The 69307-nt window shown below is 49.9% G+C and overlaps 6 protein-coding genes across 6 annotated transcripts; all 6 read right to left on the reverse strand.

The window, feature by feature from the left end:
- Positions 1-3044: 3044 nt before the first annotated feature.
- LOC146758962 (uncharacterized) lies at positions 3045-6981 on the reverse strand. The gene is made up of 4 exons (XM_085511964.1): positions 6910-6981; positions 5196-6818; positions 4850-4931; positions 3045-3283 (listed from the first exon to the last, which is right to left on the reverse strand). The coding sequence occupies exons 1-4, from the start codon at positions 6979-6981 to the stop codon at positions 3045-3047; spliced, it is 2016 nt and encodes a 671-aa protein (XP_085368090.1).
- Positions 6982-18045: 11064 nt separating this feature from the next.
- LOC146758963 (uncharacterized) lies at positions 18046-20315 on the reverse strand. The gene has a single exon (XM_085511965.1). The coding sequence runs from the start codon at positions 20221-20223 to the stop codon at positions 18046-18048; it is 2178 nt and encodes a 725-aa protein (XP_085368091.1). The 5' UTR covers positions 20224-20315.
- A 1185-nt stretch (positions 20316-21500) lies between these two features.
- LOC146758964 (uncharacterized) lies at positions 21501-31252 on the reverse strand. Its single transcript, XM_085511966.1, has 5 exons — positions 28209-31252; positions 27620-27722; positions 26695-26754; positions 22366-23052; positions 21501-21665 (listed from the first exon to the last, which is right to left on the reverse strand). The coding sequence occupies exons 1-5, from the start codon at positions 31250-31252 to the stop codon at positions 21501-21503; spliced, it is 4059 nt and encodes a 1352-aa protein (XP_085368092.1).
- A 740-nt stretch (positions 31253-31992) lies between these two features.
- LOC146758965 (uncharacterized) lies at positions 31993-34024 on the reverse strand. The gene is given in 7 exon segments (XM_085511967.1): positions 31993-32157; positions 32667-33269; positions 33271-33505; positions 33507-33548; positions 33550-33620; positions 33622-33756; positions 33758-34024. Coding segments are annotated over 7 exon segments (1266 nt in total). The 5' UTR covers positions 33773-34024.
- A 4560-nt stretch (positions 34025-38584) lies between these two features.
- LOC146758966 (uncharacterized) lies at positions 38585-41299 on the reverse strand. Its single transcript, XM_085511968.1, has one exon. It carries the CDS (start codon positions 41297-41299, stop codon positions 38585-38587), a length of 2715 nt encoding a protein of 904 aa, XP_085368094.1.
- Positions 41300-48309: 7010 nt separating this feature from the next.
- Positions 48310-51371, reverse strand: LOC146758967 (uncharacterized). The gene is made up of 3 exons (XM_085511970.1): positions 49335-51371; positions 49001-49070; positions 48310-48836 (listed from the first exon to the last, which is right to left on the reverse strand). The coding sequence occupies exons 1-3, from the start codon at positions 51369-51371 to the stop codon at positions 48670-48672; spliced, it is 2274 nt and encodes a 757-aa protein (XP_085368096.1). The 3' UTR covers positions 48310-48669.
- Positions 51372-69307: the final 17936 nt, after the last annotated feature.

Consider the following 69307-nt stretch of genomic DNA (forward strand, 5'->3'; position numbering starts at 1 on the left):
CAGAGCATATGCCCAGTCTTCCCTGAGCAGTGCCGGCAGCGCTGGCACCGACTGCTGCCGCTCGGGGCACGAGAAGCCTGGGCACGCTCACAGGGTTTGTCCAGCCGGTGTTGCGACTGGACACGCATGGTGTTTGCAGAAGGTCTTCGGGGAAGTATTGGGACTCTGCTGCCTCTAATGACCATGGCCCATTCTCTGCCTCACGCAGCAGGTGCGCAGGCTGCTGCTTGCAGAGCAGGCAGCTTACAGACACAAGGAGACGCTGCTGCACGCCGGGGTGCTGCATGCCGGAAAAAGAAAAACAGAGAATAAATGATTATCTTGGTAGAACAGGGAGTATTAAATGAAATTATTAGGCAGCGTGTTGAAGGAAAACATGAAGTAGCTTTATCATGCAAATAACGTTGCGGTACTGAGACAGCACTAATTGAGAATTAGTGTAGTCTGTTTGGAGAGGATCCTGTGAGCTGGCCTACAAAGAGGAGATAATGTCTACATACTGTGGGTGATGTGAAGATGATGGATTTGCACAGATCTCTAGCAACGGTACAAGAAGTAAGACATTGTCATGCTGACTGGCACTCGATTTAGAACAGAATATTATGAAGATGTTACTGGTTAGATACCTGAGCAAGAAAGTTACAATTGACTTAAGTGCCTGAAGTTGTTGACTTCCCAGCTATTGCTATGACCAGTAAGACTGGGAATGATTAGTGATTTCCAGTAGTACGGCTGTCTGCAAAATAGCCTCTGACATCCAGAATAACCACTGGGGCGTGAGAGGTTGAATAAAGATACTTGTGAAAAACTGTATCTCTTTGTTCCAGTGCAAGCTTACATGAGATACTGGAAGAAATGTTACAAGGCCATATTTCTCTGATTCAGTGTATATGTTCAGGGTAGGTTCTTCAGAAGAACAAATCTCCATAAGTTTGCAGCTTCTGTGATGCAGCTGTTTACTAATTTCAGCAAGGAAGGGCAGTGTGCAGCCTTCAGCAGTGCTTGCAGCATGGGCGGAGGGGTACAGCAGCTCCACTGAAAGCAACATAGCACGAAGACGTGCCATGCGTTGTGGCCACCGTGGGCCAGAGAAACAGCATGCCCTTAGCACATAGTAGATTTTAACCCAGAAGCACCATCCCGAGAGAGGATGTGGTTGTCCAGGTGTTGTTTGAAGGGTACCTGGGGTGGTTTCACTGGGAGCAGCGGCTGCCTCATCTCAGGGAGGTATGCTGTGGTCAGGGTGCAGAGGGATCACGTGAAGAAGCTGTAGGAAGTGGCGATCATCGGGGAAGATGAACAAGGATATGAAGAGAGTCTAGTTAAATACCTCACACTGTTTCAAGGGAAGAGGAAAGCAGGAGACATCTAACAGGTGAAAACTGTGATGTGCAGTGCTGGAAGCTCCCTACTTCTGTCAGTACATGAGCATGTCCTCCACTGCTGGACACTGCCAGCACAGGGATTTTGAGTGCACAGGGTTCAGCCCATGCAAAGGCCAAGAATGTAGGGATACCTCCAGGATCCTACTGATGCAGGCAAAAGGTATGGGGATGAGAAGGTAGATCCTGCTGGTCGATCCTTTTTCTCCTTCCCGGGCACAGCTTTTGAGGAAAAGTCATCCCCAAAAGGAGGAGGGGATGGGCAAGAATAGGATTCCGGGACAACCTCTGTTAGAGTCTGTGAGAGGACTCTACCGGATGGCCCATGTTAGAACAAAGTGCGTTCTGTCTAGCTGCAGGAGAGATCCACCACGAGACAAAACAGCCAACGAGTGATGGCAGTTGTGATTCTGGGCGAGGAGATGTAAGGACAGCGGCTGGGAGAGGGGAGTGAGGAGTGAGAGAGGCACTGCCCTGCAGTCACCCAAGTGAGTGCAGAAGGAAAGCAGGGTGTGCTCCACGCACGGAGCAGCAGCTCCCTGCAGCCCGCGGAGGAGCAGGCTGTCCCCTGCAGCCCGTGGGCACCACACGAAGCACATCTCCTTTGCAGACAGGAGCGGCCCGCAGGAGGCGGCAGCCACGTTGTGCCCGCAGGAGCAGCCCCGGGCCCGAGCTGCGGCCGTGGAGAGGGGCCCGAAGTGAGGCGGGAGGGCTGGGCGGGCTGCCGCTCTTGAAGAGGAGCGTGCGGTGGTGGAGCTCTGTGGGGAGCTTCCTCACAGAGAGCTGCTCTGTGGAGAAACCGTGAGGCGGTTTCTGCAGGATGGACCCCGGGCTACGGAGCCGCTTCGGAGCAGTGCTGGCAGAGCTGCAGCCTGTGGGAAGCCCGCGAGGGAGCAGTGCGGAAAAGATGGCGGCCGTGAGAGGAACCCTGTGTGGTGCCGTGTCGGAAACGGACCGCGGAGGCTTAGAGACCGCCTCTGTTGTTTCCGCTTTTAAAAGAAACAAACCGCCGCCGGGAGCACTTTGCCTAGTTTCTGTATTTCTGGTTAAGCTTTGTTGGATTGCAAATGTCAGGACATCCTTTTGGGGGAAAAAAAGGCTACTCTGAGCGAACAGTGCACAGTCGTGCAATTGCATTGATCTTTCTTGAAGTTTTCATTTTAATTCAGAAACAAAAAAAAAAAAAAAAGGAAAATTCCAAATAAGAAGAAAGAGAGAAGCGAAGAAATGTTTGCTTTGTTTTTGTGGTTTTGTTTGTTTGTTTTTTCCCCTCACAAATACATTATTTCTGGAGGGGAACGGCAGTATAGATGACAATAGGAAGGTCCTACTTTAGCCTGCCTTAGTTTTAAAAATGTTCTCCTAGACACAGACAGAAGACTGTGGGGTCATATGTGATGTTTATTTTCTTCAAGAAACTGAAGCAGTGAACATTAAAAGCGTGGTTGTTGAGGTTTAACCAGTCAGGCAGCTACACAGCAAACTACTCTTACTGGCTATCCCACCTCCCAGGGGGGTGGGAGAGAGAATCAAAAAAGAAAAACGTTAAACTTTCTGGTTCCATTTTGTGCGGTCTCAAACTACTGCTGACAGCCTCGTGCCTCTCCTCTTGCTGTCCCCTGATGCAGCTACAGGTGAATGCCCTGTGCAGAGCTTAAAGTCTCATCCTGCTGACAGCAGGCCACTGGCAGCAAGCCGCTGCGTGTGGTGCGGCAGCGGTAACTGTGGGGGACAGAGAGCTGTAGGCAAGGGGCAGTGGCACGGCCCTGCCTCCACCCACCACTTCAGGTTTTCCGCAGGAGGGTGGGCCTGGATATGGCAGGGCACGCAGTGCTGCCGGCCTCCATGCCACCTGGTGGGCCACCTGAGCTGGGTGGGTAAGCACTGGGATGGCTTTCTTCCTGGGGACGGAGCTGGGCCACCCTCCGGTGTGTCTCTGAAGCACCTGGAGCTCCGTGCAGCTCCTCTCCACCTCTGCAGAAGCCTTGCACGTGGTGTGGCAGCGGATCCTCTGGGGGACAGATGGCTATGGGCAAGGGACAGGGCGGGCACCGTATGCAGAAAATGTCGAGGGACTTCTCCTGGTATGGAAGCCTAATGGAAAGTGGGAGACATACAGGCACCTGGATGCCAACACTGCCCCTTCAGCAACAGCTGTCCCAAATGTTTCAGAATTGATTGCCGCTCTACAGGAACATGCTCACCCCTTTCTGGCTGCTGTTGATGTCGAAGACAGGTTTTTTACGGTCCCCTTGAGGAAGGCGGAGGACAGTCAATTTGCACTTATTTGGAGGGACTGCAATGCACATTCAGCTGATTACCCCAGGGGTACAAACACTCGCCCACTCTGGAGCTCAGAGCATAGGCACGGAGGATGGAGAAGGTTACGTTGGACCACAGTGTCCGGGTTTGTCTGTATGCTGATGACATCCTCATATGGGGGAATGATGTCTTTGTGGGAATACCCAAGACTACACAGTGTGGCGCCTGAGGAGCCCCGATCCAGCTGGGACACTCTTGGTCTCCTCTAGCCAGGTGCCTGGTTACAGACACACCAGCACTCTCCCACCAGGGCTTCAGAGACCCTCAAGCCCTTCATCACAGGCCACCTCACACACACACCAGCTCAGCCAGCTCACACTTGGCAAGCGAGAAATCACCGTGCCTTGCACGCCCACGCTCTCTGCACTTGCTGCCATCACTGACATGGAGATCCACTGCTCCATTCTCTGACCCCAGTAGCTGCACAGAGACCAAACGTGCACAGACCAGACAGTACTCAGCCAGGTTAGGGTTAAGGGATAATGTTTAATCAGATTTCTACATCTACAGGATTGAGTGTTTCATCTCTGGGAGCTATTCTACAACTACAGGACAAGGGGAAATGGATTTAAGTTGAAAGAGGGTAGATTTAGGTTGGATGTTAGGGGGAAGTTCTTTACTAGGAGCGTTGTGAGGCCCTGGAACAGATGGCCCAGGGAGGTTGTGGATGCCCCGTCCTTGGAGGTGTTCAAGGCCAGGTTGGATGGGGCCCTGGGCAACCTGATGTAGTAATTGTGGAAGGTTGGTGGCCCTGCCAGGCAGGGGGGTTGGAACTTCATGATCCTTGAGGTCCCTTCCAACCCAGGTCATTCTTTGATTCTGTGATTTAGTCTGTTGTCTCTGGGAGCTGCCTGGTGTTTGCAGCCTCCTGCCTTTCCTCTTCCTGTCCCCTGATGCAGCTGCAGGTACAAACTCTGCGCAGAGCCCGAAGCGCCATCCTGATGACAGCTGGCATCCGGCGGCGAGCCGCTGCGTGTGGTGCGGCAGCGGTACCTGTGGGGGACAGAGAGCTGTAGGCAAGGGGCAGAGGCACGGCCCTGCCTGCCACCCACCACCATGGAATTTCCCTGGGAGGACTGCACTGCATGTGGCAGGGCACGGAACGTTGCCGGCCTCCGTGCCACTTGGTGGGCATGGCTTTCTGCCTGGGGACGTACCTGGGCCATCCTCCGGTGCATCTCTGAAGCACACGGAGCTCTGTGCACGTTCTCCGGCCTCTGCAGAAACCTGTGTGGAGAGCAGAAAACCACAACCCTGTCTGTCACTGCCTGTTTTGCTGTGGGTGCCAGGCGACCAAGGAAGGGATTGCCTTTCCAGGCCCCTTTGCTTGAAGGCAAGGCAGGGCTAACAGAAGGGTTCTCCACCCTAATGCGTTGAGCTGGCTGGAAAGGAGACAGCACCAGGCATCTCGGACACAGCAAAAGCTCCAGGCACCTCTCCTGCCTCTGCCTCAATTTCGTGCCTGGTACCAACCACACACGCCTTGCTCACCTCGTGCTGAGGGCCCACATCTGCTCCCACACATGCTGACACCTGCTCCTCAGGCCTGGGATCTGCAGCCACAGATGATTCTGAAGATGTGGTCTCCACCTCACCAGATGAATTATCAGATGTGCCGGGTGTGACACTGACTGCCTCTGCTGCAGCATCTTCCTCACAGTCACACTCCAGTTCTTCCTCCACAGCCTCTGGTGTTGACTGGCAAAGACAGGAGGGCAGGTGCACGCCCTCATCTGTCTCTGCAGCGTCTCTGGCGTGTGACGACTCAGCAGTGCTGGCAAAAGTGCTGCTGTCCTCACTGGGCTCTTCCCACAACACTGGCAGTCTACCAGCCCACACTCGGGAATCACCAGTGTCACGATAAGAGCCATGAGCCTGTGATGTTGTGGGCCGCATGGCCGGCATGCCCTGAGCAATGCCAGCAGTGTTGAAAGCATCACCTCTTGCCTGCACTCTTTGCTGCCTGGTGCTCATCACACTCCTTGGCATGGAAATATTCCAGCGTGACAACAGCTGCTCATCAAGAATTCTTCGGGGTCCTGAGATCATACGAGGGCACCCACAGGCCCTCCTGTTGAACTTTATGGGATCCTGGAAATTCCCTGCTACTCCCACAGCTTCAGGCATGGCCACAGCTTGTTCTTCTCTTTCTCCTCCCTCAGACACCGACAAGAGGAGTGCTGCTGCATTGGCCTCCACCGCAGAGCATGCAGACTCAGAAGAATGCGAGCTTTCTGAATCTTCTTCTGTATCTACATCTGATGCAGACAGAGGCTCCAGGAGAGATGCTGAACACACAGCGTGTGCCTCATCAGATGGGCCAAGAGATGCAACCTGCAGGGTGCCAGATGACTGTCCCGTGGATTCCTTCTCAGCAGCCTCTTCTAGCTCCTGCAGCTCAACCTGCACTCCAACATCCCTGGTTCGGGAACCACCAGGGGCAGGAATCTGTCCCTCAGCCCTGGATGTCACAGAGCATACGCCCAGTCTTCCCTGAGCAGAGCCAGCAGCGCTGGCACCGTCTGCTGCCGCTCGGGGCACGAGAAGCCTGGGCACGCTCACAGGGTTTGTCCAGCCGGTGTTGCGACTGGACACCTGAGGTCTTCGGGGAAGTGTTGGGAGTCTGACGCTTCTAATGCCGCTGGTGCATTCTCTGCCTCGCGCAGCAGGTGCACAGGCTGCTGCTTGCAGAGCAGGCAGCTTACAGACATTAGAACGCCGGGGTGCAGCTGCCGGCATCCCTGGCCGCCTTAAGTGAGGCAGCAAGGATGGCTGAGGCTGTCTCCGTTGCCCGCCGGCACTGCTGCGGGTCACCGACAGCGTGAACTGCCACCCGCCCGCCTGCAAGAGAAGCCGAGGAGAAACACCAGGTGAGCGCGGTCCGTCCCGCTCCCGCCCCACGGAGCACCGAGGGCAGCGCTCATGTGGGCGGTCCCCGCGCCACGCGGGAAGACGTTCGGCCTCGCCTCCCTCGGGCTCCCTTACCTGTGCGCGGCGGCTCCCGGAGGCCCGCGAGCTCTCCGGGCCGGGCAGCGGCGGCAGATGGACGCCGTGGAGGGACGAGCCCGGGCTCCGGCTGCCCGGCGGCACCGCTCGCGGCGCCGTGCGGCCCACCTGTGGGGAGAAGGAGGCGTGAGATGGAGGTGGCCAGGTCGCCACCGGCGGCCCGGCCGAGCCCGGCCCCGCTGCTCTCCGCCTGCCTCACCTGGCGGCGTTCCTGCACGCGTGGCAGCCCTGCGTTGGGCTGGGAGTCGTCCTTCTCGCGCTTCTCGCTCATCTCCGCGTCCTCGCACAGAGGCACAGGGAAGCACCCAGGAGCTGCTGCCTCCTCACGGAGCCGCTGTCCTGAGAGTGAGCGGCACTCCCTCCAGGGGACGCTGACCCCTCAAGGCAGCCCCGCGTCACAACGGCCTTCGGGTTCGATGCCGGCCCGCGTCACAAAGCCCTGGCGGTTACGACAGCCCACTGTGACAGCCCTCCGCACGTGCCTGGCAGCCGGCTGCCTGTGACTCAGCGTCGTCCTTATACCTCTCCCTACTCCTAACTCAGGATTATTATCTGAAACTAAAATGTAATTTATGTTGAAAGTAAATAATAAACTCTTCTTTATGAGATGAAATTTACTGGGAATAGTCTGTGTAATCTTCTAGAAAGATCAAAGAATCTCCCCCAAAACTTGGTGACTCCTTTGCCTATAATAGTTCAGCTGACAAAATTCATAAGGAAAAGAAATGAAGGCAACTCAGAAAAGAAAGAAAGAGAGAAAGAAAAAAGAATTCATTACTTAGAATAAAGAATTGTAGAATCTCCACTAGTAAAAAGGAAATAAATCAAAGGGATTAAGAGGAGCAAGGATCTCGGTCATCTAGTGGAGATTCGGAAGACAAAGATGTTTATTAAGTTTTTTACCCGATAGTTATATCTGTAGTCAGAAACCGTTTCACTTTCATATAACTCTGTTTTCAACCTCGTTTCTTTGTCAGTTGTGTCTGTCTTACAGATTATACTTTTATATGTAGTGGCATAATGATGTTACACTTAATGATCTTATATTTCTATACATTCTCAAATCAATACTTTAAGTGATTTTTTCACTGGTGATGCACTTTGGGAGGAGCAAAGGAGCTGTCTGTGCACCACGCATCAGGACAACATCATTAGCTGTTCTTGCTCATACAAGAGTTTCACTTATGTATGTCATTTATCTATGACACTTATTCCTAGAAGAGTTTATAGGGTTATCTTTGCTCTTAATCACACATTTCTGATAGGACAGACTTGTAAATTAATCCACTGCATTGGTAATTTCCATTAAGTTCAATTTCAGGTCCTGATTTTTGAACATTAGTGAGTAAATCTGAATTAGCATTAAAACGGTTGCATGTTGCATTGTACAGCTCATCATGATTTCTCTGTCTTTACTCGTAACTACATGCTGGATGTTTATTTAGTACATGTTTGAAATGTACACTCAAGTATGGCCGCTAATTGTAGTGGTTCCCCTGGGCAACTTGCTCTATGCATCCCTTCTTGTGGGGGTTTAGGCAGGAAGGACCCAGAGTTCCCTTCGGGCCTTAACTGTTCTTTGATCCTGTCCAGCACTCTGCTGTGCTGCACAAATGCATCAAGCAATCTTTGCACTGAGATGGTGTCAGAAATCCTCCACACTCATCCTGAATTATTCATCCTGAATTGGAAGAATGATAGTCCACTCCGTCCCTCTGACCTCAGACCGGTCTCAGCTGACCCTGCCGTAGCTGTACAATATCCCCATCATCCACTCTACTGCAATCACCATCTTCATCACAGGGAATCTGGATCCACCTTACTTAAAGCAGCCTGAAGTAGTTTCTCGGTGTTTCAGGCAACATTCGTGACAGATGAGTGTCTTTTATTCCTTGTCCGTTTTTTCCGGTGTGATAGAAGTAACTGTAAAAAGCCTTGTTTTCATGTTGCCAGCTCTGTGCACAGACTAACCTCCATTTGTGCTTGCATTTCTTTTGAGCTTTCGCATTTCTTCTGTCTGAAAATCCCAAGTTTCTGGTGTATTTATACTTAGAGTCTTACATACAGTAATCTTAAATGCATAAATCCTTGCTGAAACACTGGTCAGCCAGCCTGGCCAAAAAACAAGAGCACTTCATTCCAAGCATAAAAAGATGTTTTAATTAATCAATTAATTTCAATTATTCTATTTTGGTATGTGTGGCAGTTTGCAAATATATTCTATTCTCTTAATAGAAACACGTAGCACAGATAGTGGAGATGCGAGTTTATAAGCCACACATATAGCACATATGTTGTACTTTAAAATCACGTTTGTACAGTAAAAGAAAGTTAATGATGGAATAAGTATGGTGTTCTATGACAAAAGAAACAAAGCACGCCTCTGCAGTGTTTCCCTTTCCTTCCCATGCAGAATGCCTGGAAGGTGTGTAAGGACTGTGTATGTTGGATGTGCCACATTTGGTAGCACGAAAGAGGAGTCCAAGGCAAGCCTATGAATAAGCTGTGTATTCATTGAGGTGACCCTCCAACCACATGATCTAACAGTGTCTATGGCAAGGTGGAAAAGCTGGAAAAATTGATACAAAAAAAAGAGCTTTGTTGTATCTGTACCAACAAAACGAGGCTTTCAAATAGGAGATAACAAAGCCTCTAGTTGGATGTTTTGCAGAGTTGGCTTTGCAATGAGGTGAAATTTTACATGGATGCAGCTAACGCTGGAGTCCTAACAATGAGTCTACTGAAGTTCAAAAACTAGTTGAAGAGCTGTTCTTTTACACGGTTATGAACCCCTTTACAGATCACCCCGTGTTACGGCAGCTTTGCATCAAATTATACAGGCATCCATGATACTTTTCTGATTAATTGAGGCAGTAGAAATCCATTTGGATATTTCCTCATCCAAACACATTTTCTGAGGGAATTCCTCAAGCAAGTGATACTCTTATCTTTCTGACTGTCCTTCTAATCTAAGGCCAAGGTTGTGCTGAGAGAAAGAAAACACAGATTTCAGGGACACAAGCAGTGTTGCATGCAGTATGCTGAGCTGGACTCACGCACACACATAGTCACTGTTTGAAGGCAAGGCCTTTAAATATAAAGGGAAAGGTACCCAATGCACTCCGTGCAGCACAGCTCACACCTCCTGGAGGTTTAGCTGACTGGGATGAGGTCCAGTGCAGCTAGAAAGGAAAAGTCAGAAAAAAATCCATACTCCTGTACTGTGTGCACAACAGTCTGACTCCCTGGAGCAGAAGGATGCTATGAGGCCCCTGGTTAAAAAATAATGATAGTAATAATAAAACAATTATAAAGCTGCCACTGTTGTAAAGCACCAAGGGCATATCTGACCTAATATGCTTAACTCAAAAATATGCGTGTCTTTGTACCCTTCGTACCATTTAAGAAAATTTGCAGCACAAAAAAGTAAGTACAGTGACCTAAAAAATCTCCTACCTTCTCTAGATTGTCCTCTGCCAACTCCGTATGTAATTGGAGATCAGTAAAGAAACTGCTTAAAACTTGTGTGAGCTCTCCTCATTTTGAAGGCTCTTCAGGTGATCAGCTTCAGCTTCTGCTTCCTTCAGTTATTGCGCAAGGAGAAAGGGAGATTTTAGCCTAGCCTTCTGCTAGTAACATACCTCCTGAATCTCCTGTATGCATACTCCTGCAATTGATATAACCAGATATAACATATTCCAGAGCATGGACTAAATATCTGCAGCACACAATACAGGAAAACCTCTGTGAAAGTCAAATGGTATCTTATACTGCTATCTGACCAGCAGATGAGTGCTGCTTTTTCATGTTGGCTATGCTAACAAGACGGAGATAATATGCACACAGCACTTTGAAGAAATAAAGAGTATCTACAGTTGTTCAGGTACCACGTAGGTAATTTCCTAGACCTGTGAAAATACTCAGCTCATGAAAGCACATATCAGTCCTATGACTAGTAGCAAATGAGAAGACGGGCAGTTTAGGGCACAAGAGCACAAGAGAAGTTTAGGGTTAGGGTTAGGGCTAGGATTAGGCTCTGGATGCCTAAGTGGAGAAGTCAGGAAAGGAATGCAAGAGACCAGCATGGCTGAACTGCGACCTACTGGTCAAACTAGAGAGTAGGAAGAAAATGCACAGGCAGTGGAAGCAGGGACTGGTAAACTGGGAGGAGTACCGGAATGTTGCTGGGCTGCGTAGGGATGGAGTCAGGAAGGCCAAGGCCCAATTGGAAAGGGACGGAAAGGAGAATAAGAAAGGCTTCTACAGGTACATCAACCAGAAAAGGGAAGTCCAAGAGAGCGTACTGTCCCGAGTGAGAAACATAGGCAAGGTAGTGATAAGGACAAGGAGAAGGCTGAGGTATTCAGCAATATTTTTGTCTTAGTCTTCACCGGAGAGTGCCATCCACATAGCCCTCGAGCAGGTGGTTTGGAAGGTGCAAAATGTGGGATCTGATGGTTCACAACCACCTGAAGAACCTGAGCATCCGTAAGTCTTCAGGTCCTGATGAGATGCACCCCAGAGTCCTAAGGATGATGTAGTCACTAAGCCACTCTCGGTAAGTGAAGTCCGTGGCGACTGGAAAAAAGGCAATATCACACTCATTTTAAACCAAGGTAGAAAGAATGAGCTACCAATCTGTTAGCCACACTTCAGATTGCCTCTGTACACCTTTAACTGATGAGATTAGCCTGGTGTGGAACTCATATCTAAGTTAGAAGTTTCTGCCTTTAGAAAAATGTAATATTTTCATTGATCTGACCTTTTTTTTTTTTTTTTTTTCCTTCTCTTTCTGCAAGTAACCAGTTCACAGTATTGTGATTTTTAGTAATGATTTTGGAAAAGAAAAGTTTGTTGTGAAAAGTACATCTCACCAAATCTGTAAACAAATGTTCCTTCCCATAGCTCAGCTGAAAAAACAAATTCCAACTAAGAATCAAAACACAAGGTGACCAAAAGCAAAAAATCATACGTAAGTATGACACAAATGGCATGAAGATAATTACTCCCCTCCACACATACCTGTACAAGCACATTTCATTAAAATTCTGAGCTAGCCTTGTCTACTTTTAGCCTTTGCTCTCTCCATAGCTCAGATAACATAGCCTGTACTGAAACTCTTAGTCAGTCTATTTTATGAATGTTTTAACTGACGGATTACCTTTTCAATAAAGAAGCAACTCCTAGAGTTGAATCCTAACATCAGTAAAACCTCAGGCTCCGTTGATTTTTCTGTCAAGGTAGATTTATCTCTGAAGAGACATCAGCCTGTTTAAGCATGTGGCTGCATACCCTCTTGCTGTAAGGCTGGTTAGTGTCTCTTTGTCTGTGTTTCCTTTGCAGTAAAGAGGCTGTGCCGCAACCAGAGTCTGAGAAGAAAAGGAAATATTGTGAGACCTAGGGGTACTGGTTAAGCTCAAATGGACTTCTGCAGTACATACAGGCACTCATACCAGCAACAATGTATGAGTCTCAGTTTTGTTAGCACAGTAGATTAAGTGACAGAGCCAAAAGGTGACCTTTCCCTTCCCTACTTCCCTCCCCAGAACCAGCAAACAATGTGAGTGTTTCAGACATGCAGTTGCTTTCCCTTCCCTTCCCTTCCCTTCCCTTCCCTTCCCTTCCCTTCCCTTCCCTTCCCTTCCCTTCCCTTCCCTTCCCTTCCCTTCCCTTCCCTTCCCTTCCCTTCCCTTCCCTTCCCTTCCCTTCCCTTCCCTTCCCTTAATATTTCTGAATTTCTCTGTACAGCAGAGCCCTGACGCACTGTCACAAATGGCTACATATCTAGTGTAGCCATCAAATACCATCCTCTCTCTGTGTCTCCATTATATTCTCTGTGTCTCTCAGCAGTGCTGGCAGAAGCGCTGCTTTCCTCACTGGGCTCTTCCCACAACACTGGCAGTCTACCAGCCCACATCTGGGAATCACCAGAGTCAAGAAACAAGCCATGAGCCTGTGATGTTGTGGGCCGGATGGCTGGCATGCCATGAGCAGCACCAGCAGTTTTGGAACCATCACATCTTGCCTACAGTCTTTCCTGCCCGGGCCTCATCACACTCCTTGGCCAGGAAATATTCCAGCGTGACAATGTCCGCTCATTTCTGCCCTCATCCACAAATCTTTGGGGTCCTCCGATCATACGAGGGCACCCACAGGCCCTCCTGTTGATCTCAATGGGATCCTGGAAACTCCCAGCTTCTCCCAGAGCTTCAGGCATGGCCACAGCTGGTTCTTCTCTTTCTCCTCCCTCAGACACCGACAAGAGGAGTGCTGCTGCATTGGCCTCCACCGCAGAGCATGCAGCCTCAGAAGAATAGGAGCTTTCTGAATCTCCTGTATCTACATGTGATGCAGGCAGAGGCTCCAGAAGAGACGCTGAACACACGGGTGTGCCTCATCAGATGGGCCAAGAGATGCAACCTGCAGGGTGCCAGATGACTCTCCTGCCGTTTCTCTCCCAGCGCTCTCTTCCAGTTCTTGCTGCAAATCCTGGACTAACACATCCCTGGCTGGGGAACCATCAGAGGCAGAGGAGCACTCAGTGTTGAAAGAAGTTGAGTTCTCCCCATCTTCAGGTCCGGTTATGGGCAAGGGCTCGAGGTGTCCTTCAGGCTCAAGGTCTGCAGCCAGAGAAGCTGCACATGAAGTGTCTGCCTCAACAGGTGAGGCAAGAGATGCGCTGCATAGGTTGCCAGATGACTGCCTGTGGGTTCATTCTGAACAGCCTCTTCTAGCTCCTGCAGCTCAACCTGCTCTCCAGCATCGCTGGTTCCTGAACCACCAGGGGCAAAAATCTGTCCCTCAGCCCTGGATGTCACAGAGCATATGCCCAGTCTTCCCTGAGCAGTGCCGGCAGCGCTGGCACCGACTGCTGCCGCTCGGGGCACGAGAAGCCTGGGCACGCTCACAGGGTTTGTCCAGCCGGTGTTGCGACTGGACACGCATGGTGTTTGCAGAAGGTCTTCGGGGAAGTATTGGGACTCTGCTGCCTCTAATGACCATGGCCCATTCTCTGCCTCACGCAGCAGGTGCGCAGGCTGCTGCTTGCAGAGCAGGCAGCTTACAGACACAAGGAGACGCTGCTGCACGCCGGGGTGCTGCATGCCGGAAAAAGAAAAACAGAGAATAAATGATTATCTTGGTAGAACAGGGAGTATTAAATGAAATTATTAGGCAGCGTGTTGAAGGAAAACATGAAGTAGCTTTATCATGCAAATAACGTTGCGGTACTGAGACAGCACTAATTGAGAATTAGTGTAGTCTGTTTGGAGAGGATCCTGTGAGCTGGCCTACAAAGAGGAGATAATGTCTACATACTGTGGGTGATGTGAAGATGATGGATTTGCACAGATCTCTAGCAACGGTACAAGAAGTAAGACATTGTCATGCTGACTGGCACTCGATTTAGAACAGAATATTATGAAGATGTTACTGGTTAGATACCTGAGCAAGAAAGTTACAATTGACTTAAGTGCCTGAAGTTGTTGACTTCCCAGCTATTGCTATGACCAGTAAGACTGGGAATGATTAGTGATTTCCAGTAGTACGGCTGTCTGCAAAATAGCCTCTGACATCCAGAATAACCACTGGGGCGTGAGAGGTTGAATAAAGATACTTGTGAAAAACTGTATCTCTTTGTTCCAGTGCAAGCTTACATGAGATACTGGAAGAAATGTTACAAGGCCATATTTCTCTGATTCAGTGTATATGTTCAGGGTAGGTTCTTCAGAAGAACAAATCTCCATAAGTTTGCAGCTTCTGTGATGCAGCTGTTTACTAATTTCAGCAAGGAAGGGCAGTGTGCAGCCTTCAGCAGTGCTTGCAGCATGGGCGGAGGGGTACAGCAGCTCCACTGAAAGCAACATAGCACGAAGACGTGCCATGCGTTGTGGCCACCGTGGGCCAGAGAAACAGCATGCCCTTAGCACATAGTAGATTTTAACCCAGAAGCACCATCCCGAGAGAGGATGTGGTTGTCCAGGTGTTGTTTGAAGGGTACCTGGGGTGGTTTCACTGGGAGCAGCGGCTGCCTCATCTCAGGGAGGTATGCTGTGGTCAGGGTGCAGAGGGATCACGTGAAGAAGCTGTAGGAAGTGGCGATCATCGGGGAAGATGAACAAGGATATGAAGAGAGTCTAGTTAAATACCTCACACTGTTTCAAGGGAAGAGGAAAGCAGGAGACATCTAACAGGTGAAAACTGTGATGTGCAGTGCTGGAAGCTCCCTACTTCTGTCAGTACATGAGCATGTCCTCCACTGCTGGACACTGCCAGCACAGGGATTTTGAGTGCACAGGGTTCAGCCCATGCAAAGGCCAAGAATGTAGGGATACCTCCAGGATCCTACTGATGCAGGCAAAAGGTATGGGGATGAGAAGGTAGATCCTGCTGGTCGATCCTTTTTCTCCTTCCCGGGCACAGCTTTTGAGGAAAAGTCATCCCCAAAAGGAGGAGGGGATGGGCAAGAATAGGATTCCGGGACAACCTCTGTTAGAGTCTGTGAGAGGACTCTACCGGATGGCCCATGTTAGAACAAAGTGCGTTCTGTCTAGCTGCAGGAGAGATCCACCACGAGACAAAACAGCCAACGAGTGATGGCAGTTGTGATTCTGGGTGAGGAGATGTAAGGACAGCGGCTGGGAGAGGGGAGTGAGGAGTGAGAGAGGCACTGCCCTGCAGTCACCCAAGTGAGTGCAGAAGGAAAGCAGGGTGTGCTCCACGCACGGAGCAGCAGCTCCCTGCAGCCCGCGGAGGAGCAGGCTGTCCCCTGCAGCCCGTGGGCACCACACGAAGCACATCTCCTTTGCAGACAGGAGCGGCCCGCAGGAGGCGGCAGCCACGTTGTGCCCGCAGGAGCAGCCCCGGGCCCGAGCTGCGGCCGTGGAGAGGGGCCCGAAGTGAGGCGGGAGGGCTGGGCGGGCTGCCGCTCTTGAAGAGGAGCGTGCGGTGGTGGAGCTCTGTGGGGAGCTTCCTCACAGAGAGCTGCTCTGTGGAGAAACCGTGAGGCGGTTTCTGCAGGATGGACCCCGGGCTACGGAGCCGCTTCGGAGCAGTGCTGGCAGAGCTGCAGCCTGTGGGAAGCCCGCGAGGGAGCAGTGCGGAAAAGATGGCGGCCGTGAGAGGAACCCTGTGTGGTGCCGTGTCGGAAACGGACCGCGGAGGCTTAGAGACCGCCTCTGTTGTTTCCGCTTTTAAAAGAAACAAACCGCCGCCGGGAGCACTTTGCCTAGTTTCTGTATTTCTGGTTAAGCTTTGTTGGATTGCAAATGTCAGGACATCCTTTTGGGGGAAAAAAAGGCTACTCTGAGCGAACAGTGCACAGTCGTGGAATTGCATTGATCTTTCTTGAAGTTTTCATTTTAATTCAGAAACAAAAAAAAAAAAAAAAGGAAAATTCCAAATAAGAAGAAAGAGAGAAGCGAAGAAATGTTTGCTTTGTTTTTGTGGTTTTGTTTGTTTGTTTTTTCCCCTCACAAATACATTATTTCTGGAGGGGAACGGCAGTATAGATGACAATAGGAAGGTCCTACTTTAGCCTGCCTTAGTTTTAAAAATGTTCTCCTAGACACAGACAGAAGACTGTGGGGTCATATGTGATGTTTATTTTCTTCAAGAAACTGAAGCAGTGAACATTAAAAGCGTGGTTGTTGAGGTTTAACCAGTCAGGCAGCTACACAGCAAACTACTCTTACTGGCTATCCCACCTCCCAGGGGGGTGGGAGAGAGAATCAAAAAAGAAAAACGTTAAACTTTCTGGTTCCATTTTGTGCGGTCTCAAACTACTGCTGACAGCCTCGTGCCTCTCCTCTTGCTGTCCCCTGATGCAGCTACAGGTGAATGCCCTGTGCAGAGCTTAAAGTCTCATCCTGCTGACAGCAGGCCACTGGCAGCAAGCCGCTGCGTGTGGTGCGGCAGCGGTAACTGTGGGGGACAGAGAGCTGTAGGCAAGGGGCAGTGGCACGGCCCTGCCTCCACCCACCACTTCAGGTTTTCCGCAGGAGGGTGGGCCTGGATATGGCAGGGCACGCAGTGCTGCCGGCCTCCATGCCACCTGGTGGGCCACCTGAGCTGGGTGGGTAAGCACTGGGATGGCTTTCTTCCTGGGGACGGAGCTGGGCCACCCTCCGGTGTGTCTCTGAAGCACCTGGAGCTCCGTGCAGCTCCTCTCCACCTCTGCAGAAGCCTTGCACGTGGTGTGGCAGCGGATCCTCTGGGGGACAGATGGCTATGGGCAAGGGACAGGGCGGGCACCGTATGCAGAAAATGTCGAGGGACTTCTCCTGGTATGGAAGCCTAATGGAAAGTGGGAGACTTACAGGCACCTGGATGCCAACACTGCCCCTTCAGCAACAGCTGTCCCAAATGTTTCAGAATTGATTGCCGCTCTACAGGAACATGCTCACCCCTTTCTGGCTGCTGTTGATGTCGAAGACAGGTTTTTTACGGTCCCCTTGAGGAAGGCGGAGGACAGTCAATTTGCACTTATTTGGAGGGACTGCAATGCACATTCAGCTGATTACCTCAGGGGTACAAACACTCGCCCACTCTGGAGCTCAGAGCATAGGCACGGAGGATGGAGAAGGTTACGTTGGACCACAGTGTCCGGGTTTGTCTGTATGCTGATGACATCCTCATATGGGGGAATGATGTCTTTGTGGGAATACCCAAGACTACACAGTGTGGCGCCTGAGGAGCCCCGATCCAGCTGGGACACTCTTGGTCTCCTCTAGCCAGGTGCCTGGTTACAGACACACCAGCACTCTCCCACCAGGGCTTCAGAGACCCTCAAGCCCTTCATCACAGGCCACCTCACACACACACCAGCTCAGCCAGCTCACACTTGGCAAGCGAGAAATCACCGTGCCTTGCACGCCCACGCTCTCTGCACTTGCTGCCATCACTGACACGGGGATCCACTGCTCCATTCTCTGATCCCAGTAGCTGCACAGAGACCAAACGTGCACAGACCAGACAGCACTCAGCCAGGATAGGGTTAAGGGATAAGGTTTAATCAGATTTCTACATATACAGGATTGGGTGTTTCATCTCTGGGAGCTATTCTACAACTACAGGACAAGGGGAAATGGACTTAAGATGAAAGAGGGTAAATTTAGGTTGGATGTTAGGGGGAAGTTCTTTACTAGGAGCGTTGTGAGGCCCTGGAACAGGCTGCCAAGGGAGGTTGTGGATGCCCCGTCCTTAGAGGTGTTCAAGGCCAGGTTGGATGGGACCTTGGGCAACCTGATCTAGTAATTGTGGAAGGTTGGTGGCCCTGCCAGGCAGGGGGGTTTGGAACTTCATGATCCCTGAAGTCCCTTGCAATCCAGGTCATTCTTCAATTCTGTGATTTAGTTTGTTGTCTCTGGGAGCTGCCTGGTGTTTGCAGCCTCGTGCCTTTCCTCTTCCTGTCCCCTGATGCAGCTGCAGGTGCAAACTCTGCGCAGAGCCCGAAGCGCCATCCTGATGACAGCTGGCATCCGGCGGCGAGCCGCTGCGTGTGGTGCGTCAGTGGTACCTGTTGGGGACAGAGAGCTGTAGGCAAGGGGCAGAGGCACGGCCCTGCCTGCCACCCACCACCATGGAATTTCCCTGGGAGGACTGCACTGCATGTGGCAGGGCACAGAACGCCGCTGGCCTCCGTGCCACTTGGTGGGCATGGCTTTCTGCCCGGGGACGTACCTGGGCCATCCTCCGGTGCATCTCTGAAGCACACGGAGCTCTGTGCACGTTTTCTGGCCTCTGCAGAAACCTGTGTGGAGAGAACAAAACCACAACCCAGTCTGTCACTGCCCGGTGATGCTGTGGGTGCCACGCGCCCAAGGAAGGGATTGCCTTTCCAGGCCCCTTTGCTTGAAGGTAAGGCAGGGGTAACAGAAGGGTTCTCCACCCTAATGCGTGGAGCTGGCTGGAAAGGAGACAGCACCAGGCATCTTGCCACAGCGCAAGCTCCAGGCACCTCTCCTGCCTCTGCCTCAATTTCATGCCTGGTACCAACCACACACGCCTTGCTCACCTCGTCCTGAGGGCCCACATCTGCTCCCACACATGCTGACACCTGCTCCTCAGGCCTGGGATCTGCAGCCACAGATGATGCTGAAGATGTGGTCTCCACATCAACTGATGAATTATCAGATGTGCTGGGTGTTAAACTGACTGCCTCTGATGAAGTATCTTCCTCAGAGTAATAATCCCAGTCTTCCTCCACAGCATCCACTTTTGAAGTGCAAAGACGGGAGGGCAGGTGGATGCCCTCATCTGTCTCTGCAGTGTCTCTGGTATTCAGCATGCTCTCAGCAGTGCTAGAAGAACTGCTGCTGTCATCGCTGGAGTCTTCTTGCACAAGTGGCAGTCTACCAGCCAACAATTGGAAATCACCAGAGTCAAGAAATGAGGTATGACCCCTTGATGTTGTGGGCCGGATGGCTGGCATGCCCTGAGTAGCGCTAGCAGTGTTGAAAGCATCACCTCTTGCCTGTAGTCTTAGCTGACTGGGGCTCATCACACTCCTTGGCCAGGAAATATTCCAGTGTGACAACATCCGCTCATTTCTGTCCTCATCAAGAATTCTTCGGAGTGCTGGGATCATATGAGGGCACCCACAGGCCCTCCTGTGGGATCCTACAGGATCCTGGAAACTCCCTGCTTCTTCCAGAGCTTCAGGCATGGCCACAGATGGTTCTTCTCTTTCTCCTCCCTCAGACACTGACAAGAGGAGTGCGGCTGCATTGGCCTCCACTGCAGAGCATGCAGACTCAGAAGAATAGGAGCTTTCTGAATCTTCTTCTGTATCTACATGTGATGCAGACAGAGGCTCCAGGAGAGATGCTGAACACACAGCGTGTGCCTCATCAGATGGGGCAAGAGATGCAACCTGCAGGGTGCCAGATGACTCTCCTGCCGTTTCTATCCCAGCACTCTCTCCTAGTTCTTGCTGCGAATCCTGGACTAGAACATCCCTAGCTGGGGAATCATCAGAGGCAGAGGAGCATTCAGTGTTGGAAGAGGTTGAGTTCTCCTCATCTTCAGGATTGGTTGCTGGCAAGGGCTCGAGGTGTCCTTCAGGCTCAAGGTCTACAGTCAGAGAAGCTGCACATACAGTGCCTGCCTCAACAGGTAAGGCAAGAGATGCGCTGCACAGGTTGCCAGATGACTGTCCCGTGGATTCCTTCTCAGCAGCCTCTTCCAGCTCCTGCAGCTCAACCTGCACTCCAGCATCACTGGTTCGGGAACCACCAGGGGCAGGAATCTGTCCCTCAGCCCTGGATGTCACAGAGCATACGCCCAGTCTTCCCTGAGCAGCGCCGGCAGCGCTGGCACCGTCTGCTGCCGCTCGGGGCACGAGAAGCCTGGGCACGCTCACAGGGTTTGTCCAGCCGGTGTTGCGACTGGACACCTGAGGTCTTCGGGGAAGTGTTGGGAGTCTGACGCTTCTAATGCCGATGGTGCATTCTCTGCCTCGCGCAGCAGGTGCGCAGGCTGCTGCACCAGAACGCCGGGGTGCAGCTGCCGGCATCCCTGGCCGCCTTAAGTGAGGCAGCAAGGATGGCTGAGGCTGTCTCCGTTGCCCGCCGGCACTGCTGCGGGTCACCGACAGCGTGAACTGCCACCCGCCCGCCTGCAAGAGAAGCCGAGGAGAAACACCAGGTGAGCGCGGTCCGTCCCGCTCCCGCCCCACGGAGCACCGAGGGCAGCGCTCATGTGGGCGGTCCCCGCGCCACGCGGGAAGACGTTCGGCCTCGCCTCCCTCGGGCTCCCTACCTGTGCGCGGCGGCTCCCGGAGGCCCGCGAGCTCTCCGGGCCGGGCAGCGGCGGCAGATGGACGCCGTGGAGGGACGAGCCCGGGCTCCGGCTGCCCGGCGGCACCGCTCGCGGCGCCGTGCGGCCCACCTGTGGGGAGAAGGAGGCGTGAGATGGAGGTGGCCAGGTCGCCACCGGCGGCCCGGCCGAGCCCGGCCCCGCTGCTCTCCGCCTGCCTCACCTGGCGGCGTTCCTGCACGCGTGGCAGCCCTGCGTTGGGCTGGGAGTCGTCCTTCTCGCGCTTCTCGCTCATCTCCGCGTCCTCGCACAGAGGCACAGGGAAGCACCCAGGAGCTGCTGCCTCCTCACGGAGCCGCTGTCCTGAGAGTGAGCGGCACTCCCTCCAGGGGACGCTGACCCCTCAAGGCAGCCCCGCGTCACAACGGCCTTCGGGTTCGATGCCGGCCCGCGTCACAAAGCCCTGGCGGTTACGACAGCCCACTGTGACAGCCCTCCGCACGTGCCTGGCAGCCGGCTGCCTGTGACTCAGCGTGGTCCTGATGACGGGCCACGAGCGGTGAGTGGCAGCATGTCGGGGACACATGGCTATAGGCAAGGGACAGGGCAAGCACTGGGCAATGCCTTGCATGCTCCCCGCCACCACAGCTAGTTGAACTCAGTTGTTCCTTTCTGTGATGTCTCTCCACCCAGTTGTGGACATATCTGGGCCATCTCCTGACGTTCTGTGCTCCTCCTGTGGACTCTGCAGAAACCTGTGAGGCAAGAGCAAATCCACAGCTCTGTAGGTTCCTGGCCAGCAACACTCCACAAGTTCCATGTTATCTTCTGGCTTGTCAGACATGCCCTTCACATGAAGGCAAGCCAAGTGTTATGGAGAGGATGTCCACCTTTGTGCATGGAACTGGATGGAAAGTAGATATGACCAGGCATCTCCTCACAGTGCACACTCCAGCGTAGCTCCTGGAGTCTGTGCCTTCATTTCACACCTGGTACTGACCACATGGATATTTCTCACCTCGTGCTGATGGCCTTTTACGCTCTTTTGCGTGCAGATGAATGTTCCTCCGGTCTGAGATGTGCAACCAGAGGGGAAGCTGAAGGCACGGTCTTTGCCTCAGCAGATGAAGCATCTGATATGCTTGGTGGGACACTGACTGCTTCAGCAGCATCTTGAGATTGTCTTTCTTCCTCTACAGCCTGCAAGTATAGAGTTTATTAGAGTAAAAACTACAGGGTAAGGGCAGCTGTCAGTGCAGTGTCTCTGGCATCCAGTTGGCTGTGATCTGTGCCAGCAGCATTGGCATCTTGGTCTGTCATCTGTGGTCTGTCCCTGCGCATCGTGCACTCTTAATATACCGAGTACGGGAAGGACCAGAGGCAGGAAACTGGCCATCAGCCCTCGCTGTTGTGATGGAGATACCTTGCATGCCCTGAGCAGTGTTGGCAGCACTGGCACCATCATCAGCTGCTTGGGGCTAAGAAGCCTGGGCTTGCTCGTTCTGTATGCCCTGGACCCATTCCAGCAGGACAACATCTGTTCCTTCCTTGCCCCATCACGGATCCCCAGTTTGCTGGGTGAACTGGAAGATATCCATAGGCCTCCCAGTAGATCTCTCTGGGATCTCACAGCGTTTGTGGTTCTCCCAGAGCTTGTATGGAGAACCCAGACATGGCCACAGCTGTTTGTTCTCTTCCCCCTCCCTCACATGCTGTCGGCGCACTAGCCTCCTCTGGACAGTGTGCAGTCTTGGGAGAAGTTGAGTGTTTTGCACCTCTGGTGACTGAGGCAGACAGACTCAAGTTGCCCTGCAGGCCCTGGGCCTGAGTCCAGAAGAGAAGCTGAACGCGCTGTTTCTGCCTCTTCAGATGGGGCAAGACCTGTGCAACAACAAATCACCAGAAACTGTCCTGCAGTTTCTCCCTCAGTGGGCTCTTCCAGCTCTTGCTGCACAGCCTGCACGCTTATGTCTGAGGTCTGGGAATCACCAGATACCAGAAACTGGCCCTCAGCATTCGCTGTTGTGGTAGAGATGCCAAGCGTGCCCTGAGCAGTGCCGGAAGTGTTGGCATCATCATCTGCTGCTTGGGATCTCCAGTGCCCTGGCCCTTTCACGCTGTTTGGCCAGGACACATTCCATCTGGACAACATCTGGTCCTTTTTCTCCTCATCACGAATTCTGCGGATTGCTGGGATCGTGGCAGAATATCCACAGGCCATCCTGGTGATTTCTCTGGGATCTTGTCTCTTTGGAATAAGTGCAGCCTTGGAAGAAGCTGAATTTTCCACATCTTCAGGCACAGATGGGACAGAGTCTCCTTGTTTGCTCTTTGCCATGACGTGCCTCCCCTTCTGAGCCCTTCTTTGCAGATGGGGAACGTGGTGTAGTGGCTGCACCAGTGCCTCGGGTGCCCTCCCGAGCGTCTGTCCAAGCCATGGGGATCTTACCAGCATTAGTGGCTTGCACCTGGGCAGTTGTTGCTGGTGCTCCCAGGCTGCTGGTGCATGCACCATGCCCCGGTACTGCCAGCTGCACGCCAACTCTTGGGCTTCTGGCTGCAGCGCACAGGGTACCCTTGCTTGGCTCTAGCGTGCAGAGGCATGAGAACAGTCAGAGTCTTTGAGGGCTGGCGCCCTGCTCTCAGATCTCACTGCCAGGTCTTGGACATGCAAGGTTCCCTGAAGGACCTGGAGAAACTTCTGGGAGTCTGCCGCCTCTAATGCCTATGGCACGTGCTCTGCCTCTTGCAGCAGGTGCGCAGGTTGCTGCTTGCAGAGCAAGCAGCTTATGGGCATTAGAAGATGCTGCTGCATGCTGGGGGTGCAGCTGCCGGCATCCCTGCTCACCTTAAGTGAGGCAGCAAGGATGGCTGAGGCTGTCTCCTTTGCCCGCAGGCACTGCTGCGGGTCACTGACAGCGTGAACTCCCACCTGCCTGCAAGAGAAGCCGAGTTAGAAACACCAAGTGAGCGCGGTCCTTCCAGCTCACGCCCCACAGAACGCTCAGCCACGGGCATCTGCTGCCCGGCTCCCCATAGCCAAACCGGCAGAGGACGGTCCCCATATGGCAGCCCCCACGGCCCTACTGTGGCAGCTCTGCTCACATGCCTGGGCAGCTGGCTGGCTGCGGCTCAGCCTCATCCTGATGACAGCTGGCCACCAGCAGCAAGTTGCAGTGTGTGATGCGGCAGTGGCTCCTGTGGAGGACAGAGAGCTGTAGGCAGGGGGCAGATACCTGTAGGCTAGGGGCAGGGCAAGCACCAGGCAAGGCCCTACCTGCCTCCAGTCACCACAGCTTTCCCCTGGGAGAGGTGGCCTTGGCACAGCAGTACTCTGTACACAGAGCTGCTCACTGGGCTGGTTGGGGTCGGCAGGCCCTCACTGGGATGTCTCTTCACTTGGGGACATACCTTGGCTTGCTCATGCTATGCAGCCAGGATGTGTTCCTACTGGACAACAATATCCTCCCCCCTGCTTCCCGCCATGTCCTATCACTACACTTGCAATAAGTTTATTCACCTGAAGTTTCTAAACTCCCTTGAAATATCGGAAGTTCACAATGAGGTCTCCCTGCAGCCTTCCCTTTTCTGGGCTGAACAATCCTGGAAAACGCATGTATATGTATATATATGCGTATGTATGTATGTGTATATACATGCATATTTACAAAACAAGTGATTTCTTCCCCCCCACCAAGTTACGCGCAGCCTGTCCCTGAGCAGTGTCTGCCCCCTCCCTGGCCAGATCCGCACAGTTTTATTTGCTTTTGTATGATGTCATATGGTGTGAGTGCCCCTTCCTGTTCCTTGTCCCCTCCCAGCCCCCTCGCTGGCAGGACAGTAGGAGAAGCTGAGGAACAGAAACATCCTTGGCTCTGTACATCATGGCTCAGCAACAACCAAAGCTCTGATGCGCTATCGGCATTCTTCTCCTAAAGCCAAAACATGGCATCACACCAGACACTGTTAAGAAAATCAGCTTCTTAATTTTAGTCTAGACAGATCAACAGGAGGAAAGGAAGATTTGCTTTTCCAGAATAAGCAACAGAGGAAAGGTCAAGAACAAGTGAAGAAACAAACAAGCTAAAGCTATCAACCATTTCCAAAAACATTTTGATGAATTAAAACCTACACCACCGAAAACACGTGACTTGAGTCTAACTTCATTTCTGCTCTGAAAAAATCACTCTGTCTTTTTCTAGTTCCTTCTTAAGTTTCTTGTTTTATTGTACCCTGCTCTCAGCCTTAAACTCATTTATTCTCACTAACAAGGAAGGACATGTTAAGGAAGTAAAGGTTGGGGGCACCTTGGGTTGTAGTGACCACGAGATGGTGGAGTTCAAGATCCAGAGTGGAAGAAGCAAGGTAAAAAGTAGGATTGCTACCCTGGACTTCAGGAGAGCCAACACTGGTCTCTTCCGGGACCTGCTTGGAGCTATCCCGTGGGCTAGGTGTTAGAAGGTAAGGGGGCCTTTGAGAGCTGGTCAGCATTTAAACAGCGCTACTTCCAAGCTCAGGATCAGTACATCCATCTGACTACGAAATCGGGAAGGGGTGGCAGGAGACCTGTGTGGATGAGCAAGGAGCTCATGCACAAACTCAAAGGGAAGAAGAAGGTCCATGAATGTGGAAAAAGGGTCTGACCACTTGGGAATAATATAGGAATGTTGTCATGGCCTGCAGGGATGTGATGAGGAAAGCTAAAGCCACCTGGAATTGAATCTGCCTAAAGTGATAACGGATAATAAAAAAGGCTTTTTAAAGTAAGTTAACAGCAAAAGGAAGACTAGGGAGAACGAGGGTCCCCTACTAAGTGAGGGGGGTGTTCTTGTAACAGGGGGATGCTGAGAAGGCAGAGTTACTGAATACCTCCTTTGCTTCTGTCTTCAGTGAAAAGGCTCTCCCTCTGGAATCCCAGACCCTGGAGGTTAGTGAGAGGGTCTGGGGAATGGGAGACTTCCCTTTAGTCAGGGAAGAGGTGGTCCGTGAGCTCCTAGGTGACACTGAGTTCCATAAATCCATGGGGCCTGATGGGTTGCATCCACAGGTGCTGAGGGAGCTGGCGGAAGTGATTGCTGAACCGCTCTCTCTATCATCTTAGAGAGGTCTTGGAGAATGGGGGAGGTCCCTGAAGACTGGAGGATAGCCAGTGTCACTCCAGTCTTCAAAAAGGGCAGGAAGGATGATCCAGGTAGTTATAGGCCAGTCAGCCTCACCTCTGTCCCTGGAAAGGTGATGGAACAGGTTGTGCTGGATGCCATCTCCAAACAATTGGAAGAAAAGGAGGTTATCAGGAGTAGCCATCATGGGTTCACCAGGGGGAAGTCATGCTCAACCAACGTGGTAGCCTTCTATGACATTGTCACTGGCTGGGTGGGGAGAGGGCGGTAGATGTAGTCTACCTTGATTTCAGCATGGCATTTGATACTCTTTCCCACAGCATCCTTATAACAAAGCTGAGGAAGTGTGGGCTAGATGAGTGGACGGTGAAGTGGTTTGAGAGCTGGCCGAATGGCAGAGCTCAGAGGATTGTCATTGGTGGTGCAAAGTCTGTTTGGAAACCTGTAACTAGCGGCGTTCCCTAGGGGTTGGTGCTGAGTCTGGTCTTGTTCAACACCTTCATCAATGACCTTGACAAGGGGATAGTGACCACCCTCAGCAAGTTTGCTGGTGATACGAAGCTGGGAGGATTGGCTGACATGCCTGAAGGCTGTGCTGCCATTCAGTGAGACCTGGACAGGCTGGAGAGCTGGGCAGTAAGAAACCGGATGAGGTTTAACAAATGCAAGTGAGGAGTCTTGCACCTAGGGAGAAATAATTGCATGCACCGGTACAGGCTGGGGGAAGACCTGCTGGAGAGGAGCTCTGCTGAGAGGGACCTGGGCGTCCTGGTGGACGACAGGTTGGCCATGAGCCAGCAGTGTGCCCTTGTAGCCAAACAGGCCAATGGCATTCTGGGGTGCATTAAAAAGAGCGTGTCCAGCAGGTTGAGGGAGGTGATCCTCCTTATCTACTCTGCCTGGTGAGGCCTCATCTGGAATACTGTGTCTAGTTCTGGGCTGCTCAGTACAAAGAAGACAGGGATCTCTTGGAAAGAGTCCAGCGGAGGGCCACAGAGATGGTGAAGGGCCCAGAGCATCTCCCCTATGAGGAGAGACTAAGTGAACTGGGTCTGTTTAGCCTTGAGTTAAGAATGCTGAGAGGGGGTTTGATCCAGGTCTATAAATACCTGAGATGTGGGGTCATAGTTGCGATGCTGGTCCCCTTTCGGTAGTGTGCGGGGACAGGACTAGGGGTAATGGGAAGAAACTACAGCATAGGAAGTTCTGCACGAATGTGTGGAAGAACTTCTTTATGGTGAGGGTGACAGAGCACTGGAACAGGCTGCCCAGGGAGGTGGTGGACCCTCCTCTGGAGATATTCAAGACCCGACTGGATGCCTACATGTGCAACGTGGTGTAGGGAGCCTGCTTTGGCAGGGGGATTGGACTCGATGATCTCTAGAAGTCCCTTGCAACCCCTACAATTCTGTGATTCTGTGATTCTGTGAGATGTGGATCCTCTGGGGGATAGATGGCCATAGGTATGGGACAGGACGGGCACTGTATTCTGAAAATGTCAAGGGACTTCTCCTGGTGTGGAAGCCTAATGGGAAGTGGGAGACTTATAGGCACCTGGATGCCAACACTGCCCCTTCAGCAACAGCTGTCCCAAATGTTTCAGAATTGATTGCTGCTCTACAGAAACAGGCTCCTGCCTTTCTGGCTGCTCTTGATGTCTAAGACAGGTTTCTTATTGTCCCCTTGAGGAAGGCGGAGGACAGTCAGTTTGCATTTACTTGGAGGGACTGCAGTGCACATTCAGCTGATTACCCCAGGGGTACAAACACTCACCCACTCTGGCGCTCAGAGCATAGGCACGGAGGATGGAGAAGGTTATGTTGGACCACGGTGTCCGGGTTTGTCCCTATGCTGATGACATCCTCATATGGGGGAATGATGTCTTTGTGGGATACCCAAGACTACACAGTGTGGCACCTGAGGAGCCCCGATCCAGCTGGGACACTCTTGGTCTCCTCTAGCCAGGGCTTCAGAGACCTTCAACCCTTTCATCACAGGCCACCTCACACACACACAGCAGCTCAGCCAGCTCACACTTTGCAAGCGAGAAATCACCGTGCCTTGCACGCCCACGCTCTCTGCACTTGCTGCCATCACTGACACGGGGATCCACTGCTCCATTCTCTGATCCCAGTAGCTGCACAGAGACCAAACGTGCACAGACCAGACAGCACTCAGCCAGGATAGGGTTAAGGGATAAGGTTTAATCAGATTTCTACATATACAGGATTGGGTGTTTCATCTCTGGGAGCTATTCTACAACTACAGGACAAGGGGAAATGGACTTAAGATGAAAGAGGGTAAATTTAGGTTAGGGGGAATTTCTTTACTAGGAGCGTTGTGAGGCCCTGGAACAGGCTGCCCAGGGAGGTTGTGGATGCCCCGTCCTTAGAGGTGTTCAAGGCCAGGTTGGATGGGACCTTGGGCAACCTGATCTAGTAATTGTGGAAGGTTGGTGGCCCTGCCAGGCAGTGGGGTTGGAACTTCATGATCCTTGGGGTCCCTTCCAACCCAGGTCATTCTTTGATTCTGTGTATTAGTTTGTTGTCTCTGGGAGCTGCCTGGTGTTTGCAGCCTCCTGCCTTTCCTCTTCCTGTCCCCTGATGCAGCTGCAGGTGCAAACTCTGCGCAGAGCCCGAAGCGCCATCCTGATGACAGCTGGCATCCGGCGGCGAGCTGCTGTGAGTGGTGCGGCAGCGGTACCTGTGGGGGACAGAGAGTTGTAGGCAAGGGGCAGATGCACGGCCCTGCCTGCCACCCACCACCATGGAATTTCCCTGGGAGGACTGCACTGCATGTGGCAGGGCACAGAACGCCGCTGGCCTCCGTGCCACTTGGTGGGCATGGCTTTCTGCCCGGGGACGTACCTGGGCCATCCTCCGGTGCATCTCTGAAGCACACGGAGCTCTGTGCACGTTTTCTGGCCTCTGCAGAAACCTGTGTGGAGAGAACAAAACCACAACCCAGTCTGTCACTGCCCGGTGATGCTGTGGGTGCCACGCGCCCAAGGAACGGATTGCCTTTCCAGGCCCCTTTGCTTGAAGGTAAGGCAGGGGTAACAGAAGGGTTCTCCACCCTAATGCGTGGAGCTGGCTGGAAAGGAGACAGCACCAGGCATCTTGCCACAGCGCAAGCTCCAGGCACCTCTCCTGCCTCTGCCTCAATTTCATGCCTGGTACCAACCACACACGCCTTGCTCACCTCGTGCTGAGGGCCCACATCTGCTCCCACACATGCTGACACCTGCTCCTCAGGCCTGGGATCTGCAGCCACAGATGATGCTGAAGATGTGGTCTCCACATCAACTGATGAATTATCAGATGTGCTGGGTGTTAAACTGACTGCCTCTGATGAAGTATCTTCCTCAGAGTAATAATCCCAGTCTTCCTCCACAGCATCCACTTTTGAAGTGCAAAGACGGGAGGGCAGGTGGATGCCCTCATCTGTCTCTGCAGTGTCTCTGGTATTCAGCATGCTCTCAGCAGTGCTAGAAGAACTGCTGCTGTCATCGCTGGAGTCTTCTTGCACAAGTGGCAGTCTACCAGCCAACAATTGGAAATCACCAATTTCATGCCTGGTACCAACCACACACGCCTTGCTCACCTCGTCCTGAGGGCCCACATCTGATCCCACATATGCTGACACCTGCTCCTCAGGCCTGGGATCTGCAGCCACAGATGTTGCTGAAGATGTGTCCTCCACCTCAGCAGATGAATTATCAGATGTGCCGAGTGTGACACTGACTGCCTCTGATGCAGCATCAGAGTCACACTCCCAGTCTTCCTCCACAGCCTCTGATGTCGAAGGGCAAAGACAGGAGGGCAGGTGCACACCCCCATCTGTCTCTGCAGTGTCTCTGCTATCCTGCTTGCTCTCTGCAGTAGCACTGCTGCTGTCATTGCTTGACTCTTCCTGCTCAACTGGCCATCTAATAGCCCACATTCGGGAATCAGCAGAGTCAAGAAACCAGCCATCAGCCCATGATGTTGTGGGCTGCGTGTCCGGCACGTCCTGAGCAGCACCAGCAGTGTTGGAAGCATTATCTCTTGCCTGGAGGCTTTGCTGCCCACAGCTTCTCAGACTCTTTGGCCAGGAAATATTCCAGCGTGACATGATGTGCTCATTTCCATCCTCGTCAAGAATTCTCCAGCGTACTGGGATCATAGGATACCCACGGGCCTGCCAGTTGATCACTCTGGGATCTTCCGATCTCTCTGCTTCTCCCAGAGCTTCTGCAGAGGAGTTAGGCGTGACAGTAGCTAGTCCTTCACTTCCTCCTCTCTGAGACACTGACAAGAACAATATTGTTGCATTGGAGTCCACTGCAGACCACGCAACCTCAGAATATGAGCTTTCTGTATCTTCCGGCACTGATGCAGGCAGAGGCTCAAGGAGTTCTGCAAGCCCAGGACCAAAACGCAGAGGAGATCGTGAACACACAGTATGTGCCTTAGAAGGGACAAGTGAGGCAGCCTGCAGGGTGCCAGATAACTGTCCTGAAATTTCTCTCCCAGCGCTCTCTTCCAGTTCTTGCTGCAAATCCTGGACTAATACATCCCTGGCTGGGGAATCATCAGAGGCAGAGGAGCATTCAGTGTTGGAAGAAGTTGAGTTCTCCCCATCTTCAGTACCGGTTACTGCCAAACTCTCGAGGTGTCCTCCAGGCCCAGGCTGTGCAGCCAGAAGAGAAGCTGCACATACAGTGTCTGCCTCAACAGATGAGGCAAGAGATGCGCTGCACAGGTTGCCAGATGACTGTCCCGTGGATTCCTTCTCAGCAGCCTCTTCCAGCTCCTGCAGCTCAACCTGCACTCCAGCATCACTGGTTCGGGAACCACCAGAGGCAGGAATCTGTCCCTCAGCCCTGGTTGTCACAGAGCCTATGCCCAGTCTTCCCTGAGCAGTGCTGGCAGCGCTGGCACCGTCTGCTGCCGCTTGGGGCATGAGAAGCCTGGGCACACTCACAGGGTTTGCCCAGCTGGTATTGCGACTGGATACGTGTGGTGTTTGCCGAGGTCTTCGGGGAAGTCTTGGGAGTCTGACGCTTCTAATGCCGATGGTGCATTCTCTGCCTCGCGCAGCAGGTGCGCAGGCTGCTGCACCAGAACGCCGGGGTGCAGCTGCCGGCATCCCTGGCCGCCTTAAGTGAGGCAGCAAGGATGGCTGAGGCTGTCTCCGTTGCCCGCCGGCACTGCTGCGGGTCACCGACAGCGTGAACTGCCACCCGCCCGCCTGCAAGAGAAGCCGAGGAGAAACACCAGGTGAGCGCGGTCCGTCCCGCTCCCGCCCCACGGAGCACCGAGGGCAGCGCTCATGTGGGCGGTCCCCGCGCCACGCGGGAAGACGTTCGGCCTCGCCTCCCTCGGGCTCCCTACCTGTGCGCGGCGGCTCCCGGAGGCCCGCGAGCTCTCCGGGCCGGGCAGCGGCGGCAGATGGACGCCGTGGAGGGACGAGCCCGGGCTCCGGCTGCCCGGCGGCACCGCTCGCGGCGCCGTGCGGCCCACCTGTGGGGAGAAGGAGGCGTGAGATGGAGGTGGCCAGGTCGCCACCGGCGGCCCGGCCGAGCCCGGCCCCGCTGCTCTCCGCCTGCCTCACCTGGCGGCGTTCCTGCACGCGTGGCAGCCCTGCGTTGGGCTGGGAGTCGTCCTTCTCGCGCTTCTCGCTCATCTCCGCGTCCTCGCACAGAGGCACAGGGAAGCACCCAGGAGCTGCTGCCTCCTCACGGAGCCGCTGTCCTGAGAGTGAGCGGCACTCCCTCCAGGGGACGCTGACCCCTCAAGGCAGCCCCGCGTCACAACGGCCTTCGGGTTCGATGCCGGCCCGCGTCACAAAGCCCTGGCGGTTACGACAGCCCACTGTGACAGCCCTCCGCACGTGCCTGGCAGCCGGCTGCCTGTGACTCAGCGTGGTCCTGATGACGGGCCACGAGCGGTGAGTGGCAGCATGTCGGGGACACATGGCTATAGGCAAGGGACAGGGCAAGCACTGGGCAATGCCTTGCATGCTCCCCGCCACCACAGCTAGTTGAACTCAGTTGTTCCTTTCTGTGATGTCTCTCCACCCAGTTGTGGACATATCTGGGCCATCTCCTGACGTTCTGTGCTCCTCCTGTGGACTCTGCAGAAACCTGTGAGGCAAGAGCAAATCCACAGCTCTGTAGGTTCCTGGCCAGCAACACTCCACAAGTTCCATGTTATCTTCTGGCTTGTCAGACATGCCCTTCACATGAAGGCAAGCCAAGTGTTATGGAGAGGATGTCCACCTTTGTGCATGGAACTGGATGGAAAGTAGATATGACCAGGCATCTCCTCACAGTGCACACTCCAGCGTAGCTCCTGGAGTCTGTGCCTTCATTTCACACCTGGTACTGACCACATGGATATTTCTCACCTCGTGCTGATGGCCTTTTACGCTCTTTTGCGTGCAGATGAATGTTCCTCCGGTCTGAGATGTGCAACCAGAGGGGAAGCTGAAGGCACGGTCTTTGCCTCAGCAGATGAAGCATCTGATATGCTTGGTGGGACACTGACTGCTTCAGCAGCATCTTGAGATTGTCTTTCTTCCTCTACAGCCTGCAAGTATAGAGTTTATTAGAGTAAAAACTACAGGGTAAGGGCAGCTGTCAGTGCAGTGTCTCTGGCATCCAGTTGGCTGTGATCTGTGCCAGCAGCATTGGCATCTTGGTCTGTCATCTGTGGTCTGTCCCTGCGCATCGTGCACTCTTAATATACCGAGTACGGGAAGGACCAGAGGCAGGAAACTGGCCATCAGCCCTCGCTGTTGTGATGGAGATACCTTGCATGCCCTGAGCAGTGTTGGCAGCACTGGCACCATCATCAGCTGCTTGGGGCTAAGAAGCCTGGGCTTGCTCGTTCTGTATGCCCTGGACCCATTCCAGCAGGACAACATCTGTTCCTTCCTTGCCCCATCACGGATCCCCAGTTTGCTGGGTGAACTGGAAGATATCCATAGGCCTCCCAGTAGATCTCTCTGGGATCTCACAGCGTTTGTGGTTCTCCCAGAGCTTGTATGGAGAACCCAGACATGGCCACAGCTGTTTGTTCTCTTCCCCCTCCCTCACATGCTGTCGGCGCACTAGCCTCCTCTGGACAGTGTGCAGTCTTGGGAGAAGTTGAGTGTTTTGAGACTCAAGTTGCCCTGCAGGCCCTGGGCCTGAGTCCAGAAGAGAAGCTGAACGCGCTGTTTCTGCCTCTTCAGATGGGGCAAGACCTGTGCAACAACAAATCACCAGAAACTGTCCTGCAGTTTCTCCCTCAGTGGGCTCTTCCAGGTCTTGCTGCACAGCCTGCACGCTTATGTCTGAGGTCTGGGAATCACCAGATACCAGAAACTGGCCCTCAGCATTCGCTGTTGTGGTAGAGATGCCAAGCGTGCCCTGAGCAGTGCCGGAAGTGTTGGCATCATCATCTGCTGCTTGGGATCTCCAGTGCCCTGGCCCTTTCACGCTGTTTGGCCAGGACACATTCCATCTGGACAACATCTGGTCCTTTTTCTCCTCATCACGAATTCTGCGGATTGCTGGGATCGTGGCAGAATATCCACAGGCCATCCTGGTGATTTCTCTGGGATCTTGTCTCTTTGGAATAAGTGCAGCCTTGGAAGAAGCTGAATTTTCCACATCTTCAGGCACAGATGGGACAGAGTCTCCTTGTTTGCTCTTTGCCATGACGTGCCTCCCCTTCTGAGCCCTTCTTTGCAGATGGGGAATGTGGTGTAGAGGCTGCACCAGTGCCTCGGGTGCCCTCCCGAGCGTCTGTCCAAGCCATGGGGATCTTACCAGCATTAGTGGCTTGCACCTGGGCAGTTGTTGCTGGTGCTCCCAGGCTGCTGGTGCATGCACCATGCCCCGGTACTGCCAGCTGCACGCCAACTCTTGGGCTTCTGGCTGCAGCGCACAGGGTACCCTTGCTTGGCTCTAGCGTGCAGAGGCATGAGAACAGTCAGAGTCTTTGAGGGCTGGCGCCCTGCTCTCAGATCTCACTGCCAGGTCTTGGACATGCAAGGTTCCCTGAAGGACCTGGAGAAACTTCTGGGAGTCTGCCGCCTCTAATGCCTATGGCACGTGCTCTGCCTCTTGCAGCAGGTGCGCAGGTTGCTGCTTGCAGAGCAAGCAGCTTATGGGCATTAGAAGATTCTGCTGCATGCTGGGGGTGCAGCTGCCGGCATCCCTGCTCACCTTAAGTGAGGCAGCAAGGATGGCTGAGGCTGTCTCCTTTGCCCGCAGGCACTGCTGCGGGTCACTGACAGCGTGAACTCCCACCTGCCTGCAAGAGAAGCCGAGTTAGAAACACCAAGTGAGCGCGGTCCTTCCAGCTCACGCCCCACAGAACGCTCAGCCACGGGCATCTGCTGCCCGGCTCCCCATAGCCAAACCGGCAGAGGACGGTCCCCATATGGCAGCCCCCACGGCCCAACTGTGGCAGCTCTGCTCACATGCCTGGGCAGCTGGCTGGCTGCGGCTCAGCCTCATCCTGATGACAGCTGGCCACCAGCAGCAAGTTGCAGTGTGTGATGCGGCAGTGGCTCCTGTGGAGGACAGAGAGCTGTAGGCAGGGGGCAGATACCTGTAGGCTAGGGGCAGGGCAAGCACCAGGCAAGGCCCTACCTGCCTCCAGTCACCACAGCTTTCCCCTGGGAGAGGTGGCCTTGGCACAGCAGTACTCTGTACACAGAGCTGCTCACTGGGCTGGTTGGGGTCGGCAGGCCCTCACTGGGATGTCTCTTCACTTGGGGACATACCTTGGCTTGCTCATGCTATGCAGCCAGGATGTGTTCCTACTGGACAACAATATCCTCCCCCCTGCTTCCCGCCATGTCCTATCACTACACTTGTAATAAGTTTATTCACCTGAAGTTTCTAAACTCCCTTGAAATATCGGAAGTTCACAATGAGGTCTCCCTGCAGCCTTCCCTTTTCTGGGCTGAACAATCCTGGAAAACGCATGTATATGTATATATATGCGTATGTATGTATGTGTATATACATGCATATTTACAAAACAAGTGATTTCTTCCCCCCCACCAAGTTACGCGCAGCCTGTCCCTGAGCAGTGTCTGCCCCCTCCCTGGCCAGATCCGCACAGTTTTATTTGCTTTTGTATGATGTCATATGGTGTGAGTGCCCCTTCCTGTTCCTTGTCCCCTCCCAGCCCCCTCGCTGGCAGGACAGTAGGAGAAGCTGAGGAACAGAAACATCCTTGGCTCTGTACATCATGGCTCAGCAACAACCAAAGCTCTGATGCGCTATCGGCATTCTTCTCCTAAAGCCAAAACATGGCATCACACCAGACACTGTTAAGAAAATCAGCTTCTTAATTTTAGTCTAGACAGATCAACAGGAGGAAAGGAAGATTTGCTTTTCCAGAATAAGCAACAGAGGAAAGGTCAAGAACAAGTGAAGAAACAAACAAGCTAAAGCTATCAACCATTTCCAAAAACATTTTGATGAATTAAAACCTACACCACCGAAAACACGTGACTTGAGTCTAACTTCATTTCTGCTCTGAAAAAATCACTCTGTCTTTTTCTAGTTCCTTCTTAAGTTTCTTGTTTTATTGTACCCTGCTCTCAGCTTTAAACTCATTTATTCTCACTAACAAGGAAGGACATGTTAAGGAAGTAAAGGTTGGGGGCACCTTGGGTTGTAGTGACCACGAGATGGTGGAGTTCAAGAGCCAGAGTGGAAGAAGCAAGGTAAAAAGTAGGATTGCTACCCTGGACTTCAGGAGAGCCAACACTGGTCTCTTCCGGGACCTGCTTGGAGCTATCCCGTGGGCTAGGTGTTAGAAGGTAAGGGGGCCTTTGAGAGCTGGTCAGCATTTAAACAGCGCTACTTCCAAGCTCAGGATCAGTACATCCATCTGACTACGAAATCGGGAAGGGGTGGCAGGAGACCTGTGTGGATGAGCAAGGAGCTCATGCACAAACTCAAAGGGAAGAAGAAGGTCCATGAATGTGGAAAAAGGGTCTGACCACTTGGGAATAATATAGGAATGTTGTCATGGCCTGCAGGGATGTGATGAGGAAAGCTAAAGCCACCTGGAATTGAATCTGCCTAAAGTGATAACGGATAATAAAAAAGGCTTTTTAAAGTAAGTTAACAGCAAAAGGAAGACTAGGGAGAACGAGGGTCCCCTACTAAGTGAGGGGGGTGTTCTTGTAACAGGGGGATGCTGAGAAGGCAGAGTTACTGAATACCTCCTTTGCTTCTGTCTTCAGTGAAAAGGCTCTCCCTCTGGAATCCCAGACCCTGGAGGTTAGTGAGAGGGTCTGGGGAATGGGAGACTTCCCTTTAGTCAGGGAAGAGGTGGTCCGTGAGCTCCTAGGTGACACTGAGTTCCATAAATCCATGGGGCCTGATGGGTTGCATCCACAGGTGCTGAGGGAGCTGGCGGAAGTGATTGCTGAACCGCTCTCTCCATCATCTTAGAGAGGTCTTGGAGAATGGGGGAGGTCCCTGAAGACTGGAGGATAGCCAGTGTCACTCCAGTCTTCAAAAAGGGCAGGAAGGATGATCCAGGTAGTTACAGGCCAGTCAGCCTCACCTCTGTCCCTGGAAAGGTGATGGAACAGGTTGTGCTGGATGCCATCTCCAAACAATTGGAAGAAAAGGAGGTTATCAGGAGTAGCCATCATGGGTTCACCAGGGGGAAGTCGTGCTCAACCAACGTGGTAGCCTTCTATGACATTGTCACTGGCTGGGTGGGGAGAGGGCGGTAGATGTAGTCTACCTTGATTTCAGCATGGCATTTGATACTCTTTCCCACAGCATCCTTATAACAAAGCTGAGGAAGTGTGGGCTAGATGAGTGGACGGTGAAGTGGTTTGAGAGCTGGCTGAATGGCAGAGCTCAGAGGATTGTCATTGGTGGTGCAAAGTCTGTTTGGAAACCTGTAACTAGCGGCGTTCCCCTGGGGCTGGTGCTGAGTCTGGTCTTGTTCAACACCTTCATCAATGACCTTGACAAGGGGATAGTGACCACCCTCAGCAAGTTTGCTGGTGATACGAAGCTGGGAGGATTGGCTGACATGCCTGAAGACTGTGCTTCCATTCAGTGAGACCTGGACAGGCTGGAGAGCTGGGCAGTAAGAAACCGGATGAGGTTTAACAAATGCAAGTGAGGAGTCTTGCACCTAGGGAGAAATAATTGCATGCACCGGTACAGGCTGGGGGAAGACCTGCTGGAGAGGAGCTCTGCTGAGAGGGACCTGGGCGTCCTGGTGGACGACAGGTTGGCCATGAGCCAGCAGTGTGCCCTTGTAGCCAAACAGGCCAATGGCATTCTGGGGTGCATTAAAAAGAGCGTGTCCAGCAGGTTGAGGGAGATGATCCTCCTCATCTACTCTGCCTGGTGAGGCCTCATCTGGAATACTGTGTCTAGTTCTGGGCTGCTCAGTACAAAGAAGACAGGGATCTCTTGGAAAGAGTCCAGCGGAGGGCCACAGAGATGGTGAAGGGCCCAGAGCATCTCCCCTATGAGGAGAGACTAAGTGAACTGGGTCTGTTTAGCCTTGAGTTAAGAATGCTGAGAGGGGGTTTGATCCAGGTCTATAAATACCTGAGATGTGGGGTCATAGTTGCGATGCTGGTCCCCTTTCGGTAGTGTGCGGGGACAGGACTAGGGGTAATGGGAAGAAACTACAGCATAGGAAGTTCTGCACGAATGTGTGGAAGAACTTCTTTATGGTGAGGGTGACAGAGCACTGGAACAGGCTGCCCAGGGAGGTGGTGGACCCTCCTCTGGAGATATTCAAGACCCGACTGGATGCCTACATGTGCAACGTGGTGTAGGGAGCCTGCTTTGGCAGGGGGATTGGACTCGATGATCTCTAGAAGTCCCTTGCAACCCCTACAATTCTGTGATTCTGTGATTCTGTGAGATGTGGATCCTCTGGGGGACAGATGGCCATAGGTATGGGACAGGATGGGCACTGTATTCTGAAAATGTCAAGGGACTTCTCCTGGTGTGGAAGCCTAATGGGAAGTGGGAGACTTATAGGCACCTGGATGCCAACACTGCCCCTTCAGCAACAGCTGTCCCAAATGTTTCAGAATTGATTGCTGCTCTACAGGAACAGGCTCCTGCCTTTCTGGCTGCTCTTGATGTCTAAGACAGGTTTCTTATTGTCCCCTTGAGGAAGGCAGAGGACAGTCAGTTTGCATTTACTTGGAGGGACTGCAGAGCACATTCAGCTGATTACCCCAGGGGTACAAACACTCGCCCACTCTGGCGCTCAGAGCATAGGCACGGAGGATGGAGAAGGTTATGTTGGACCACGATGTCCGGGTTTGTCCCTATGCTGATGACATCCTCATATGGGGGAATGATGTCTTTGTGGGATACCCAAGACGACACAGTGTGGCACCTGAGGAGCCCCGATCCAGCTGGGACACTCTTGGTCTCCTCTAGCCAGGGCTTCAGAGACCTTCAACCCTTTCATCACAGGCCACCTCACACACACACCAGCTCAGCCAGCTCACACTTTGCAAGGCGAGAAATCACCGTGCCTTGCACGCCCACGCTCTCTGCACTTGCTGCCATCACTGACACGGGGATCCACTGCTCCATTCTCTGATCCCAGTAGCTGCACAGAGACCAAACGTGCACAGACCAGACAGCACTCAGCCAGGATAGGGTTAAGGGATAAGGTTTAATCAGATTTCTACATATACAGGATTGGGTGTTTCATCTCTGGGAGCTATTCTACAACTACAGGACAAGGGGAAATGGACTTAAGATGAAAGAGGGTAAATTTAGGTTGGATGTTAGGGGGAAGTTCTTTACTAGGAGCGTTGTGAGGCCCTGGAACAGGCTGCCCAGGGAGGTTGTGGATGCCCCGTCCTTAGAGGTGTTCAAGGCCAGGTTGGATGGGACCTTGGGCAACCTGATGTAGTAATTGTGGAAGGTTGGTGGCCCTGCCAGGCAGGGGGGTTTGGAACTTCATGATCCCTGAAGTCCCTTGCAATCCAGGTCATTCTTCAATTCTGTGATTTAGTTTGTTGTCTCTGGGAGCTGCCTGGTGTTTGCAGCCTCCTGCCTTTCCTCTTCCTGTCCCCTGATGCAGCTGCAGGTGCAAACTCTGCGCAGAGCCCGAAGCGCCATCCTGATGACAGCTGGCATCCGGTGGCGAGCCGCTGCGTGTGGTGCGTCAGTGGTACCTGTTGGGGACAGAGAGCTGTAGGCAAGAGGCAGAGGCACGGCCCTGCCTGCCACCCATCACCATGGAATTTCCCTGGGAGGACTGCACTGCATGTGGCAGGGCACAGAACGCCGCTGGCCTCCGTGCCACTTGGTGGGCATGGCTTTCTGCCCGGGGACGTACCTGGGCCATCCTCCGGTGCATCTCTGAAGCACACGGAGCTCTGTGCACATTTTCTGGCCTCTGCAGAAACCTGTGTGGAGAGAACAAAACCACAACCCTGTCTGTCACTGCCCGGTGATGCTGTGGGTGCCACGCACCCAAGGAACGGATTGCCTTTCCAGGCCCCTTTGCTTGAAGGTAAGGCAGGGGTAACAGAAGGGTTCTCCACCCTAATGCGTGGAGCTGGCTGGAAAGGAGACAGCACCAGGCATCTTGCCACAGCGCAAGCTCCAGGCACCTCTCCTGCCTCTGCCTCAATTTCATGCCTGGTACCAACCACACACGCCTTGCTCACCTCGTCCTGAGGGCCCACATCTGCTCCCACACATGCTGACACCTGCTCCTCAGGCCTGGGATCTGCAGCCACAGATGATGCTGAAGATGCGGTCTCCACATCAACTGATGAATTATCAGATGTGCTGGGTGTTAAACTGACTGCCTCTGATGAAGTATCTTCCTCAGAGTAATAATCCCAGTCTTCCTCCACAGCATCCACTTTTGAAGTGCAAAGACGGGAGGGCAGGTGGATGCCCTCATCTGTCTCTGCAGTGTCTCTGGTATTCAGCATGCTCTCAGCAGTGCTAGAAGAACTGCTGCTGTCATCGCTGGAGTCTTCTTGCACAAGTGGCAGTCTACCAGCCAACAATTGGAAATCACCAGAGTCAAGAAATGAGGTATGACCCCTTGATGTTGTGGGCCGGATGGCTGGCATGCCCTGAGTAGCGCTAGCAGTGTTGAAAGCATCACCTCTTGCCTGTAGTCTTAGCTGACTGGGGCTCATCACACTCCTTGGCCAGGAAATATTCCAGTGTGACAACATCCGCTCATTTCTGTCCTCATCAAGAATTCTTCGGAGTGCTGGGATCATATGAGGGCACCCACAGGCCCTCCTGTGGGATCCTACAGGATCCTGGAAACTCCCTGCTTCTTCCAGAGCTTCAGGCATGGCCACAGATGGTTCTTCTCTTTCTCCTCCCTCAGACACTGACAAGAGGAGTGCGGCTGCATTGGCCTCCACTGCAGAGCATGCAGACTCAGAAGAATAGGAGCTTTCTGAATCTTCTTCTGTATCTACATGTGATGCAGACAGAGGCTCCAGGAGAGATGCTGAACACACAGCGTGTGCCTCATCAGATGGGGCAAGAGATGCAACCTGCAGGGTGCCAGATGACTCTCCTGCCGTTTCTATCCCAGCACTCTCTCCTAGTTCTTGCTGCGAATCCTGGACTAGAACATCCCTAGCTGGGGAATCATCAGAGGCAGAGGAGCATTCAGTGTTGGAAGAGGTTGAGTTCTCCTCATCTTCAGGATTGGTTGCTGGCAAGGGCTCGAGGTGTCCTTCAGGCTCAAGGTCTACAGTCAGAGAAGCTGCACATACAGTGCCTGCCTCAACAGGTAAGGCAAGAGATGCGCTGCACAGGTTGCCAGATGACTGTCCCGTGGATTCCTTCTCAGCAGCCTCTTCCAGCTCCTGCAGCTCAACCTGCACTCCAGCATCACTGGTTCGGGAACCACCAGGGGCAGGAATCTGTCCCTCAGCCCTGGATGTCACAGAGCATACGCCCAGTCTTCCCTGAGCAGCGCCGGCAGCGCTGGCACCGTCTGCTGCCGCTCGGGGCACGAGAAGCCTGGGCACGCTCACAGGGTTTGTCCAGCCGGTGTTGCGACTGGACACCTGAGGTCTTCGGGGAAGTGTTGGGAGTCTGAAGCTTCTAATGCCGATGGTGCATTCTCTGCCTCGCGCAGCAGGTGCGCAGGCTGCTGCACCAGAACGCCGGGGTGCAGCTGCCGGCATCCCTGGCCGCCTTAAGTGAGGCAGCAAGGATGGCTGAGGCTGTCTCCGTTGCCCGCCGGCACTGCTGCGGGTCACCGACAGCGTGAACTGCCACCCGCCCGCCTGCAAGAGAAGCCGAGGAGAAACACCAGGTGAGCGCGGTCCGTCCCGCTCCCGCCCCACGGAGCACCGAGGGCAGCGCTCATGTGGGCGGTCCCCGCGCCACGCGGGAAGACGTTCGGCCTCGCCTCCCTCGGGCTCCCTACCTGTGCGCGGCGGCTCCCGGAGGCCCGCGAGCTCTCCGGGCCGGGCAGCGGCGGCAGATGGACGCCGTGGAGGGACGAGCCCGGGCTCCGGCTGCCCGGCGGCACCGCTCGCGGCGCCGTGCGGCCCACCTGTGGGGAGAAGGAGGCGTGAGATGGAGGTGGCCAGGTCGCCACCGGCGGCCCGGCCGAGCCCGGCCCCGCTGCTCTCCGCCTGCCTCACCTGGCGGCGTTCCTGCACGCGTGGCAGCCCTGCGTTGGGCTGGGAGTCGTCCTTCTCGCGCTTCTCGCTCATCTCCGCGTCCTCGCACAGAGGCACAGGGAAGCACCCAGGAGCTGCTGCCTCCTCACGGAGCCGCTGTCCTGAGAGTGAGCGGCACTCCCTCCAGGGGACGCTGACCCCTCAAGGCAGCCCCGCGTCACAACGGCCTTCGGGTTCGATGCCGGCCCGCGTCACAAAGCCCTGGCGGTTACGACAGCCCACTGTGACAGCCCTCCGCACGTGCCTGGCAGCCGGCTGCCTGTGACTCAGCGTGGTCCTGATGACGGGCCACGAGCGGTGAGTGGCAGCATGTCGGGGACAGATGGCTATAGGCAAGGGACAGGGCAAGCACTGGGCAATGCCTTGCATGCTCCCCGCCACCACAGCTAGTTGAACTCAGTTGTTCCTTTCTGTGATGTCTCTCCACCCAGTTGTGGACATATCTGGGCCATCTCCTGACGTTCTGTGCTCCTCCTGTGGACTCTGCAGAAACCTGTGAGGCAAGAGCAAATCCACAGCTCTGTAGGTTCCTGGCCAGCAACACTCCACAAGTTCCATGTTATCTTCTGGCTTGTCAGACATGCCCTTCACATGAAGGCAAGCCAAGTGTTATGGAGAGGATGTCCACCTTTGTGCATGGAACTGGATGGAAAGTAGATATGACCAGGCATCTCCTCACAGTGCACACTCCAGCGTAGCTCCTGGAGTCTGTGCCTTCATTTCACACCTGGTACTGACCACATGGATATTTCTCACCTCGTGCTGATGGCCTTTTACGCTCTTTTGCGTGCAGATGAATGTTCCTCCGGTCTGAGATGTGCAACCAGAGGGGAAGCTGAAGGCACGGTCTTTGCCTCAGCAGATGAAGCATCTGATATGCTTGGTGGGACACTGACTGCTTCAGCAGCATCTTGAGATTGTCTTTCTTCCTCTACAGCCTGCAAGTATAGAGTTTATTAGAGTAAAAACTACAGGGTAAGGGCAGCTGTCAGTGCAGTGTCTCTGGCATCCAGTTGGCTGTGATCTGTGCCAGCAGCATTGGCATCTTGGTCTGTCATCTGTGGTCTGTCCCTGCGCATCGTGCACTCTTAATATACCGAGTACGGGAAGGACCAGAGGCAGGAAACTGGCCATCAGCCCTCGCTGTTGTGATGGAGATACCTTGCATGCCCTGAGCAGTGTTGGCAGCACTGGCACCATCATCAGCTGCTTGGGGCTAAGAAGCCTGGGCTTGCTCGTTCTGTATGCCCTGGACCCATTCCAGCAGGACAACATCTGTTCCTTCCTTGCCCCATCACGGATCCCCAGTTTGCTGGGTGAACTGGAAGATATCCATAGGCCTCCCAGTAGATCTCTCTGGGATCTCACAGCGTTTGTGGTTCTCCCAGAGCTTGTATGGAGAACCCAGACATGGCCACAGCTGTTTGTTCTCTTCCCCCTCCCTCACATGCTGTCGGCGCACTAGCCTCCTCTGGACAGTGTGCAGTCTTGGGAGAAGTTGAGTGTTTTGCACCTCTGGTGACTGAGGCAGACAGACTCAAGTTGCCCTGCAGGCCCTGGGCCTGAGTCCAGAAGAGAAGCTGAACGCGCTGTTTCTGCCTCTTCAGATGGGGCAAGACCTGTGCAACAACAAATCACCAGAAACTGTCCTGCAGTTTCTCCCTCAGTGGGCTCTTCCAGCTCTTGCTGCACAGCCTGCACGCTTATGTCTGAGGTCTGGGAATCACTAGATACCAGAAACTGGCCCTCAGCATTCGCTGTTGTGGTAGAGATGCCAAGCGTGCCCTGAGCAGTGCCGGAAGTGTTGGCATCATCATCTGCTGCTTGGGATCTCCAGTGCCCTGGCCCTTTCACGCTGTTTGGCCAGGACACATTCCATCTGGACAACATCTGGTCCTTTTTCTCCTCATCACGAATTCTGCGGATTGCTGGGATCGTGGCAGAATATCCACAGGCCATCCTGGTGATTTCTCTGGGATCTTGTCTCTTTGGAATAAGTGCAGCCTTGGAAGAAGCTGAATTTTCCACATCTTCAGGCACAGATGGGACAGAGTCTCCTTGTTTGCTCTTTGCCATGACGTGCCTCCCCTTCTGAGCCCTTCTTTGCAGATGGGGAATGTGGTGTAGAGGCTGCACCAGTGCCTCGGGTGCCCTCCCGAGCGTCTGTCCAAACCATGGGGATCTTACCAGCATTAGTGGCTTGCACCTGGGCAGTTGTTGCTGGTGCTCCCAGGCTGCTGGTGCATGCACCATGCCCCGGTACTGCCAGCTGCACGCCAACTCTTGGGCTTCTGGCTGCAGCGCACAGGGTACCCTTGCTTGGCTCTAGCGTGCAGAGGCATGAGAACAGTTAGAGTCTTTGAGGGCTGGCGCCCTGCTCTCAGATCTCACTGCCAGGTCTTGGACATGCAAGGTTCCCTGAAGGACCTGGAGAAACTTCTGGGAGTCTGCCGCCTCTAATGCCTATGGCACGTGCTCTGCCTCTTGCAGCAGGTGCGCAGGTTGTTGCTTGCAGAGCAAGCAGCTTATAGGCATTAGAAGATGTTGCTGCATGCTGGGGGTGCAGCTGCCGGCATCCCTGCTCACCTTAAGTGAGGCAGCAAGGATGGCTGAGGCTGTCTCCTTTGCCCGCAGGCACTGCTGCGGGTCACTGACAGCGTGAACTCCCACCTGCCTGCAAGAGAAGCCGAGTTAGAAACACCAAGTGAGCGCGGTCCTTCCAGCTCACGCCCCACAGAACGCTCAGCCACGGGCATCTGCTGCCCGGCTCCCCATAGCCAAACCGGCAGAGGACGGTCCCCATATGGCAGCCCCCACGGCCCTACTGTGGCAGCTCTGCTCACATGCCTGGGCAGCTGGCTGGCTGCGGCTTAGCCTCATCCTGATGACAGCTGGCCACCAGCAGCAAGTTGCAGTGTGTGATGCGGCAGTGGCTCCTGTGGAGGACAGAGAGCTGTAGGCAGGGGGCAGATACCTGTAGGCTAGGGGCAGGGCAAGCACCAGGCAAGGCCCTACCTGCCTCCAGTCACCACAGCTTTCCCCTGGGAGAGGTGGCCTTGGCACAGCAGTACTCTGTACACAGAGCTGCTCACTGGGCTGGTTGGGGTCGGCAGGCCCTCACTGGGATGTCTCTTCACTTGGGGACATACCTTGGCTTGCTCATGCTATGCAGCCAGGATGTGTTCCTACTGGACAACAATATCCTCCCCCCTGCTTCCCGCCATGTCCTATCACTACACTTGTAATAAGTTTATTCACCTGAAGTTTCTAAACTCCCTTGAAATATCGGAAGTTCACAATGAGGTCTCCCTGCAGCCTTCCCTTTTCTGGGCTGAACAATCCTGGAAAACGCATGTATATGTATATATATGCGTATGTATGTATGTGTATATACATGCATATTTACAAAACAAGTGATTTCTTCCCCCCCACCAAGTTACGCGCAGCCTGTCCCTGAGCAGTGTCTGCCCCCTCCCTGGCCAGATCCGCACAGTTTTATTTGCTTTTGTATGATGTCATATGGTGTGAGTGCCCCTTCCTGTTCCTTGTCCCCTCCCAGCCCCCTCGCTGGCAGGACAGTAGGAGAAGCTGAGGAACAGAAACATCCTTGGCTCTGTACATCATGGCTCAGCAACAACCAAAGCTCTGATGCGCTATCGGCATTCTTCTCCTAAAGCCAAAACATGGCATCACACCAGACACTGTTAAGAAAATCAGCTTCTTAATTTTAGTCTAGACAGATCAACAGGAGGAAAGGAAGATTTGCTTTTCCAGAATAAGCAACAGAGGAAAGGTCAAGAACAAGTGAAGAAACAAACAAGCTAAAGCTATCAACCATTTCCAAAAACATTTTGATGAATTAAAACCTACACCACCGAAAACACGTGACTTGAGTCTAACTTCATTTCTGCTCTGAAAAAATCACTCTGTCTTTTTCTAGTTCCTTCTTAAGTTTCTTGTTTTATTGTACCCTGCTCTCAGCCTTAAACTCATTTATTCTCACTAACAAGGAAGGACATGTTAAGGAAGTAAAGGTTGGGGGCACCTTGGGTTGTAGTGACCACGAGATGGTGGAGTTCAAGATCCAGAGTGGAAGAAGCAAGGTAAAAAGTAGGATTGCTACCCTGGACTTCAGGAGAGCCAACACTGGTCTCTTCCGGGACCTGCTTGGAGCTATCCCGTGGGCTAGGTGTTAGAAGGTAAGGGGGCCTTTGAGAGCTGGTCAGCATTTAAACAGCGCTACTTCCAAGCTCAGGATCAGTACATCCATCTGACTACGAAATCGGGAAGGGGTGGCAGGAGACCTGTGTGGATGAGCAAGGAGCTCATGCACAAACTCAAAGGGAAGAAGAAGGTCCATGAATGTGGAAAAAGGGTCTGACCACTTGGGAATAATATAGGAATGTTGTCATGGCCTGCAGGGATGTGATGAGGAAAGCTAAAGCCACCTGGAATTGAATCTGCCTAAAGTGATAACGGATAATAAAAAAGGCTTTTTAAAGTAAGTTAACAGCAAAAGGAAGACTAGGGAGAACGAGGGTCCCCTACTAAGTGAGGGGGGTGTTCTTGTAACAGGGGGATGCTGAGAAGGCAGAGTTACTGAATACCTCCTTTGCTTCTGTCTTCAGTGAAAAGGCTCTCCCTCTGGAATCCCAGACCCTGGAGGTTAGTGAGAGGGTCTGGGGAATGGGAGACTTCCCTTTAGTCAGGGAAGAGGTGGTCCGTGAGCTCCTAGGTGACACTGAGTTCCATAAATCCATGGGGCCTGATGGGTTGCATCCACAGGTGCTGAGGGAGCTGGCGGAAGTGATTGCTGAACCGCTCTCTCCATCATCTTAGAGAGGTCTTGGAGAATGGGGGAGGTCCCTGAAGACTGGAGGATAGCCAGTGTCACTCCAGTCTTCAAAAAGGGCAGGAAGGATGATCCAGGTAGTTACAGGCCAGTCAGCCTCACCTCTGTCCCTGGAAAGGTGATGGAACAGGTTGTGCTGGATGCCATCTCCAAACAATTGGAAGAAAAGGAGGTTATCAGGAGTAGCCATCATGGGTTCACCAGGGGGAAGTCGTGCTCAACCAACGTGGTAGCCTTCTATGACATTGTCACTGGCTGGGTGGGGAGAGGGCGGTAGATGTAGTCTACCTTGATTTCAGCATGGCATTTGATACTCTTTCCCACAGCATCCTTATAACAAAGCTGAGGAAGTGTGGGCTAGATGAGTGGACGGTGAAGTGGTTTGAGAGCTGGCTGAATGGCAGAGCTCAGAGGATTGTCATTGGTGGTGCAAAGTCTGTTTGGAAACCTGTAACTAGCGGCGTTCCCCTGGGGCTGGTGCTGAGTCTGGTCTTGTTCAACACCTTCATCAATGACCTTGACAAGGGGATAGTGACCACCCTCAGCAAGTTTGCTGGTGATACGAAGCTGGGAGGATTGGCTGACATGCCTGAAGGCTGTGCTGCCATTCAGTGAGACCTGGACAGGCTGGAGAGCTGGGCAGTAAGAAACCGGATGAGGTTTAACAAATGCAAGTGAGGAGTCTTGCACCTAGGGAGAAATAATTGCATGCACCGGTACAGGCTGGGGGAAGACCTGCTGGAGAGGAGCTCTGCTGAGAGGGACCTGGGCGTCCTGGTGGACGACAGGTTGGCCATGAGCCAGCAGTGTGCCCTTGTAGCCAAACAGGCCAATGGCATTCTGGGGTGCATTAAAAAGAGCGTGTCCAGCAGGTTGAGGGAGGTGATCCTCCTTATCTACTCTGCCTGGTGAGGCCTCATCTGGAATACTGTGTCTAGTTCTGGGCTGCTCAGTACAAAGAAGACAGGGATCTCTTGGAAAGAGTCCAGCGGAGGGCCACAGAGATGGTGAAGGGCCCAGAGCATCTCCCCTATGAGGAGAGACTAAGTGAACTGGGTCTGTTTAGCCTTGAGTTAAGAATGCTGAGAGGGGGTTTGATCCAGGTCTATAAATACCTGAGATGTGGGGTCACAGTTGCGATGCTGGTCCCCTTTCGGTAGTGTGCGGGGACAGGACTAGGGGTAATGGGAAGAAACTACAGCATAGGAAGTTCTGCACGAATGTGTGGAAGAACTTCTTTATGGTGAGGGTGACAGAGCACTGGAACAGGCTGCCCAGGGAGGTGGTGGACCCTCCTCTGGAGATATTCAAGACCCGACTGGATGCCTACATGTGCAACGTGGTGTAGGGAGCCTGCTTTGGCAGGGGGATTGGACTCGATGATCTCTAGAAGTCCCTTGCAACCCCTACAATTCTGTGATTCTGTGATTCTGTGAGATGTGGATCCTCTGGGGGACAGATGGCCATAGGTATGGGACAGGACGGGCACTGTATTCTGAAAATGTCAAGGGACTTCTCCTGGTGTGGAAGCCTAATGGGAAGTGGGAGACTTATAGGCACCTGGATGCCAACACTGCCCCTTCAGCAACAGCTGTCCCAAATGTTTCAGAATTGATTGCTGCTCTACAGAAGCAGGCTCCTGCCTTTCTGGCTGCTCTTGATGTCTAAGACAGGTTTCTTATTGTCCCCTTGAGGAAGGCGGAGGACAGTCAGTTTGCATTTACTTGGAGGGACTGCAGTGCACATTCAGCTGATTACCCCAGGGGTACAAACACTCACCCACTCTGGCGCTCAGAGCATAGGCACGGAGGATGGAGAAGGTTATGTTGGACCACGGTGTCCGGGTTTGTCCCTACGCTGATGACATCCTCATATGGGGGAATGATGTCTTTGTGGGAATACCCAAGACGACACAGTGTGGCACCTGAGGAGCCCCGATCCAGCTGGGACACTCTTGGTCTCCTCTAGCCAGGGCTTCAGAGACCTTCAACCCTTTCATCACAGGCCACCTCACACACACACAGCAGCTCAGCCAGCTCACACTTTGCAAGCGAGAAATCACCGTGCCTTGCACGCCCACGCTCTCTGCACTTGCTGCCATCACTGACACGGGGATCCACTGCTCCATTCTCTGATCCCAGTAGCTGCACAGAGACCAAACGTGCACAGACCAGACAGCACTCAGCCAGGATAGGGTTAAGGGATAAGGTTTAATCAGATTTCTACATATACAGGATTGGGTGTTTCATCTCTGGGAGCTATTCTACAACTACAGGACAAGGGGAAATGGACTTAAGATGAAAGAGGGTAAATTTAGGTTGGATGTTAGGGGGAAGTTCTTTACTAGGAGCGTTGTGAGGCCCTGGAACAGGCTGCCAAGGGAGGTTGTGGATGCCCCGTCCTTAGAGGTGTTCAAGGCCAGGTTGGATGGGACCTTGGGCAACCTGATCTAGTAATTGTGGAAGGTTGGTGGCCCTGCAAGGCAGGGGGGTTTGGAACTTCATGATCCCTGAAGTCCCTTGCAATCCAGGTCATTCTTCAATTCTGTGATTTAGTTTGTTGTCTCTGGGAGCTGCCTGGTGTTTGCAGCCTCGTGCCTTTCCTCTTCCTGTCCCCTGATGCAGCTGCAGGTGCAAACTCTGCGCAGAGCCCGAAGCGCCATCCTGATGACAGCTGGCATCCGGCGGCGAGCCGCTGCGTGTGGTGCGTCAGTGGTACCTGTGGGGGACAGAGAGCTGTAGGCAAGAGGCAGAGGCACGGCCCTGCCTGCCACCCATCACCATGGAATTTCCCTGGGAGGACTGCACTGCATGTGGCAGGGCACAGAACGCCGCTGGCCCCCGTGCCACTTGGTGGGCATGGCTTTCTGCCCGGGGACGTACCTGGGCCATCCTCCGGTGCATCTCTGAAGCACACGGAGCTCTGTGCACGTTTTCTGGCCTCTGCAGAAACCTGTGTGGAGAGAACAAAACCACAACCCAGTCTGTCACTGCCCGGTGATGCTGTGGGTGCCAGGCGACCAAGGAACGGATTGCCTTTCCAGGCCCCTTTGCTTGAAGGTAAGGCAGGGGTAACAGAAGGGTTCTCCACCCTAATGCGTGGAGCTGGCTGGAAAGGAGACAGCACCAGGCATCTTGCCACAGCGCAAGCTCCAGGCACCTCTCCTGCCTCTGCCTCAATTTCATGCCTGGTACCAACCACACACGCCTTGCTCACCTTGTCCTGAGGGCCCACATCTGCTCCCACACATGCTGACACCTGCTCCTCAGGCCTGGGATCTGCAGCCACAGATGATGCTGAAGATGCGGTCTCCACATCAACTGATGAATTATCAGATGTGCTGGGTGTTAAACTGACTGCCTCTGATGAAGTATCTTCCTCAGAGTAATAATCCCAGTCTTCCTCCACAGCATCCACTTTTGAAGTGCAAAGACGGGAGGGCAGGTGGATGCCCTCATCTGTCTCTGCAGTGTCTCTGGTATTCAGCATGCTCTCAGCAGTGCTAGAAGAACTGCTGCTGTCATCGCTGGAGTCTTCTTGCACAAGTGGCAGTCTACCAGCCAACAATTGGAAATCACCAGAGTCAAGAAATGAGGTATGACCCCTTGATGTTGTGGGCCGGATGGCTGGCATGCCCTGAGTAGCGCTAGCAGTGTTGAAAGCATCACCTCTTGCCTGTAGTCTTAGCTGACTGGGGCTCATCACACTCCTTGGCCAGGAAATATTCCAGTGTGACAACATCCGCTCATTTCTGTCCTCATCAAGAATTCTTCGGAGTGCTGGGATCATATGAGGGCACCCACAGGCCCTCCTGTGGGATCCTACAGGATCCTGGAAACTCCCTGCTTCTTCCAGAGCTTCAGGCATGGCCACAGATGGTTCTTCTCTTTCTCCTCCCTCAGACACTGACAAGAGGAGTGCGGCTGCATTGGCCTCCACTGCAGAGCATGCAGACTCAGAAGAATAGGAGCTTTCTGAATCTTCTTCTGTATCTACATGTGATGCAGACAGAGGCTCCAGGAGAGATGCTGAACACACAGCGTGTGCCTCATCAGATGGGGCAAGAGATGCAACCTGCAGGGTGCCAGATGACTCTCCTGCTGTTTCTATCCCAGCACTCTCTCCTAGTTCTTGCTGCGAATCCTGGACTAGAACATCCCTAGCTGGGGAATCATCAGAGGCAGAGGAGCATTCAGTGTTGGAAGAGGTTGAGTTCTCCTCATCTTCAGGATTGGTTGCTGGCAAGGGCTCGAGGTGTCCTTCAGGCTCAAGGTCTACAGTCAGAGAAGCTGCACATACAGTGCCTGCCTCAACAGGTAAGGCAAGAGATGCGCTGCACAGGTTGCCAGATGACTGTCCCGTGGATTCCTTCTCAGCAGCCTCTTCCAGCTCCTGCAGCTCAACCTGCACTCCAGCATCACTGGTTCGGGAACCACCAGGGGCAGGAATCTGTCCCTCAGCCCTGGATGTCACAGAGCATACGCCCAGTCTTCCCTGAGCAGCGCCGGCAGCGCTGGCACCGTCTGCTGCCGCTCGGGGCACGAGAAGCCTGGGCACGCTCACAGGGTTTGTCCAGCCGGTGTTGCGACTGGACACCTGAGGTCTTCGGGGAAGTGTTGGGAGTCTGAAGCTTCTAATGCCGATGGTGCATTCTCTGCCTCGCGCAGCAGGTGCGCAGGCTGCTGCACCAGAACGCCGGGGTGCAGCTGCCGGCATCCCTGGCCGCCTTAAGTGAGGCAGCAAGGATGGCTGAGGCTGTCTCCGTTGCCCGCCGGCACTGCTGCGGGTCACCGACAGCGTGAACTGCCACCCGCCCGCCTGCAAGAGAAGCCGAGGAGAAACACCAGGTGAGCGCGGTCCGTCCCGCTCCCGCCCCACGGAGCACCGAGGGCAGCGCTCATGTGGGCGGTCCCCGCGCCACGCGGGAAGACGTTCGGCCTCGCCTCCCTCGGGCTCCCTACCTGTGCGCGGCGGCTCCCGGAGGCCCGCGAGCTCTCCGGGCCGGGCAGCGGCGGCAGATGGACGCCGTGGAGGGACGAGCCCGGGCTCCGGCTGCCCGGCGGCACCGCTCGCGGCGCCGTGCGGCCCACCTGTGGGGAGAAGGAGGCGTGAGATGGAGGTGGCCAGGTCGCCACCGGCGGCCCGGCCGAGCCCGGCCCCGCTGCTCTCCGCCTGCCTCACCTGGCGGCGTTCCTGCACGCGTGGCAGCCCTGCGTTGGGCTGGGAGTCGTCCTTCTCGCGCTTCTCGCTCATCTCCGCGTCCTCGCACAGAGGCACAGGGAAGCACCCAGGAGCTGCTGCCTCCTCACGGAGCCGCTGTCCTGAGAGTGAGCGGCACTCCCTCCAGGGGACGCTGACCCCTCAAGGCAGCCCCGCGTCACAACGGCCTTCGGGTTCGATGCCGGCCCGCGTCACAAAGCCCTGGCGGTTACGACAGCCCACTGTGACAGCCCTCCGCACGTGCCTGGCAGCCGGCTGCCTGTGACTCAGCGTCGTCCTTATACCTCTCCCTACTCCTAACTCAGGATTATTATCTGAAACTAAAATGTAATTTATGTTGAAAGTAAATAATAAACTCTTCTTTATGAGATGAAATTTACTGGGAATAGTCTGTGTAATCTTCTAGAAAGATCAAAGAATCTCCCCCAAAACTTGGTGACTCCTTTGCCTATAATAGTTCAGCTGACAAAATTCATAAGGAAAAGAAATGAAGGCAACTCAGAAAAGAAAGAAAGAGAGAAAGAAAAAAGAATTCATTACTTAGAATAAAGAATTGTAGAATCTCCACTAGTAAAAAGGAAATAAATCAAAGGGATTAAGAGGAGCAAGGATCTCGGTCATCTAGTGGAGATTCGGAAGACAAAGATGTTTATTAAGTTTTTTACCCGATAGTTATATCTGTAGTCAGAAACCGTTTCACTTTCATATAACTCTGTTTTCAACCTCGTTTCTTTGTCAGTTGTGTCTGTCTTACAGATTATACTTTTATATGTAGTGGCATAATGATGTTACACTTAATGATCTTATATTTCTATACATTCTCAAATCAATACTTTAAGTGATTTTTTCACTGGTGATGCACTTTGGGAGGAGCAAAGGAGCTGTCTGTGCACCACGCATCAGGACAACATCATTAGCTGTTCTTGCTCATACAAGAGTTTCACTTATGTATGTCATTTATCTATGACACTTATTCCTAGAAGAGTTTATAGGGTTATCTTTGCTCTTAATCACACATTTCTGATAGGACAGACTTGTAAATTAATCCACTGCATTGGTAATTTCCATTAAGTTCAATTTCAGGTCCTGATTTTTGAACATTAGTGAGTAAATCTGAATTAGCGTTAAAACGGTTGCATGTTGCATTGTACAGCTCATCATGATTTCTCTGTCTTTACTCGTAACTACATGCTGGATGTTTATTTAGTACATGTTTGAAATATACACTCAAGTATGGCCGCTAATTGTAGTGGTTCCCCTGGGCAACTTGCTCTATGCATCCCTTCTTGTGGGGGTTTAGGCAGGAAGGACCCAGAGTTCCCTTCGGGCCTTAACTGTTCTTTGATCCTGTCCAGCACTCTGCTGTGCTGCACAAATGCATCAAGCAATCTTTGCACTGAGATGGTGTCAGAAATCCTCCACACTCATCCTGAATTATTCATCCTGAATTGGAAGAATGATAGTCCACTCCGTCCCTCTGACCTCAGACCGGTCTCAGCTGACCCTGCCGTAGCTGTACAATATCCCCATCATCCACTCTACTGCAATCACCATCTTCATCACAGGGAATCTGGATCCACCTTACTTAAAGCAGCCTGAAGTAGTTTCTCGGTGTTTCAGGCAACATTCGTGACAGATGAGTGTCTTTTATTCCTTGTCCGTTTTTTCCGGTGTGATAGAAGTAACTGTAAAAAGCCTTGTTTTCATGTTGCCAGCTCTGTGCACAGACTAACCTCCATTTGTGCTTGCATTTCTTTTGAGCTTTCGCATTTCTTCTGTCTGAAAATCCCAAGTTTCTGGTGTATTTATACTTAGAGTCTTACATACAATAATCTTAAATGCATAAATCCTTGCTGAAACACTGGTCAGCCAGCCTGGCCAAAAAACAAGAGCACTTCATTCCAAGCATAAAAAGATGTTTTAATTAATCAATTAATTTCAATTATTCTATTTTGGTATGTGTGGCAGTTTGCAAATATATTCTATTCTCTTAATAGAAACACGTAGCACAGATAGTGGAGATGCGAGTTTATAAGCCACACATATAGCACATATGTTGTACTTTAAAATCACGTTTGTACAGTAAAAGAAAGTTAATGATGGAATAAGTATGGTGTTCTATGACAAAAGAAACAAAGCACGCCTCTGCAGTGTTTCCCTTTCCTTCCCATGCAGAATGCCTGGAAGGTGTGTAAGGACTGTGTATGTTGGATGTGCCACATTTGGTAGCACGAAAGAGGAGTCCAAGGCAAGCCTATGAATAAGCTGTGTATTCATTGAGGTGACCCTCCAACCACATGATCTAACAGTGTCTATGGCAAGGTGGAAAAGCTGGAAAAATTGATACAAAAAAAAGAGCTTTGTTGTATCTGTACCAACAAAACGAGGCTTTCAAATAGGAGATAACAAAGCCTCTAGTTGGATGTTTTGCAGAGTTGGCTTTGCAATGAGGTGAAATTTTACATGGATGCAGCTAACGCTGGAGTCCTAACAATGAGTCTACTGAAGTTCAAAAACTAGTTGAAGAGCTGTTCTTTTACACGGTTATGAACCCCTTTACAGATCACCCCGTGTTACGGCAGCTTTGCATCAAATTATACAGGCATCCATGATACTTTTCTGATTAATTGAGGCAGTAGAAATCCATTTGGATATTTCCTCATCCAAACACATTTTCTGAGGGAATTCCTCAAGCAAGTGATACTCTTATCTTTCTGACTGTCCTTCTAATCTAAGGCCAAGGTTGTGCTGAGAGAAAGAAAACACAGATTTCAGGGACACAAGCAGTGTTGCATGCAGTATGCTGAGCTGGACTCACGCACACACATAGTCACTGTTTGAAGGCAAGGCCTTTAAATATAAAGGGAAAGGTACCCAATGCACTCCGTGCAGCACAGCTCACACCTCCTGGAGGTTTAGCTGACTGGGATGAGGTCCAGTGCAGCTAGAAAGGAAAAGTCAGAAAAAAATCCATACTCCTGTACTGTGTGCACAACAGTCTGACTCCCTGGAGCAGAAGGATGCTATGAGGCCCCTGGTTAAAAAATAATGATAGTAATAATAAAACAATTATAAAGCTGCCACTGTTGTAAAGCACCAAGGGCATATGTGACCTAATATGCTTAACTCAAAAATATGCGTGTCTTTGTACCCTTCGTACCATTTAAGAAAATTTGCAGCACAAAAAAGTAAGTACAGTGACCTAAAAAATCTCCTACCTTCTCTAGATTGTCCTCTGCCAACTCCGTATGTAATTGGAGATCAGTAAAGAAACTGCTTAAAACTTGTGTGAGCTCTCCTCATTTTGAAGGCTCTTCAGGTGATCAGCTTCAGCTTCTGCTTCCTTCAGTTATTGCGCAAGGAGAAAGGGAGATTTTAGCCTAGCCTTCTGCTAGTAACATACCTCCTGAATCTCCTGTATGCATACTCCTGCAATTGATATAACCAGATATAACATATTCCAGAGCATGGACTAAATATCTGCAGCACACAATACAGGAAAACCTCTGTGAAAGTCAAATGGTATCTTATACTGCTATCTGACCAGCAGATGAGTGCTGCTTTTTCATGTTGGCTATGCTAACAAGACGGAGATAATATGCACACAGCACTTTGAAGAAATAAAGAGTATCTACAGTTGTTCAGGTACCACGTAGGTAATTTCCTAGACCTGTGAAAATACTCAGCTCATGAAAGCACATATCAGTCCTATGACTAGAAGCAAATGAGAAGACGGGCAGTTTAGGGCACAAGAGCACAAGAGAAGTTTAGGGTTAGGGTTAGGGCTAGGATTAGGCTCTGGATGCCTAAGTGGAGAAGTCAGGAAAGGAATGCAAGAGACCAGCATGGCTGAACTGCGACCTACTGGTCAAACTAGAGAGTAGGAAGAAAATGCACAGGCAGTGGAAGCAGGGACTGGTAAACTGGGAGGAGTACAGGAATGTTGCTGGGCTGCGTAGGGATGGAGTCAGGAAGGCCAAGGCCCAATTGGAAAGGGACGGAAAGGAGAATAAGAAAGGCTTCTACAGGTACATCAACCAGAAAAGGGAAGTCCAAGAGAGCGTACTGTCCCGAGTGAGAAACATAGACAAGGTAGTGATAAGGACAAGGAGAAGGCTGAGGTATTCAGCAATATTTTTGTCTTGGTCTTCACCGGAGAGTGCCATCCACATAGCCATCGAGCAGGTGGTTTGGAAGGTGCAAAACGTGGGACCTGATGGTTCACAACCACCTGAAGAACCTGAGCATCCGTAAGTCTTCAGGTCCTGATGAGATGCACCCCAGAGTCCTAAGGATGATGTAGTCACTAAGCCACTCTCGGTAAGTGAAGTCCGTGGCGACTGGAAAAAAGGCAATATCACACTCATTTTAAACCAAGGTAGAAAGAATGAGCTACCAATCTGTTAGCCACACTTCAGATTGCCTCTGTACACCATTAACTGATGAGATTAGCCTGGTGTGGAACTCATATCTAAGTTAGAAGTTTCTGCCTTTAGAAAAATGTAATATTTTCATTGATCTGACCTTTTTTTTTTTTTTTTCCTTCTCTTTCTGCAAGTAACCAGTTCACAGTATTGTGATTTTTTGTAATGATTTTGGAAAAGAAGAGTTTGTTGTGAAAAGTACATCTCACCAAATCTGTAAACAAATGTTCCTTCCCATAGCTCAGCTGAAAAAACAAATTCCAACTAAGAATCAAAACACAAGGTGACCAAAAGCAAAAAATCATACGTAAGTATGACACAAATGGCATGAAGATAATTACTCCCCTCCACACATACCTGTACAAGCACATTTCATTAAAATTCTGAGCTAGCCTTGTCTACTTCTAGCCTTTACTCTCTCCATAGCTCAGATAACATAGCCTGTACTGAAACTCTTAGTCAGTCTATTTTATGAATGTTTTAACTGCCGGATTACCTTTTCAATAAAGAAGCAACTCCTAGAGTTGAATCCTAACATCAGTAAAACCTCAGGCTCCGTTGATTTTTCTGTCAAGGTAGATTTATCTCTGAAGAGACATCAGCCTGTTTAAGCATGTGGCTGCATACCCTCTTGCTGTAAGGCTGGTTAGTGTCTCTTCATATGTGTTTCCTTTGCAGTAAAGAGGCTGTGCCGCACCCAGAGTCTGAGAAGAAAGGGAAATAATGTGAGACCTAGGGGTACTGGTTAAGCTCAAATGGACTTCTGCAGTACATACAGGCACTCATATCAGCAACAATGTATGAGTCTCGGTTTTGTTAGCACAGTAGATTAAGTGACAGTGCCAAAAGTGACCTTTTCCTTCCCTACTTCTCTCCCCAGAACCAGCAGACGGTGTGTGTGTTTCAGACATGCAGTTGCATAGCCTGCTTTCCCTTCCCTTCCCTTCCCTTCCCTTCCCTTCCCTTCCCTTCCCTTCCCTTCCCTTCCCTTCCCTTCCCTTCCCTTCCCTTCCCTTCCCTTCCCTTCCCTTCCCTTCCCTTCCCTTCCCTTCCCTTCCCTTCCCTTCCCTTCCCTTCCCTTCCCTTCCCTTCCCTTCCCTTCCCTTCCCTTCCCTTCCCTTCTCTTCCACGATTTCTGAATTTCTCTGTACAGCAGAGCCCTGATGCACTGACACAAATGGGTACATATCTAGTGTAGCCATCAAATACCATCCTCTCTCTGTGTCTCCATTATATTCAAACAGCTATGTAAAGTTTTACAGTAACTCTATCATATACTTCAGCATGGTGTGTTAAAAATTCCTTTCCTTTCCTTTACTTTCATTTCATTTCCCTTGGTTTCCTTTTCACACTGAGAGAAAATGAATGGGATTTCTTTGAGGATGAATTTTTGATTACCAGATAAAATTTTCTGAAACCATAAAGTAAGCTAGATTAAAAGCACACTAGTCTAGAATGTCATAGTTCAGGCTAAGGATTTGTAGGCTAGAATTATTCAAAGTCCAATAGAACAACCTTCATTTTAGTTGCAGAAAGCTCTGAAGTCCTCTCCATAGTCTGAATTAGAGCACCTTTCAGAGGTGATGGCTGCTTTGGTCACAGCTGGGGTACAGAAAGGAGATCTGTCTATGAGGGAAAGAGAAGAGCGATGTCTCACCAATTTTCAATTTAATTTTTTTTTTTTTTTTTTTTGGATGAAGAAAGCAGACAAAAGTACCTTCAAAATATTAAAGACCAATAATTACTAAAGATGAGCACTTTTCAACAGGCTTGCAAGGCGCTGTGTCTGATGGCACTGCTGTCTGTGGAGAATGTTTATGCAGAATGGCTTCATGAGAAAGGACATGAAGAGATTCCACTAGTTAAATTGTAAAAGAATGAATGTGATTAAAGACAAAGACGGTTTATCCTAGGGACGGTCACGGGCTAAGCAGCTGTGGAGAAATCAGTATGTGAAAAGACAGGGTATGTAGCTAAAGATGAAATATGTATCTAGAAGCAAGGACGGCCTAAGGGAAAAGCAAGATGTGTAGCAAGGTGTAGACAGAGCTGCAAAGAAAAAGTATCCATAAGACTAACCACAAAGGTCAGATGAAGTAATGTCTAATTCACCAATCCTGAGCTTTACTTTTGCAATATGCATGAACTTATTACTGATTGTATAAATGAGATGCTGTAACACCTAATAAACGAGGCTTGTTGACCATGATAGCATGAGACTTGTCTCCCGCGGTTACTTCCAACAGCTGTCCCCCTTGCTCTACAAATATTCAAACCAGAAAGCAGGATGAGAAAAAAAAGGAATCAAGATAAGCAGGGTTGATGTCAATACCGATCCTTCTGTTACTGCCATAGTCATTGCCACAAGTAGCTTCCCTTACATTTTGACGATCACAGCAGTCCAAAAGTATTACCAACAAAGTATAGAATAAAATATTTATAACACATAAGCACTACATCCGTGCTTATTTTTATTCATACGAGCAGTTCATTTGAATTCTATGAAACATTTGAGTTTTACAGCTTTTTCCTATACCATTTCAGCTTGGAACTTGTGAACATAAAATGTGGGTTCATCTGTTATGTCTAACTGGAAGAACAAACACCTTTTATATGACTGCAGATTTTTATACCGTGATCCTTGGATGGCTGAGCAAGTTAACTGTATGTAAAAGTCTGAGTCTACTTAACTGTATGTAGTGTAAAAATAATCCAGGTTCAACTGTTTTTTTCTCAGAAAATTATAGGAGCAGCATCCTTTTGGCTTTTCATAATGGGAAGGGGTATTAACTAAATCACTTCCTCCTGTCTCAGTTTTGTCCTCTTCATTCTTAAACCTGAAAGCATTATCTAATCTGATATCTGATATCTGATATGTACATATATTTTAACATATGCATTGTACTGTACCTTCTTCACAGCCTGTCCTATTGTGGAGATAGGTGCAGAGCGAGATAAGCTGGGTAGGTATCTGGCAGTCAACAAAGGTCCTAATACCACAGCTGTGGATAAAGGATATTAATTAAAAGTTTCAAATATTTAACATGTTTTTTATATAAAATAAATTTTACAGTCTGCTTCTCTGGCCTGTTTTAATCCTAATGTGTGAGACACTTGATGTATAAGCATAACCACTTCCAGTTAAATACTAGATCTGTGTAAACACTAACCAAGTCTCCTATTTTAATACAGGCTGCAAATGTTGATATAAATATATTTGATTATAAATATATACAGTTGATATAAGATATTTATATAAGATATAAATGTCTAACATAAAAGTACAAAAACAACAAGGTAAAGCATCTGAATTTGTGGCTTTTAATATAAGCTTTCTACTATCTACACAGGACAAAGCAGCGTAAGTAAAATTCATGGGTATGCTGGCAGTTTGCTTTATATCTGAATTTTCAACATGTTCACCTCCTTCTTACATAAAGTTATTAACTTTCTCCAGAAACTAGAAAATACAAACCTGAACAGCACAGCTAAATCTATGTGGTGAGAGAAAAGTGAAAGAGAAAAAAACAAAAGCTGTTACACACATCTTTTTTTGTTTCAATTCTTCTTTAACAGGTAAAAATTTGAGATGCAATTGTCTACATAAATGTTATTGCCAGCATCTGTGAATTCTTGCATTCACAGATTACCTTTAGGATATCATGTTAATTATAATTGATTTGCATATCACTGACATTGCTGTAGAAAAAAGAAGTAAAAAGGTAAAGTGGATCAAGTCACTCTGCTGGGGTGTGAAATTAGCCAAGCCAGAGCAGAAAAATAAAATGAAACTCACCACAATTTAAATAAACAAACAAGGAGGAGAAAGTAATTTCTATCATAGTTTATTTGATAGCAGAATATCTTTACTTGCTTGGGAATTGAAAGTGACCATAAGAAGGGTATATTTTTAATCTAATGAAAGCAGCATGTTTTGTTTGAAAAGGAGTGAACTCCTGCATTTGAGGTCCACAGTGCTGAGGTACTGCTTCTTGCTTCTTCCAGTCTGTTCTTTCCATGGTCAGTTTGGTAAGTTCAATACCTGTTTCACTTTGCTCTCGCTGTGATCATAGAACACAAGAGTGCTGTATGGAATAAGGTGTTACTCATCATGATGATGTTACTGAACACGATGAAGATCTCAAAGTCTGGATTGTCAGTGAGCAAATTCATTCTCTTTGTGGGGCAGGCTTTGGGAAGAAAAAAATCAAACCCACTGAAAGAACTAATTCTGATAATGTTTTACTTCATGATTGCTTTGCTCCCCTATTGCTTTGGAAGTGAGGTGTTGTGACTTTTTTGTTTGCTTGTTTGCATGTGAGCTTCTTTTCACCATCTGATTTTACTTTGAGGAAAGTCTCACCACCTGACAGTCGTGGCCTTTTAGTAGAGGCTTACGTTTCTTTCTGTAAAATAAATACACTGAGTCTGAACAAGCTTAAAGCTGATACTTAAGTAAGGATTTGCTCCACTTAAGCCATGCTTATAAGCTCTAAGAATGTTTGGATTTTTATGCCGCAGTTTATTGCAGTGGTGCCATTTGGGCTGTTAAAGTTATTTCAACACTTCCATTACCAAGACCCTGTTATCTGAAACTGGCAATTCAGTCAAAGGATCCCCCTACAAAAATACCCACAGTTCGGGGCTGAAATGGTTACCTAATTTCACTCTGCAGCAACACAACTAAATGGCTAAAATGAACTCAAAATCCAAGTATTCGGAAGCTGTAAAACACACACAGCTTTTAATTCTGTTTGGATTCTGTGCTTCTATTACTAAAGACCCCTTTTCTCTGTAGAGCAGGAATCCATTAAATGAGTGAATGTCACTGTAGGAATGCACACAAAATATGTATCTTTTGTTTATTTCTTTGTCCCATTGCTCATAACTATAGAAAGACATAAGAACATAAGAATTTTTGGTATATCAAACTTATGCACTGTATACACTACTATTATCATTATAAAGTGAACAATAAGAGGATAATTGCTTTTATTAACACATATATTTTATATATATTAACATATATACGTATTAAAAATAACAATGAAAAGTACAAAAAAAACATTAAAGCTGTGTGGCTATGTCTATGACAACAGGTATCGGATGATATCATGGATAAATTATTAACTTAATAAAGGTTTTTATGTATCTGTTCCTTTGCTTTCTTTTCTTTTGTTTTCTACACGCATTATATATTTCTTTCGTTGTTTTTCTTCCTCTTACAGTAGCAAGATATTTCTGGTGGGAGGCAGAGCTTTGGTCTATATTGTTGTGATGTTCCTTAGTCTCTTTTATCTTTCACATTGCCTTTGGGTAACATTGCCTCCTGGTCCTTTACTAGGAAATAAAAGGCATAGGAAACCTAGCATCCTCCTTTGCAGATCCCTTGTGCAGAGAGTACAGTTTTGGTTCATCATGCCAAGCCATTCTCAGAAGGTAATTTAAAACACTGACAGTTGAAAAATCCTTAGGACCTGTTTCTGGTATGCCTTGAGATCGTATTTAATATTGTAAGTTATTGATATTATTGATATTATTGGTATTGATATTAATATTGATATTGTAAGTTATAGTGATGATAATTCTAGAATGGATGTCCTCTGTGTTGCTCTCTAGAATCCTAGTCCCTTTGTGTGCGTTGTTTCGCCGGAAGGACAAAACACAGGAAGGCATCATCTCTACATGCACTGATAACTACAGAGAAAACACAGATTGATGAGCCCAAAAGTTGCTGAAAAATACTCCACAAAGTCCAAAGTCAGTCAGCCAGAAAAATCAACAAAGATCAGGTTGAGTTCAGTACAGCCTCAGTACCTTCAACAGAAAAGAAAACATATAAAACTCCCAGATGAAGGCAGACTCAAAAATGATCTGATGTTGGTACTTTCTTTTAGGTTCTGCTTTGTTAATGTAAAGCTCTTTGACTTGTCAGATCTTTGGTACACCTCATTGTTTTATGAATTTATCCTAAAACAACCAAAGTAAAATGAAATGAAATAATCACGTCCTTATCAGAGCACATAAATGCTTACAATTATGAAAATGTTCTGTATTTTGAGCATCCGGGAGATATAATAAGCTGTATGAGAATTAGGATAGTTCCGTGGGAAGGAACCTTCAAAGATAATTGAGTTTCACTACTTGACCTCTACAGGGCCAACCAGAAGTTGGAGTGTGTTATGTGTGATACTGAAGGCTTTGTCCAAATAAATACTGAATATTCACTGCTGTAGAGCATCACCCACTTCTCTAAGAATCCTGGGCTTCCTAGAGGAAAAAATGTCCTGCTTTCCAGTCTGAACCTCCCCTGGAGCAGCATGGTGCTGTTCCAGAGCATCCTATCAAAGAGGGCACCTCTCAGCCTCCTTTTCTCCCAACTAGACAACCCAAATGTCCTCAGTCCCTCCATGCAGTACTTGCCTTCCAGCCCTGCCACCAGCTTTGCTGTCCCCTCTGAATGCTTTCAAGTATCTTACCATCCTTTTTATGTTGTGAAGACCAGAACTGCACGCAGTACTCAAGGTGCTAAATACGCCTTCCCCCTCCCCCTCCCGCCCCCCGCCCCTAATTGGAATAATAAAATAATGACTAAAACAATGAAAGACTGAAAGGTGCCCAGATTTTATTTGACAGCATTGCCACACCAGTCAATGTTCCTGAGCACCCTGCTGGATTAGACGTTTGTTGTTTTACGACCAATGGTTAATACTAATGCTTTCTGTATTTCTTAACCTCAATGAAGAATAAAGAAGAAAGAGTGCACAGGGATCTAAACAGAGATTGCATTATATTTTGGCCTCTAAGCAAACTGGAAATGATTTTAATTAAGAACTGATACAGACTTTGTTTTACCATTGCTTACTCCCTTTTACATTTGCATGGCATAGAATGGAGTTTAAAAGGAATTGTAGAAAATGAGAGACTTATGATCCTTTCTCACCACCATATGCAGCTGGTTCTCTGCTGTTTTTCAGGTAGGTCTGGTGGTAGATGGATGGTGAGGGATTGCAGATACAGTTCTTTATAGACTTTCTTTCCTGCTGCCAAGTGAAAGAGGAGTGTTGAGACAGTATGAGTCGGGCTACTTTATTCCTAGGGCAGAAATACAATAATTTAAATCATGCATACAGTACTGAATTTGTTTCTTGTAAATATTCAAGCTATAATGTAATTTTTATTTTTTGTTGCTATCCTACTGTTTAGACAGTGTTGAGAAATCAGGTGTTGTGCTGCTTTGTATATTGACATATTTCACACTGAAACTCATAACGACACAGCAAATTCCTTTTGATTGTCAAATTCTGTTTGTTTGTTCCTTGTTTTCTGAGTATGTGGCTGATGGTGTCTGTTCCAAGTGACAGATAAGATTTGTGCTGAATGCATCCCAACACTGAGCTGGACAGATGCTGGAAGTAGTAGCATTAGGCCTGCTGTTCTGCAGTGGCAAAAATATTAAAGTTATTTGTTCAGGTGTTGATCCCAGTTGCACTGATGTGGAATCCGCAGTTTCATTAAAAGAAAGCACAGAATATTCCATGTGGTGTTTTATAAGAATAGCAGAAACTTGTTGCCTACTCTTTCATTTTCCTAGGCTGAAGAGTAAACAATAGATTTTCTCTTTGATTTTTGAAGAGTCATACAGAGTAATTAAACCTTTGTGGCATTATCCCATGGCTACCTAATGAAATGGGAGTGTATGGTGCTAGAGACTGCTTTCTTTTATTTTACTGTTAGAAGCCAATTTTTTTTTTTTTTACTTTTTATTGGAAACTTTCTGCACAGCTGAAGAAACGAACAGCTCCACATGTTATTTCAGGATATTCCCAGTGATTATTCCTGTCCATAGAACATATGCTAGGGATGAGCAGATCAGGCAACCACACTGAAGAAAAAACAGTTATTTTGCTTAGTATTTTACTGCTTTTTTTCTCTGTACTTAAGAGGTGTGCATTAAATCTGATCACTGCTTTAAAAAAAAAAAAACAAAAAAAACAAAAAAAAACCAAACAAAAAACTACAAGATATTTATTTTTTTTTTAGATTGTCTCACCACTTTCTGAGTGAAAATTTTCCCTCTGACAGCTAAGCTAAGTCTCTCTTAAGTTTAACACTATTCCCCCTTGTCCTATCACTACCACACCGTGTCAAAAGTCAGTCTGCCTCCTGTTTGTAAGATCCCTTTAAACACAGAAAGGTGTCAGTGAAGTCTTCCTGGAGCCTTCTCCAGGGTGAACAAGCCCAGCTTTCTCAACTTTTCTTCGCAGGAGAGGTGCTCTAGCCCTCTGATCATCTTCCTGCCCATCCTCTAGACCCACTCCAACATCTTCACATCCTTTCTGTGCTGGGAGCCCAAAGCTTGGATGTCATACTACAGATGGAGCCTCACAAGGGCAGAGAGAAACAATCTTCTCCCTTGCTCTGCTGGCCACCCCTCTTTTGGTGCAGCAAAGGATACACTTGGCCTTCTATCCTCTCTCTGCAAGATCCCAATACATAGTTCTGTCATTTGCCTTGAACTGATTTCTGTAATTCATACTGCCAGCAGTAGAACGAAAATTGATCACATAAAAATGCACTGAATATTCTGCAAAGAAGAAAAGATGTGGTATGCATATATGTGCAAGAGTAACAGTGCTTTTCAGGATGGACTATTGTTGGTGTATTTCTGTCCTTTGTTCATGACTAAGTAGCACTCACAGTTAAGAAATAATGGGTATTGTTCTATTGCTTTTTTCCTAAATTGAAGCACCTGCGTTTTTCACATGCCTCATAAAAAGTTGTACAGAAAATACTGTCCTCTGAGCACATATGATGCACCTGCCACATTTTTGCTTGCTGCAGCAGGCACTGCTTCACAAAAGCTACCATAAAACTGTGTTTGTTATTTCAAGCATCCCATGGGATAGATTAGGAGTCTGAAGGATCATGACAGCTACTTGTGGAGTTCCCAGCAACTGTGGCGTCTACACATCTAATCCTCAGGGTCATTATCTGTGAAATGAAGCAGTGGGAGGCTCAGTAAGGCAGCAGCATTACTTCTTCCAGAACTTTCATAAGTAAGACTGAAAAAAAAAACATCTTGCAAAGAAAAAGCAGAATTGAACACAAAGGGTGAATTAGAAATTGAACTGGCTCATTGCAGTCATGAATTACAAATCTAGGACAATGTCCAAGAGGGGCACATGCATCAACACAACCTTGCTTTTGAGCTGGTATTCAAATACTTTTAAACACATTTGCTGAAGTTCATAGTCCTCATTTCATTTTAGCATATGGTACATAAGCTGCTGCCTAGCAAATTATTCAGTTTAATCTTTCAGTCCTTTTTACTGTCCTAAGGTTTAAGTTCAAATCAGTAAGTACGGCATTCTAAATAACAATACTTTGGGGTTAAAGGCATAATAAAAGAATAATTACAAAAGTAAATGAGAGATTAATTCACGATTATCAAGTCTGAAGATCTCGGAGAAAGTCTTATGAAGTTCAGATTTACTTTTGTTATTCCTGTTACATAATAAACCTATTTATTATTTAGTATTTGCAGGTAATTTGTAGTCTGAAATCGATCTCTTGACTTCTCAAAGAGTCCGAGCAATACGTAGAAGTGCACTAATGTGATTTTCTGCTGGAGAACACACTTGGGCATTTCTCTTCTATGGATGGATTAGCAATCCTATTATTAAAGTGTTTGTTTCCTTTTCTTTTTAGTATTCCAAACAATTTCATTTAGTATCAGTGATACCTTGGCCTTATTCCTGACCTTATTCCAGTATGTTCTAATAGATTATATGAAGTATATCAATGAATTAGAAATCATCTTAGATAAATGTAAAAGAACAGCATATGTGATAATTCTTCTATATCTCTATCATGAAAACATTCAGATTAAAAAAAAAAAACAACTACCCGTGTGTATAATATCTAGCTGAAGTAATTCAACCATATTTCATGCCACTTATGTTTTTCTTGCATATATAATTCTTCAAATATAATTCTTTTTGCTCCTCTGGGGAAGAAAAAAAATAGAGTAATTTGCTTTAACTCCATAAAAAGTGATATCAACAATATCTCCAAGCCTTAAGAAGATTTATCACACTGGAGAAAAACATCTCGGAGCATTAAACTGAAGCACTTTTAAAAGATAGTCCTGTAGTACAAAGTTAATTCAAGTTAAGTAGGAAAAGTGTGCTCTGCATTATATTCTGCTTTGATAAAACTTTTCCTTTAATTCATTCATCAGTCATTCCATTAAGGAAAACAATTTGCTTAATACTGAAGAGAGTTACAAATACTGTTAGAGAGTATTTATGTGCCATAGAACCTCGAGCCTTTTGAGAATAAAAATCAATTTTTATTAGAGCATTCTTCTTTTGATGTCTCACTGCAAGAAGAAAGAGCTCAGGAAACTTTTTAGTTGAGCTCTGAATTCAGCCCAGTGGCAGCTTTTGTATGGTCTGGGTCAAACAAACAAACAAAGAAAACCCACTGGAGGGTCATAAAAAGTACTAAAGATAACATCTGCAGCAACCGCGCTGACAGAGGGGCGCTGAAATCGTTTCAGTACGGAAAGATAAAGGGAGAGGCACAGAGCAGTGGAGTGATCACAGCAAGCCGGGATTGCTGAGGAAGTGCAAATGTTCAGACGTTTAGCTGCTTTGTAGGATCCTTCACTTAATGAGAAAACCTTTTTTTGACCAGCCCGCTTCAGACATTGTTTAGAAGCGTCACTAACTTAAAGTCAATACTAACGTGGACTTCATTGTCTCTGCATTGTCGACGTTTCAGTTGAGATTTTAAATTAGCCTGTGTCAAACTGAAGATCATGAAGTCGTGGTATCGAATTACTATCGCTGTTAACAAAGAGCAGCTTTTTCACATGATTACCACTGAAAATAACATTACTGTTGGCGTCTTTTTTGTTTTGTTTTGTTTTTTTGTTTTGTTTTGATTTACCTAGGGGTCTTTCTCTAGTTAGGTGCCCCTTGATGGCAGTTTTGTGAGAAGCTGGAAAGCTCGTTTCTGCTATCTCCTCACTTAAATGCCATCCCTACATATAACCACTTATGTTTGTTAATATACTATGTTAGAAGTGAAAGGAAATCTGCTTAACATTCACAGCTAAGTATTCATGTTAGCATTCCTCACAAGTACATAATCCTGTGTGACATGCTTTATTTCCTTTCGCTGATTGTGTGATACCTTTGGTAAGTCATGGTAGGAACATATGAGGAGAGGAAGAATGTGCTTGCATCCAAAGATTTTTGCCATGTTGTTAATTGTTGGCTAAGGAAGCCAAATCAATCAGTATATTTAGAATCACTATACATGAAATTCATTTGTCTGTCATCCGAAGTTCAGGAAGAAAACTCTAACCCCAGTGTGGTGTTAGAAAGCGAGATTCCTTTATTCCCTCTAACACGTACCAGGTGATTTGACAAATCAAGCACACACTCTCAGAGTTCAGGTTCTACATTCAAATAGTCAAGGCACACATGCTCAATACATTTGCATACATATTAATTATTTTCCAAGAGCTCATTAATGAGCTAATGTCCCTCTGGGCATGCATGGTAGGAGCCTCTGGTGGTCTCAGACTACCTTCTTTTTCCCCTTTTTTCCATTATCAGCTTCATCACAGTGACTTTTGGCTGACCAGTTGCTGTTTTTCCCCCATTTGGCAAATTTCTGTTGCTTGTTATGCCATAATGAGAAAATTTCTATCTTGGAGCGCTATAATCCAAAACAACATATGTGAAATCCAAGAAGAAATCCTCACATCTGATGGATGCAATGATAAAAGTAGTCTGTTGTGACTTCGGTGCTACTGTGAAGCTAGATCACCAAGAAACGCAAGGCTATTCAGACACCACACAAAGCTAAACTGAATCAGCTCAGAGTGCTTCCAAGCTTCCAAGCCATTTGGATATGCAGAGGAAATCCTGATCAGAACTGCATCCACCTTGGTGTCACTGTCTCAAAAACAGCCCCATGCCAGCCATTGTTCCGCATTCATTCACCTGTACCTATAAACTTTCAGAAAGTCAAAATAACAAAATCCTTGTTATAACCCATGAAGTGAGTGTCACTATGATTTTCAGTCCTTAATAGAGACTAACAAAATTTCCTGACTGTTCCATGTTCCAGATATGTCACCGGCTGCTTCTGCACAGCACTGGTGGGTCCTCACCCTGGACACTTGGTGCAGTTTTGGGCGCCACAGTATATGAAAGACATAAATAAAACTATTAGCATCCAAACTAGGGCAACAAAGATGCAGGAGGGTCTGGATGGCAAGTCGTGTGAGGAGTGACTGGGATCCCATGGTTTGTTCAGCCCAGAGCAGAGGCTGAGGGGAGGCCTCATGGCAGCTTACAGCTCCTCACAGGGAGCAATGTGGACAGCACTGAGCTCTGCTCTCCAAGACCCAAGGGAACAGCGTGGAGCTGCATGGGACTTAGAGGTCTATATGAAATGTTCCATGTTCATTTCCATTTCCAGTGGAATGTCAGTGCAAAATATGCTGAAAGAAAACAAAAAAAAACAAAAACAAAACAAAACTTTACACATTTGTTTGTCCAAAAATAACTTCTCAGAGAAAAAATTTAGTGATGTGGCAAGCGTGGTTAAAGCAAATGACAAAGTTTCATATTTTCATAGTTTCGTGCGGGTTGGAAGGGACCTTAGAGATCATCGAGTCCAGCCCCCGGGATTCGAGCCTCTGTGTAGCAGAGCGGCACTTCTACCACTTGCGCCACAGGGGGGATTCGAACTCCGGGCCCCAGTGTTGCAAGGCGGCGTCTTTAACCACTGCGCCACCGGGGCACACAAGTATGGTGCATATGTTCATCTTTTCCTCATTAAAATGAATTTGTGTGCAAAAATGAGTTGGAGTTAAAGTAAAAAGCAAAGAAACTATAAACCTTCTTCTAGACAATTAAAAGCCAATAAGGTTTAAGTAGAAGCCTGATACTGACATTCATGCAGCATACGTGCTTCTCAGTTTTATACAATTATTTTAGACTGTCTTCCAAGATTGTAGAATCATAGAATCACTCGGGCTGTAAAAGACCTTAAAGATCATCAAGTCTCACCATGACCTAACAATACTACCCTAACTAACCACCTTCCACTACATCACGTCCCTGAGCACCATATCCAAATGGTTTTTAGACACATCCAGGGATGCTGACACAAACACCTTTCTGAGAAAGCCCATTAACAACCCTTTCTGTAAAGAAGTTTTTCCTGACATTGAACCTAAACTCACCCTGGCGCAACTTCAGGTCATTTCCCCATCACCTGTCACCAGTGAGAAGAGACCAAACCCTCATCCTCTTTTTCCTCAGACTAAACTGCCCCATTTCCTTCAGTCTCTCCACATAGGGCATATTCTCCAAGCCCTTCCCCAGCCTTGTTGCCCTTCTTTGGACCTGCTCCAGTACTTCCATGTCCTTTCTGTGCTGAGGTGCCCAAAACTGAACACAGTACTTGAGGTGAGGCCTCACCAATGCCAAGTACAGGGGCAGGATGACTTCCCTAGTC

This window comes from Coturnix japonica, chromosome 11 (assembly GCF_054131305.1).
Source record: "Coturnix japonica strain WE chromosome 11, WE-NBRP24, whole genome shotgun sequence".
Taxonomy (NCBI): Eukaryota; Metazoa; Chordata; class Aves; order Galliformes; family Phasianidae; genus Coturnix; species Coturnix japonica.

Excerpts from the sequence above, each read along its gene's own strand:
- LOC146758962 (XM_085511964.1), bottom strand. The coding sequence starts at position 6,981 with ATGAGCGAGAAGCGCGAGAAGGACGACTCCCAGCCCAACGCAGGGCTG. Across the intron at positions 6,819-6,909 it reads GCGTGCAGGAACGCCGCCAG|GTGGGCCGCACGGCGCCGCG; the intron begins GTGAGGCAGGCG and ends TTCTCCCCACAG. Across the intron at positions 4,932-5,195 it reads ATGTGGGCCCTCAGCACGAG|GTTTCTGCAGAGGCCGGAGA; the intron begins GTGAGCAAGGCG and ends CTCTCCACACAG.
- LOC146758963 (XM_085511965.1), bottom strand. The coding sequence starts at position 20,223 with ATGCCGGCAGCTGCACCCCGGCGTTCTGGTGCAGCAGCCTGCGCACCT.
- LOC146758964 (XM_085511966.1), bottom strand. The coding sequence starts at position 31,252 with ATGAGCGAGAAGCGCGAGAAGGACGACTCCCAGCCCAACGCAGGGCTG. Across the intron at positions 26,755-27,619 it reads TGATTTCTCGCTTGCAAAGT|TCCTGTCCCCGCACACTACC; the intron begins GTGAGCTGGCTG and ends CATTACCCCTAG. Across the intron at positions 23,053-26,694 it reads ACTATGACCCCACATCTCAG|AGCCAAGCAAGGGTACCCTG; the intron begins GTATTTATAGAC and ends TCTGCACGCTAG.
- LOC146758966 (XM_085511968.1), bottom strand. The coding sequence starts at position 41,299 with ATGAGCGAGAAGCGCGAGAAGGACGACTCCCAGCCCAACGCAGGGCTG.
- LOC146758967 (XM_085511970.1), bottom strand. The coding sequence starts at position 51,371 with ATGAGCGAGAAGCGCGAGAAGGACGACTCCCAGCCCAACGCAGGGCTG. Across the intron at positions 49,071-49,334 it reads ATGTGGGCCCTCAGGACAAG|GTTTCTGCAGAGGCCAGAAA; the intron begins GTGAGCAAGGCG and ends CTCTCCACACAG. Across the intron at positions 48,837-49,000 it reads TGCACCGGAGGATGGCCCAG|GTACCACTGACGCACCACAC; the intron begins GTACGTCCCCGG and ends TGTCCCCCACAG.